This window comes from Dama dama, chromosome 15, assembly GCF_033118175.1.
Source record: "Dama dama isolate Ldn47 chromosome 15, ASM3311817v1, whole genome shotgun sequence".
Taxonomy (NCBI): domain Eukaryota; kingdom Metazoa; phylum Chordata; class Mammalia; order Artiodactyla; family Cervidae; genus Dama; species Dama dama.
This window is the reverse complement of record NC_083695.1, coordinates 62,838,174-62,899,121: the sequence shown is the minus strand read 5'-3', so window position 1 is coordinate 62,899,121 and position 60,948 is coordinate 62,838,174. Positions and strand designations below refer to the sequence as shown.

Below are 60,948 nucleotides of genomic sequence, written 5' to 3'. Positions count from 1 at the left end.
TATCATATTTTCCTATTGAGGCACACCTGAACACAATCTCTTTCAGTTTCAAATGCAAACCTCAAGTAACTCTAGGTGACATGCAGCCAAGAGAACTTTCCTGCTTAATCTCCCTAGTCCTCTGTGCTGATCACTATGAGACCAACATGACTTCTTTGGATTACTTTCCTTCCTTTCTTACTTGTATTATGCGCACCATAAGGAAACTCTGAGAACTGGCTCATCAAATTACGCCTTTTATTAGGAACATGCACTGGAATAATGACTCTCCATTGCCATATGCTAATCATCTTGTTCTATTTTGTATTGACTACATAGTGCTACTCAATAATAGATAAAGCATTAGAATATGTGATGGCCAATAAAAATGTTACAGGACATGGAGAATAGCAGGTACATTTCTGCAGTGAAACTATACCATAACAAGAAAAGAGGTTGAGAAGGCATTCCTAGGCAGAAGATGAAGAGGAAGGAAGTGAGCAATGCCCCAGATGAGAAGGGGTTGAAGACAACATCATAGGAGACACCTTCTTACAGAGGAATGAAGCAGAGCTTGTAAGGAGGTGGCACAGAAGCGAACCCATTGGCAATTGGGGTGGTGTCGATGTCCTTTGGGTCAACCACAGATTTCAAAGTAAATTTTTGTAAAATCGCTGTCAGGAATAAAAACACCTCCATGCGGGCCAGGCTCTCTCCTGCACAAATCCGTTTTCCTGAAAATAACAAACACAGAGAGTACATACTCCTTGAACACTGTGTTTCTGGCTGTCAGAAACAGACTATACAGTAACCATTGATGAATGGTTGAATGGATAAATGTAAGCCACAACAGTTAGATACACAGACATAGGCTGGATACACATGCTGTCCACATAATTTCGTATCTCAATGGCTATCCTTATTTACACAAATTTTCAATGAGCTTTGGCACTAAGCCAAGTACTTCATTAATTATTCTCATGCAATTTGCTATTTCATGTTTTCATAAATCTTTTCCTTCTCCTGGAAACACACAGTACATTGTATTTTATGTTCTTAGTCTGATGTCCCCATCATCTTTATTTCTACTCCTCACTGCCTCTATTCTCTGCTCTAGCTACGTCTTCATCAATCTTCAACACATCTTGAAGTTTCAAGTTTTACAACACATGGTTCCTTCTGGTTAAGGTGCACTTCTCTTACATTTTCAGCACCTAGCTCAACTTTTATTTCTGAATTTGAAAGAATTGGATCATCTTTCCAAAGCTTTGGTGACTTAGTCCAATAAAGAGCATATATCATGAGGAGGGAAAGTGTATGGGCATTGCAATTGCTACACCTGAGTATAGGAAAAGAGCAGTTCAACCAGCCCCTGAGTGGAAATTTTATAAGAAGTTCCAACTGATCCCTCCCCAAAGCATCTTATCCTTTGAAGTAAAGAAGGAAAAAATTTTGTTACCTGCTGAGAAAGGCATGAAGTAGTCACTCTTTTTAAAGTTACCACTCTCATCCAGGAAGTGGCCAGGGTCAAACACTCCTGGGTTAGGAAATACTTTGTCATCATACAGCACAGAAGTCAGTGATACTAATACATCCGTGCCCTGGGAGGAAAAGATGAAGATAAACTGAATTATAAAGAAGTCATGGAGCTGGAAGAAATGTTATAAATTATTTATTCCAATCTTATGACCTACAGGTGAGGAATCCTAGGTCCAAAGAAAGACAATGGCATTTTGAGCCAGACAAAGAAGTAATAAACAAGGAATAAGCTTAAGGCAAGTGACAGTGATATTGCTAATGTGGACTTCAGTGGCATTTGAAGTAGTGAGTCCATGGATCCTAGGGTGTTAGACCTTATGAATCCATTCTGTTTATCATACTGGTGTCTGTCCCCATCAGCTGCTTTATTTCTATTTTGGTTTTAACTCACCTAATATGTGGATTATGGTTTAAAATGGGGAGACTCTGTTAGAGCTTAGGATGTCTGGATTATCTGTTCATAAGGCTTTTATAAAGAGATTTCTCATCTAATTAATAATAACTTCTGTGATAATAACAGTAATATAATAACAACTCCTAGTATTTATCATTGTCATGTGGATTGTTTCTTAAAGTATATGGCAGGGTCCATTAGAGATGGATGCTAGCTTAAAAGCAAAGAAAGGATGAAAAAATAGAAAAATCATTTTATGACAATTCATCTTAGGGTCACTGACTTAAGCAACATTTACCTATTAATGCTAAAACCATAGGGTGAATGTTAAGCATGAAATTTACCAAGCTCATAGCTCAACTGGTAAAGAATCTGCCTGCAGTGCAGGAGACCCAGGTTCAATTCCTGGGTCAGGAAGATCCCCTGAAGAAGGAAATGGCAATCCACTCCAGTAATCTTGCTTGGAAAATCTCACAGAGGAGCCTGGCAGGCTACAGTCTATGGGGTCGCAAGAGTCAGATATGACTTAGTGACTAAACCACCACCACCAATATGTGCCATAGATTTTTATTAAGTGTGAATATAAAGCCAGAACTTAGGCCATGGAGAAACCTGACAGATACTATTTTATTATGTGAACAACAGTGCATAACCAATAACGAGGTAAGTGACATGATGTGGCCTCCCACCTTCCCAACTAATTTCAGTGGGAAACACAAAGCACCTATGTAGTTCTCTTGCCCAATCATAGCTGGAATCTAATTTCTAGAGAACCAGCTTGACGAATGTTTTACATGAGTATTGGCCTGGACACTTCACAAAGTGAAATGCACTGAAGGAAAACAAAGAGGGCAAAGAGAACTGGTAATGGAAGACTAAAAAGTAAAGATAGCCAGATTTCATGCTTGTTCTTTGGTTGGATATTGAGTTGAAAAGGGAAAAAAAGACTATAAAGGATATTCCAGTAAAAGTGGGAAATTTTGAAATACAGGCTGGGGGACCTCCCTGGTGGCCCAATGGCTAAGACTCATGCTTCCACTGCTTTAACATCTAAAGTTATTAATAATTTTAGTTTGTGTCAATGCCCACATTTTACTTAAAAGGGAGGTGTTATATCATTCCAAATATCCACTAGGAGAAGGATGAACATTTTGTGGAAGAATATAAACATTGCCTAAAACTCAGCATTTTCTCATTTATAACAATCGATACTCAACAAAAAGTTATTAGGCACATCAAAGGCACAGCTAGGTGACCACAAGTAGAAGAGGGGAAGACTTATAAAATATGCCCACATTAGGGAATATTTCTCATCTCACTTTATAAGGACAACATTATCTTAATATCAGAAATATGACAAGAAAATTTTGAGGAAGAAATATAGTAGACCAAAATTTTTTACTCTAAACAGAGAAGTTCTGAACAAAATGTAGCAAACCGAATTCAGCTGTGTGTATACTTATAATATATATATTTAGTGGGAACTTGAGGCCATACAATCATAGCAATAGTTGTAGAAATCAATATGAAAAAATTGTATAGCATTTATAACCTAAAAATCATAAAAAATAAAGAGGGTAAATTTTCCTAATCTAATTTTTAAAATCTACCAAAATGTACATAAAACATGCTCAGTAGTGAGAGGTTAACCTCCACTCTCCTATAGATCAGAAATGAAACAAAGATGAAACATGGATATTAACACAGATTACAGGGCAATGTATAGAAATTGCAATTAATTTAGAGAAAGATTATTAGTAATTATTTTAAAATTAGCAAGTTTCCTACCATTAAAATCATCAAATGATAAAAGCTGATATATTCCCATGTTCCAGATAAAAGAAATAGAAAGGGCCAAAAATTTTATAAAAGCAAGAATAATATTAAGCATCTAGCGGGGAAAAAAACAACAAAAGATTTGCAAGCCAATCAGTACACCAAAAAATATTGAGAGAACTATAAACCCCACAAAACTGGAAGTATATACCATATTTATTAACGCAAAGATAAAATGAGTCATGATGTTAAACTTTTCTAAATATATCAAATATAACACTGATAAAAATCCCAGCAGAGAGCTTTGGTTAATTGACAAACTAGTATTAACATTGTTTAGAAAAGTAAACAGCTAAGATCAGAAAAACAATATTAACAAAGCAGAACAAATTTGGGAGACTTACACTGCTACCTGTCAAAATCTGTTATAGCTTTCTAAACTAACCTGGAAACAATACACAAACCATTGAATTGCTACACATATGATTTTTGTGCTTCTCTCATCTGTGTTCATTAAGGATTGCACCCATACCATGAAATGGGAATATCAAGACCACTGAAGTCACTGTAAGAGAAATCAATCTAACCTTGGGGATGATGTAGTTTCTGAATTCAACGTCTCGGGTCACCATATGGGGTAGACTGGAAGGGATCAGGTCAATGTATCTCTGGATCTCGTGGACCACAGCATCCATGTAGGGCATGTGGCTTCTGTCCTGCATGCAGGGGCTCCGGTGTCTTCCAATCACATGGTCAATCTCTTCCTGGACCTTAGCTGATAAGAGATAGTATGACTAATGCAAAAAAGAAAAACGCATATCACATTTGCATACCAATTCAGGGATCAGTCCAGTTCAGTTGCTTAGCCATGTCTGACTCTTTGCACTCCATGGACCTCAGTACACCAGTCTTTCCTGTCCATTACCAATCCCCAGAGCTTCCTCAAACTCATGTCCATTGAGTTGGTGATGCCATCCAACCATCTCCTTCCTTGTCGTCCCCTTCTCTTCCTGCCTTCAAACTTTCCCAGCATCAGGGATTTTTCCAATAAGTCAGTTCTTCGCATCAGGTGGCCAAAGTATTGGAGTTTCAGCTTCAGCATCAGTCCTTACAATGAATATTCAGGACTGAATTTAGGGATACACGAGGCATTATGAAGGTGTTCCAACATCATTATAAATATCAGTTAGGACTTCCCTGGTGATCCAGTGGATAAGAATCTGCCTGCCAATGCAGGGAGCACGTGTTCAATCTCTGGTCTGGAAGATTCCATATACTGCGGGGCAACTGAGCCCTGAGCCTCGCAATTACTGAGCCTATGTGTTGTCACTACTGAAGCCTGTGTGCCCTAGAGCCTGTGCTCCACAACAAGAGAAGCCATCACAATGAGAAGCCTGAATACAGCGACTAGAAAGTAGCCTCAGTCGCTAAAACTAGAGAAAGCCCACATGCAACAACAAAGACCCAGCACAGCCAAAACTAAATGAATAAATAATTTTTTTTTTAAATCAGTTACATGCCGAGAAGTACACCCAGACATAGAGAGAAAATGACTGTAATATAGATGTATGTAAGTCTCCTAAAAACTAGGCTTACGATGCATCTATACATATCTCTATATAAACATACATGATAAAACAAATGATGAACTGTTTTAAAATATAAACAGAACATAACCTCAAGACATTATAGTCCTTGCTGAAAGAAAAATAGGAATCAGATGTTAATTTTTAACAAAATAATATAGAGGTAGAAAAGTTAAATTACACATGTTTTTGTGTATTTGTGTATTTGTACACAAATTTGCAATGGTACTCTTTTCATCTTCCAATTTCCATAAGCCACCACACTGAGTATTCTAGCAGTTTCTTCTGAAATTGATGCTATATTTCTAAATAATAATTCACTGTTTCTATTTTTAACATACCTATTTCTAGACAATATTGTCCTATGGGAGATGATAATTTATTAGTATAGCTCCATCTCCACTCCATACAGAACACACATAACATACTTAATTCCTGTTACTCCATTTCCCCCAATATATTTAGATCACAACTTTTGGCTGTTAGAATTTCATTTTATCATCATTCTGACTACATAGACAAAGCTTCCTGATCAGACAACTATGATTAGGTTTAATTTTTTGTATTTTCTTGGACTTAAATATGTCTCTTTATTTCATCTTATACATTTCTGTATCTTGATCTAGAATTATTTCCAAATACTGAGATAAATATTCCAAACTCCAAATAATAATTTTCCTTTTATAAGGAAATCTCAGATCATCAATCACTTCTCTTTTGTTTGGTGTCTCCCTTCATAGCTGCTTTATCTATCTAATCCATTTTGAAGTGGATATTTTCTATGACTGATACCTAGCAATAGTCCTGACACTTTCATCCTCCTTCATGAGTTCTCAAGATGTCTGGAGCCATGACTTCCTATGACATGATTCAGGCATTTGGATGAGAAAAGGGAAAGAGTGGATAAAAATTTTGTCAAACACACTTGTCTGAAATTACCCTTTATAAAATCAATACCCAGTTTGATAGTTGCTCTTGAATTCTGATGCTGTTGTGAACTCTAATCCTTTATCTATGACCTGCTAAATTTCTCTGAAAGTTTTTGCAATTTCCTCTTTTATCCTGGTGTTCTGAAGTTTCACGACCCTCTATCTTGGGGTGAATGTTTTTATTTCATTCACTCTGCTAGACACATTAAGAGAATTATCTATCTACATGGAAATATTTGGAGGTCTTTTCTCCAGAGTGTTCACTCTCTGGAGTTTTTCTCTTGCTGCTGAATTTCAGGAAGCAGGATGCAGAAAGGAGCTGAGTCTGAATTCAAGATGTGAATTCTTCCCTACACTTTCTTCCACACTGTGACCTCACTCTTTCCTCCTGTCTCTGCCCAGTGTCCTGGGCATAGGGCCTCTTAGATTCCACTTCTCTAGAGAATAAACCTCTCTCATCCTATTGGGGGAACACAGCGATCTGAAAAACTGAAAGTGTTAGTCTCTCAGTCATGTCCAACTCTTTGTGATCCCATGGACTGTAGCCTTCCAGGTTCCTCTGTCTATGGAATTCTCCAGGGAAGAATACTGGAGTGGATTACCTTTCCCTTCTCCAGGGGATCTTTCCAACCAAGGGATTGAACCTGGGTCTCCTGCATTGCAGTCAGATTCTTTACTTTCTGAGCCTCTAGGGAGCTGTCAGAGTTGTGGCTAGGTGAGCTACTTTTATCAGCCTTTGTCTCCCTCTATTCTGCTTGACAACTGCTGCTTCTAAATGCTGAAACTTACAGGATGGTAGGGATATAAATAAGTTTTCCTAATTATGTATCTTCTTTTTCTGACATTTAGGACACAACTTAATCTTCTCTGTGCTGTGCTTAGTCACTCAGTTGTGTCTGACTCTTTGCCACCCCATGGACTGTAACCTGCCAGGCTCTTCTGTCAATGGGGATTCTCCAGGCAAGAATACTATAGTAGGTTGCCATGCCCTCCTCCAGGGGATCTTCCCAACCCAGGGATCAAACTCAGGCCTCTCGCATTGGAGATGGATTCTTTATCATCTCAGCTACCAGGGAAGTCCAAGAATACTGGTTGGGGAGACTATCCCTTCCCCAGGGGAACATTCCTGACCAAGAAATCAAACGAGGGTCTCCTGCATTGCAGGTGGGTTCTTTACCAAGCGAGCTACCAGGGAAATATCTTCCTTTTCTGATATTTAGGATACAACTTCATCTTCTCTACTGACTTCATTATTACCCTTCAATATGTTCTCTGTGTTTTAGAAATTTGTTAAAGATCTATCCGTGGCTGTTTCCTGGCCTCCTCTTGTCCAACTTTAGAAGACTGATTCTCATTTGTAATAGTTTATAGTCATTGTAGAGACATCCTGACACATGACAGGACATTGTTTCTAAATTGCTGTGAATAATCATAACTCTTTATTTTTTTTATTATTATTATTTTTTATTATTTTTATTTTTTTTTTCCAGTGGGTTTTGTCATACATTGATATGAATCAGCCATGGATTTACATGTATTCCCAATCCCGATCCCCCCTCCCACCTCCCTCTCCACCCAATTCCTCTGGGTCTTCCCAGTGCACCAGGCCGGAGCACTTGTCTCGTGCATCCCACCTGGGCTGGTGATCTGTTTCACCATAGATAGCATACATGCTGTTCTTTTGAAATATCCCACCCTCACATTCTCCCACAAAGTTCAAAAGTCTGTTCTGTATTTCTGTGTCTCTTTTTCTGTTCTGCATATAGGGTTATTGTTATCACCTTTCTAAATTCCATATACATGTGTCAGTATGCTGTAATGTTCTTTATCTTTCTGGCTTACTTCACTCTGTATAATGGGCTCCAGCTTCATCCATCTCATTAGGACTGGTTCAAATGAATTCTTTTTAATGGCTGAGTAATATTCCATGGTGTATATGTACCACAGCTTCCTTATCCATTCATCTGCTGATGGGCATCTAGGTTGCTTCCATGTCCTGGCTATTATAAACAGTGCTGTGATGAACAATGGGGTGCACGTGTCTCTTTCAGATCTGGTTTCCTCAGTGTGTATGCCCAGAAGTGGGATTGCTGGGTCATATGGCAGTTCTATTTCCAGTTTTTTAAGAAATCTCCACACTGTTTTCCATAGCGGCTGTACTAGTTTGCATTCCCACCAACAGTGTAAGAGGGTTCCCTTTTCTCCACACCCTCTCCAGCATTTATTGCTTGTAGACTTTTGGATAGCAGCCATCCTGACTGGCGTGTAATGGTACCTCATTGTGGTTTTGATTTGCATTTCTCTAATAATGAGTGATGTTGAGCATCTTTTCATGTGTTTGTTAGCCACCTGTATGTCTTCTTTGGAGAAATGTCTGTTTAGTTCTTTGGCCCATTTTTTGATTGGGTCATTTATTTCTCTGGAATTGAGCTTCAGGAGTTGCTTGTATATTTTTGAGATTAATCCTTTGTCTGTTTCTTCATTTGCTATTATTTTCTCCCAATCTGAGGGCTGTCTTTTCACCTTACTTATAGTTTCCTTTGTAGTGCAAAAGCTTTTAAGTTTCATTAGGTCCCATTTGTTTAGTTTTGCTTTTATTTCCAATATTCTGGGAGATGGGTCATAGACATAACTCTTTAAATGTAAGTATTATATAATGTTCTTTGCAAAAGATAAAATTATAGACCACCAAAATTCTTATTTTGGGAAGCACTGTTTCTCCACAACCAGACTTCTGGATTAATAAAACATCTTTACAGGCACCTTAAACCTGAATAGTACAATTTCTTGTGAATCTAAATTTTTGGATCACTTCCCAGAAAGTAGACACTATCTCTGGCTACCTCTCTACATTTCTAGGATTTCCATTCAGGCTTCAGTAAGGAGAGTTTCCATAGAAGGAAATGGCAACCCACTCCAGTATTCTTTCCTGGAGAATCCCAGGGACAGAGGATCCTGGTGAGCTGCCATCAATGGGGTCACACAGAGTTGGACACAATTGAAGCGACTTAGCAGCAGCAGCAGCAGCAAGGAGAGTTTCCATTTTCCCTACCCTGGCTTTAGAACACTGCATTTTCAGAATGAGGTGGCAACAAAGTGGCCTTTCCATAATAAAGCCATTATGCAGTCCAAGGCCAATTCATGCTGGGAGTGCCTGCTACAGGTGAAGTGAAGTGAAGTGAAGTGAAGTCGCTCAGTCGTGTCCGACCCTTTGCGACCCCATGGACTGTAGCCTACCAGGATCCTCAGTCCATGGGATTTTCCAGGCAAGAATACTGGGCTACAATGACCTCCCATGAAATCCAGATGTTGCTTTATCACTTTTGTTACTTTCCACAGTGTCTTCACTCCTGTCTGTCATCTTCCTGTATTATGTAAAGATGTCACAACACCATTCCTTCATTAAATCTGAAAACATTAAGCTGCTCAAACAGAGATTGATATTAAGAAGAGGTGGCAAGAATACACAGGAAGAACTGTACAAAAAAGATCTTCATGACCCAGATAATCACGATGGTGTGATCACTCACCTAGAGCCAGACATCCTGGAATGTGAAGACAAGTGGGCCTTAGAAAGCATCACTATGAACAAAGCTAGTGGAGGTGATGGAATCCCAGGTGAACTATTTCAAATCCTGAAAGATGATGTTGTGACAGTGCTGCACTCAATATACCACCAAATTTGGAAAACTCAGCAGTGGCCACAGGACTGGAAAAGGTCAGTTTTCATTCCAATCCCAAAGAAAGGCAATGCCAAAGAATGCTCAAACTACTGCACAATTGCATTCATCTCACACACTAGTAAAGTAATGCTCAAAATTCTCCAAGCCAGGCTTCAGCAATAGGTGAACCGAGAACTTCCAGATGTTCAAGCTGGATTTAGAAAAGGCAGAGGAACCAGAGATCAAATTGCCAACATCCGCCTGATCATTGAAAAAGCAAGAGAGTTCCAGAAAAACATCTATTTCTGCTTTATTGACTGTGTGGATCACAATAAAATGTGGAAAATTATAGAAGAGATGGGAATACCAGACCACCTGACCCACCTCTTGAGAAACCTATATGCAGGTCAGGAAGCAGCAGTTAGAACTGGACATGGACAAACACACTGTTTCCAAATAGGAAAAGGAGTATGTCAAGGCTGTATATTGTCACCCTGCTTATTTAACTTATATGCAGAGTACATCATGAGAAAAACTGGGCTGCCTGAAGCACAAGCTGGAATCAAGACTGCTGGGAGAAATATCAATAACCTCAGATATGCAGATGACACCACCCTTATGGCAGAAAGTGAAGAGGAACTAAAAAGCCTCTTGATGAAAGTGAAAGCGGAGAGGGAAAAACTTGGCTTAAAGCTCAACATTCAGAAAACTAATTACATGGCATCTGGTCCCATCAGTTCATCAGGAATAGATGGGGAAACAGTGGAAACAGCATCAGACTTTATTTTCTGGGGCTCCAAAATCACTGCAGATGGTGATTGAAGCCATGATATTAAAAGACGCTTACTCCAAAAAAAAAAAAAAAAAAAAAAAAAGACGCTTACTCCTTTGAAGGAAAGATATGACCAACCTAGATAGCACATTAAAAAGTAGAGACATTACTTTGCCAATAAAGGTCTGCCTAGTCAAGGCTATGGTTTTTCCAGTGGTCATGTATGGATGTGAGAGTTGGACTGTGAAGAAGGTTGAGTGCCAAAAAATTGATGCTTTTGAACTGTGGTGTTGAAGAAGACTCTTGAGAGTCGCTTGGACTACAACGAGATCCAACCAGTCCATCCTAAAGGAGATCAGTCCTGGGTGTTCTTTGGAAGGACTGATGCTGAAGCTGAAACTCCAGTACTTGGGCCACCTCATGCAAAGAGTTGACTCATTGGAAAATACCCTGATGCTGGGAGGGTTTGGTGGCAGGAGGAGAAGGTGACGACAGAGGATGAGCTGGCTTCATGGCATCACCAACTCAATGGCCATGCATTTGAGTAAACTCCCGGCATTGGTGATGGACAGGGAGGCCTGGCGTGCTGCAATTCATGGGGTCGCAAGGAGTCGGATATGACTGAACAACTGAAATGAACTGAACTGAACTAAGAGCAACAAGATGGAAGACAATCCCAGTCTCTTTCCAATATCTCTTCTGCAATCACCCAGCTCGCCATGTATCATACCTGTGACCTCTGGGTGCTTTAGCAGTAGGAGGAGCCCATATCTCAGAGTGGTGCTTGTCGTCTCTGTCCCAGCTCCAAACAAATCAAATACAGTGGTTGTCAAGTTTTCAAAAGTAAACTCCAATTGCTGATTTTGTTTTTCCTAGGAATGATTTGATAAAATTGTTTGACAAGCTAGTTTATCAGAATTGCCCTTAATCCAAAATAGCTCATGGTGTTTTAAAATTAAGGCAACATACAAACTACTTGGCAATTACAGGAAAAAAAAAAAAAAACCACTGTATAGAAAAACAAAATACTATAGATCAGTTGACTCAAATGTCATTTTCTCCTGCCTTATTCCTCATTTGCCTAAAAGTTCCATTCATTAGCCTCTTTTGCATTTAGGTAGTGGTTTTCATGGTAAAGAATCTTCCTGCAATGTAGGAGACTGAAATTTGACTCCTGGGTAGGGAAGATCCCCTGGAGAAGGCAATGGCTTCTCCATCCCCTGGATGTTGGAATGGCCACCCACTCCAGTATTCTTGCCTGGAGTATTCCATGGACAGGCTTCCATGAAGCCTGGCGGGCTACAGTCCATGAAGTTGCAAAGAGGCAGACACAACCAAGTGACTAACACATTCACTTTCAGGCTATGGAGCTTAATTTTTTGCAAACAAGATATAATTAGAAGCCTACTGGTACATTTCCTCTTTCTTACTCAAAACAAGTATTTGATAGATTGAAAGTGAAGGCATGGAAAAAGATAGTCCATACAAATGGAAATCAAAAGAAAGCTGGAGTAGCAATACTCATATTGGACAAAATAGACTTTAAAATAAAGACTGGGATTTCCCTGGTGGTCCAGTGACTAAGATTCTGCACTCCCAACACAGGCGGCCCAGGTTTGATCCCTTGTTGGGGAAATAAATCTCACATGCTGCAACTAAGTGCTTGCATGCCACAATTAGAAGATCCTGCATGCCACAACTAAGACCTGGCACAGCTAAATAAATAAAGATAAACAAGTAGATTAAATAAAGACTGTTACAAGAGACAAGGAAGGACAGTACATAATAATCAAGGATCAATCCAAGAAGATGTAACAGTTGTAAATACATATGCACCCAACATAGGAGCACCTCAGTGTATCAGGCAAATGCTAACAGCCATTAAAGGGGAAATCTATAGTAACAAAATAATAGTGGGCAACTTAAACTTACAGCACTGGACAGATCATCCAGACAGAAAATTAAGAAGGAAACACAAGCCTTAAATAACCCATTAGACTAGATAAACTTACTGTCCTAGATATTAATTGGACATTTCATTCAAAGGCAGCAGAATATACTTTTTTGTCAAGCAGACATGGAACATTCCCCAGGATATCATCTTGGGTCACAAATCAAAACTCCGTAAATTTTAGAAAATTGAAATCATATCAAGAAACTTTTCCAACAACAAGGCTATGAGATTTAGATATCAATTACAGGGGAAAGTGTGTAAAACACAAACACATGGAGGCTGAACAATATGTTGTTAAATAACCAATGGATCAAACATGACTGAGCACACACCCACCACACTGCAACCAATGGTATTATACATGATATTATACACAGAAAATCCTAAAGATGTTACCATAAAACTATTAGATTTCATTGATGAATTTGGTAAAGTTGCAGGATACAACATTAATACATAGAAAAGAAATCTCTTTCATTCTTATACACTAACAATGAAAGATCAGAATGAGAAATGAAGGAAACAGACTCATTTGTCATCACATCAAAAAGAATAAAGTATCTAGGCATAAACCTACCTAACGAGGCAAAAGATCTGTACTCAGAAAACTATAAGATCCCAATGAAAAAATCAAAGATGACATAAACAGATGGAGAGATATATCATGTTAGTGGATCAGAAGAATCAATATTGTGAAAATTACTATATGACCCAAGGCAATCTACAGATTCATGTAATCCCTATCAAATTACCAAGGGCATTTTTTCACAGAATTAGAACAACAACAAAAAAAGCACTTGACAAGTAAAAGTAAACTGGCTGTTTTCAATACTGAGTAGAAGGACTGTTAACATGCAAAAACATTGTGAACCTGTCCTTAGGCCAGTATTAACTTCACGATGCATTTGCAACCTCCAGTGGTCCAGTGCCATGTCTAATATTATGTAATAAACACACTGAAGGGAGACCAAACACTCTGAATGAGTATACTTATTAGAGAAAGAGTCATTGCCTTTGACTTTACACAAGCTATAAGCTTGTCAATTCAAAACTATTCAAAGTCAGTAAGAAATGCAGTGAACTCATAAAACAATACTAGTATTTTCATTTCTTGAATTGGATTTGAAGATAAAGTGGTTGTGTGTACATAGCCTATCATTATTAGGCTATAGAAAACACTGCTGAAAGGAATTATATAAAACAATGTTGAAAGATTAAAGAAAACTTATATAAATAAAGGTCTTCCCAGGTGGCGCTAGTGGTAAAGAACCCACTGGCCAGTGCAGGTAGATGGAAGAGACACAGGTTTGATAACTGAGTTGGGAAGATCTCTAGGAGGAGGGCGTGGCAACTCACTCCAGTATTCTTGCCTGGAGGATCCCATGGACAGGGGAGCCTGGCAGGCTGCAGTCCACAGAGTCAGATAGGACTGAAGTGACTTAGCATGCATATAAATAAAAAACCTTTCTTAATGTAGATCAAAACACTCAGTATTGTTATGATAGCTTTACTGAATTAATGTCCCAAAGAAGGCAGATAGGAAGTTTCAGAAATCCATCCCTCCACTGAAACAACTGGCCATGCACAAAGTATCTGAGCGACTACTTTGGGACTCTGTAAAACTAGTTAGACACTTGCAGCCGATGTGCTTAAGTGCAATGTTTCGTAAATGTGACATTTCCCATGCTGCCTAACACTCCTCATAACCCAGTTCCAAGGCAGACAGTTATGGAAACCATGGACTGTATTTGTGGTGTAGCCAGTGGATCTCAGAGCAGGAAACTAGACCACATTCTTCTACATTGGGACTGTGTGTTTGGATCATTGAGAGGCTGGCACAGAGAAAAACCACTGTTTCAATCTCCATGGCTTTCATTGAAAACATAAAGAGAATGCCTTCTTTTCCTATTGATATTTAGGTACAGGTATTTAAGAGAATCTTTGTAAGGTCACTATCCAACTATGGAGATAATAGAACAGAAAGTCAAGTGACCATACAAGATAATAAAGTAGTCTTGGCAAAAATAATCTGGAAAAGTTACTACAAAAAGAAATGAATACAGTCTTCATCAAATAACAATAACAATTGTTAGAAGAGTGTAAAATCTTATTTCCAGAGTTATCACATCATATAAAACTTGTAAGTATAGTCCAGTAACAGCTGAAAAAAAATGGACACAAACCACTCTTGAGGAAGCCCAGACACTGGAATTACTAGATTAAAGATGCATGTTAAAAGATACATGTTAAAGATACTAGATAAGATATTAAACATATTAACATGTTAAAGATACATGTTAAAGATACATGTTAAAGATACTAGATAAGATACATGTCTTAAGTATGTGCAAAGAGATGAATTAAACCATGTACATAGAACTAAGAATATCAGAAAAGTATCAGAACAATAGGGAATATCAATAATGAGAACAACATTATAATAAAGAACCAATAGAAATTTGGGAGCTAAAAGTACAATACCAGAAAGATTTTAAAATTTACCAGAAAGTTTCTGGCATTGTACTTTTTACAATAAACAGTAGTAAACTGAAGTAAATCATTCACTACATCTAATCATTTTAAACTGTGTAGATAAATATCACATTTACAATGGAATATAATATAGCCATAAAAAGGAAGGAAACCTTGCCATTTATGATTGTGTGGATGGGACTTGAAGGCATTATGCTAAATGGAATAAATCAGGAAGAGAAAATAAAATATCATATTATTTCACCTATACATGGGCTATAGGCTTTCTCAGTGGTGCAGTGCTAAAGAATTCACCTACCAAAGCAGGAGACACAAGAGACCTGGGTTCAAATCCCTGGGTTAGGAAGATCCCCTGTAATAGGAAATAGCAGCTCGCTTCAATATTTTTGCCTGGAAAATCCCATGGACAGAAGAGCTTCATGGGCTACAGTCCATGGGGTCACAAAGAGTTCAGATACAACCGAGTGACTGAGCATGCACACATACGTGGACTATAAAATAAAAACCTGAACTCATAAACGCAGAGAACACATTGGTGGCTATCAGAGATGAAGAGGGGTCAAAAATGAATGAACGTGGTCAAAATTACAAACTTCCAGTTGTAAAATATAAATAAGTCCTAAGGATGTACTATACAGCATGATAACTATAGTTAATACTGTATTGTAAATTTGCAAGTTGCTAGGAGTGTAAATCTTAAAAATTCTTATCACAAGAAAAAAATGCAATTATATGTGAGATGGATGTTATTTAGACTTATCTTGGTGGTCATTTTGCAATACATGCATATATTGAATCTTTATGTTGTACATCTAAAGCTAATATGTTATATGTTTATTATATTAATTCCTCAAATTAGAAATAAAAATGTACATTGTTTACAAGAAAGTCACTTAAGACCCAAATACACATTGAATGGGAAAGAAGAAAAAAGATATTGCAAGATTGAGTAGCCAAATAAAGTCTTAAGAAGGCCTGTCCTCAAGAGAAGCTAGTTAACCAGAGCCTCACCTGCTGGGGTTTTATCAGACACTAACCAACTTGAGGGTGGAGAAATATCCCATCCAGTTATCTCTAGCATTCCATGTGGGAGAAGTGAAATTCCCAGCTCTAGCCCACTCTCGCTTTCCTGCCCCATCTAAGGAGGGAGAAAAACACTGAGAAACACACATGAAGTTTACAGTCCAGAGGCATAGACTCATTAAAATTTTGCAATCCTTATCAAACTCACTACTGCCTTCTTGGTATAAATTGACAAGTTTATTCTAATATCCACATGGAAATTTAAGAGACCACTAATGCCAAAACTACCTTTAGAAAGAACAACAAAGTTAAGTTACATTTCAATTTCAAAATTAACTACAAAGCTAGTAATTAAGACCACCAGATGATGTGATACTGACATAAGGAGTGGCAGAGATTATTGACATAGAATTGAGATTACACAAATAAACCCCCATATTTTGAGTCAACTGATTATTGAGAAGGATGTCAAGATGACTCATGTAGGAAAAAGTCTTTTCCACAAATGGTGCTCACAGACACCAACTTCCAACTCCATATCTATGCCAACCCATTTTACTTTACACTCAATTAAAGCTTCTCTCTTCCATCCACCTACTCTTTCCCATCACACTTCTCTGCACTGCTGAATACAGCATACACCCATCTGAAATTCCCTCCCCTGTCCTTCAATGCAAATATATTATTATATTTCCAACCACTGGACATACAGGAAGGCCAGCTGCCTTAAACCATTCTTTTCCATTCGCTCACACAGTGTGTGCAATTACCATGACCATCTTCATATTACAGCATGATATTTTGTATTTTCTCAAAATAATCGGACACAACTTAGCGAATAAACAAATTGTTTATAATTGTTTATATTTCACCTGAGGTGTCATTCTGTCTCTCTTTGGGTAGATTCTTAGTGCACAAAGAGCAGGATCAATTTTTCTACTTATCATGCACACAATGGGTATTTAAAATGCTTGCCTGACCATTAAAATAACTCTGGTGAATACAGAACTAGTCACTGAACCACAGAATGCACAATCGATCAGATAACTGAACTGTCATTAACATTTTACCTGCTCCATTCTGATCAGGAAACAATCAATATAGTCCCGAGGGTTGTTAATATCCAGGGATGCTTTGTGTTCCATTGCTTTCTCCAACACATAACTTTTTAAATCAGCAACATTTTTAAGTACTTTGTTATGACTTCCTGGTAAATAATCAATGAGTGCAGGGAAATTATTGCAAACCTAGGAGAGAAACAACTGTTTATTAAATAAAGATCACTTTAATAATAATTCTATACCATATGCCAAACCCTGGTCAGAAATGGTATTATAAGTATTAATATAATATGGTCTCTGTATTGAGGGAAATTCTTACCTTATAGGTACACAATTTGCTATACTGATAGATGTCTATGAGGGAGAACATTCTGACCAGGGATCAAAGATGATAAACATTTCCTATAATCATATAATCATATATTTTATGTATAGCATAAAAGCACTGTTATAAAAATTATCTCATTTTCTTATATCAACTCTTCCCTACTATCATGAAATATGGGATGGCATGAAATACTAAGACTCACTTTTTGTAGATGACAAACAGCAGAGGTTAAGAGTGTTTGGACAACCTGATATCCAGTCCAGAGCTGGTCTCTGACGTTTCTGCTGCTATCTCATAGACTCAAACATAAAATCATATTTCAGGATTGAAAGAATGCTAAAGTTATAACCAACCTAGACAACATATTAAAAAACAGAGACATTACCTTGCCAGCAAAGGTCCACCTGGTCAAGGTTAAAAAAAAAAAAAAAAAAACATGAAACTCAACTCAATGTGATAAAGTCACTGGGACCCAGAGCAATTAAGTGACCTCTGCAAGGTCATGTCATTGTCTTTTAGGTAGAGGGCAGAACATGTCAGCTCAGCAAATCTACACCTGTGATGTTGGTTTGTGGTACCTACACCAAAAAACCCCAATCACCTTTATCATCCCCAAAGCAATTACATTGTCAGTTAAGATGCAAACTGAAGCACCAAACATTCCTGTCCTAGTCAGTGTCCCCTGGCAGTACTCTCCCCCTTGAGACATTCTTTTCCTTTCCAAACACAGATATTTCTGCCAACTTAATGTGCTAAAGAAGTCCTTACGTGGTGACTGGGTGACAAGACTTGTGGGCAATGGAAGGCTTTCCAGGACACGGAAGTCCTTCTACTGCTGTAGGCATACTATCAGGAAGCTACCAAAATAGTTTATGGAAAGTGGCTTTGGAAATTGGTGGGAAAACCGCAGAACAGTGTCAATAGGACTGAATTACAGTTCTGTATTCTGGGCATGAATTTTCCTGTCTATCATTAAAGTGCTCCACCATCATCCCCAGATGAGCACTCTGTGATTCTCAGCTCTGGGCAGGACTGTGCTGTTCACACATTCACCTCACAGCTTGGTGTATCTGGACCTCATGGAGAAAAGAGCAGAAATGATTCCCAGAGAAGAAAGGACCTTGACCTCACCTGAACCCATGGAGAGCTCACAATCCTGACGTTTTCATTCAATTTTTCCATTAGATCTAGTAAAATCGGATCTTTATAATCAAAACGGTTCTGGAAAATAATGGAGCAGATCACATTGCAGGGAGCACAGCCCAGGATGAAAGTGGGGTCACAGGGCAACCCTAAAGAATAACAAACAATTTAAACATGTCATTAAAACATACACGAGACATTTGTATTTAAGATAACAGGTAAAGGTAATTTTAGGAACTCTAAAGCAATATTTTGGGCTTCCTTGTGGCTCAGTTGGTAAAGAATATGCCTACAGTGCAGGAGACCTGGGTTCAATCCCTGGGTTGGGAAGATCCACTGGAGAAGGGAAAGGCTACCCACTCCAGTATTCTGGCCTGGAGAATTCCATGGATAGTCCATGGGGTTGCAAAGAGTCAGACACAACTGAATGACTTTCATTTTCACAAAGCAATATTTTACCTACTAATTCCCTTAACAACAAAGTATTACACATGCATAAAATCAACACATCACTTTTACCTTAACCTGAGTAGATCATTTCACCCTAGCTATGTAAATAATGGTTTTTGAAAAAAAAAAAAATTCAATTAAAACCCACTGGCTTTACTTGTACTATTTTCACCCAAAATGAGTGTTAAGTTCAACGGGAAAAAAAAAAAGAAAACAGTTTAAAAAGCTATTTTTACATCATTTTATAACCTAAATTTATCAGCGCTGAATATTATCTGTTTGCAAAGTCTGTAGAAAATAAAGCACTGATAAAGAAAAAAAGAGAATAGTTGAGAACCTCAACATGCATTTTGTATAATGAATAGTTGAAAGAATCATCTCTAGAATCAACAAGAAATTTAAACAGAGATTGTAGGTGAATTCATGTATTTGAAGGAACAGATTTTAAAAAGCAGCAAGTATCCATGCTGTATGAGAAGAAAAACTAATACAAATGAACAATGTTGGCCACCACAACATTGTAAAGCAAAAGTTCTCCAATAAAAAACAAATAAAATAAATGAGAACAAGAAAAGTAACTTTTTATAAAATGGGTTTCTTGTCTAAAATATGAATTGTTGTTATTTTTCAGTCACTAAGTCATGTCTGTCTCTTTGTGACCTCACGAACTGCAGCACGCCAGGCTTCTCTGTCCATCACTATCTCTCTGACTTTGCTCAAGCTCATGTCCATTGAGTCAGTGATATCATTCAATCATCTCATCCTCTGTCACCCCTTTCCCTCAATATTTCCCAGCATCAGGATCTTTTTCAATGAGTCAACTCTTCGCATCTGGTTGGCCAAAGTATTGGAGCTTCAGCTGCAACATCAGTCCTTCCAAAGCATATTCAGTGTTGATGATACCACTTTAATAACAGAAAATGAAGAAGAACTAAAGAGCTTCTTGATGATGGTGAAAGAAGAGAGTGAAAAAAGCTGGCTTAAAACTCAACATTCAAAAAACTAAGATCATGGCATGTGATCCTATCTCTTCATGGCAAATAGACTGGCACAAAGTGGACACAGTGTCAGATTTCATGCTCTTTGGCTCCAAAATCAGTGGCTGCAGCCACAAAATTAAAAGATTCGTTGGCAGAATAGCTATGTCAAAGGCAGACAGTGTTTTAAAAAGCAGAGATCTCACTTTGCCCACAAAGGTTCGTATAGTCAAAGCTATGGTTTTTAAAGTAGTCATGTATAGATGTGAGAGTTAGACAATAAAGAAGGCTGAGTGATGTAGAACTGATGCTTTCAATCTGTGGTGCTGGGGAAGACTCTTGAGAGTCCCTTGGACGGCAAGGAAACGAAACCAGTCAATCCATACCAGGTGATCTGGTATTCCAATCTTCTTAAGAATATTCCACAGTTTGTTGTGATCCACATAGCCAATGGAGAGAAGGCAAGTTTTACCCACCTGAATACAGAGTCCCCAAAAATAGCAAGCAGAAATGAGAAAGCCTTCCTAAGTGATCAATCCTAAGAAACAGAGGAAAACAATAGAATGGCAAAGACTAGAGATCTCTTTGAGAAAATTAGAGATACCAAGGGAAGAGTTCATGCAAAGATGGTCACAATAAAGGACAGAAATGGCATGGACCTAACAGAGCCAGAAGATATTAATAAAAGGTGGCAAGAATACACAGAATAACTATACAGAAAAGATCTTCATGACCCAGATAACCATGATGGTGTGTACACTCACCTCGAGCCAGACATCCTGGAGTGTGAAGTCAAGTGGGCCTTAGGAAACATCATGTGAAAAAGATACTGAAGGTGATGGAACTCCAGCTGAACTATTTCAAATCCTAAAAGATGATGCTGTGAAAGTGCTGCACTCAATATGTCAGCAAATTTGGAAAACTCAGCAGTGGCCACAGGACTGGAAAAGGTCAGTTTTCATTCCAATCTCAAACAAAGGCAATGCCAAAGAATGTTCAAAGTATCACACAAATTCACTCATTTCATATGCTAGCAAAGTAATACTCAAAATTCTCCAAGTGAGGCTTCAACAGTATGTGAACCAAGAACTTCCAGATGTTGAAGCTGGGTTTAGAAAAGGCAGAGGAACAAGAGGTCAAATTGCCAACATCTGTTGGATCTTAGAAAAAGCAAGAGAATTCCAGAAGAACATCTACTTCTGTTTCATTGACTACACTATAGCCTTTGACTGTGTGGATCACAACAAACTATGGAAAATTCTTTAAAAGATGGGAATACCAGACCACCTAACTTGCTTCCTAAGAAACCTGTATGCAGGTCAAGAAGCAACAGTTAGAACTGGACATGGAACAACAGACTTTTCAAAATTGTGAAGGAAGTATGACAAGACTGTATATTGTCATCCTGCTTATTTAACTTCTATGCGGAGTACATCATGGGAAATGCTGGGCTGGATGAAGCATAAGCTGGATCTAGATTGCTGGGAGAAATATTGATAACCTCAGTTATGCAGATGATACCACCCTTATGGCAAAAAGTAAAGAGAAACTAAAGAGCCTCTTTATGAAAGTGAAAGAGGAGAGTAAAAAGCTGGCTTAAAACTCAACATTCAGAAAACTTAAGATCATAACATCCGGTCCCATCACTTCATGGCAAATAAATGAGGAACAATGGGAACAGTGACAAACTTTATTCTTTTGGGCTCCAAAATCACTGTAGATGGTGCCTGAAACCATGAAATTAAAAGATGCTTGCTCCTTGGAAGAAAAGCTATGACCAACCTAGATAGCATAGTAAAAACAGAGACATTACTTTGCAACAAAAGTCTGTCTAGTCAAAGCTGTGGTTTTTCCAGTAGTCATGTATGGATGTGGGAGTTCGACCATAAAGAAGGCTGAGTGTGGAAGAGTTAATGCTTTTGAACTATGGTGTTGAAGAAGGTTGTGGGGGAGTCCCTTGGACACAAGGATACAAAATCAGTTAATCTAAAAGAAATCAACCCTGAATATTCAATGGAAGGACTGATACTGAAGCTGTAGCTCCAGTGCTTTGGCCACCTGATGCAACGAGCTGACGCACTGAAAAGACTCTGATGCTGGGAAAGATTGAAGGCAGGAGGAGAAGGGCAGGACAGAGGATGAAATGGTTGGATGGTATCATTGACTCAGTGGGCATAAGTTTGGGCAAGCTCCAGGAGATGGTGAAGGACAAGGAAGCTTGGCATGCTGTGGTCCATGGGGTCACAAAGAGTCGGACACAACTGAGGAACTGAACAACAATAATACACAGTCAAAAGGTTTAGCAGAATCAATGAAGCAGAAGCAGATAGATGAATTTTTTAGAATTCCCTTGCTTTTTCCATGATCCCAAAAATCTTTTAAGCTAGGCTTCAGCAGTACGTGAACCGAGAACTTCCAGATGAACAAGCTGGATGTAGAAAAGGCAGAGGAACCAGAGACCAAATTGCCAACATATGCTGGATCATAGAAAAATAAGAATAAAATGTAAAATTTCTATTTCAAACATAAATCCCAGGTAAGTGAAGCAGAAAAGGTAAATTGATGAAAATTTTTAAAAAATTGTCTCCTTAGGAATTAAATGTTTATCATTTTCTTTCGGATCAAAAATTAATTATTTGAGCAGAGTTGCCCTATGTGAACATATGTGATATTGTTCTGTGTAGCTAGCAATAGACTAGTTTATTTCAATCAGTTTTAAATGCATCATTTAAATCAAAATTTTCATATTTCCAGTAAAGAAATCACATTAGAGGAAAAGTTTTCTTTTTTGGTAGGAGATCTATAAAACAAAATTGCTTCAGTGAAATGATCAATGAAAATTCATTATGTGCAGAGATTAAATGTTCATATCTATAGATTAAGATTTGCTTCAATTAAAAATCAACTGACAGAGTGACATAAGGAAAATGGTGAAATAGGAAGTCTTAGCCCTTGTTCTCCCTTAGAAACACTGATTTAGAAATTATAAATGCAGTAAAAATTTTAATGAGGTTTTCAGAATCCAGTTAAGTGTGGCAGTACCATAGATGAATACACAGCTAAGAACAGCCATACTAAAACTTATAAAAGTGAAATTTCATTTTTCCTGTATTAGCAACTCCCCCAACCTGGCATAACTCAATGCTGGAAGAGGATGTCCTAGGTGGTGATTACTCCATTGCAGGAAAGAGAAGGATGAAGCATGCATCCAAAGAACTGACTTTTCAGAGGCTTCTTTAGGAAATGGTTTCTATCTTAACTCACTTGGGGTGTTCTCAGAACTAGGATTGTATGGATGTCTGGGACCACTGAGAATAAAGGCAAGTGAGGATAGTGGTTTGCTATGGCCAGCATGGCTTGGCATAATCTAGAGAAACTGAACCACTTCAGACTTTTTCTTGAAGGGGATAAGAGAGAAGTAGAGCTTGCATCTGGTGCTCTGACTTTTTGCAGGGCTACCCAAGAGAATGGTATCTGTCTCATCTGATTCAGGGTATTAAGGGGGAACTTGCTGCAGACAGACAACAAAGGGAACAAGAGATTACCTGAAATGAATTTGGCAAGTTTTCCTAATTGTTAAATTCTACACTCAAGGCCAGAGAAGTCGCATCTTCATTTTCAAAAGAAAAAGGTTTCAGAGGCCCCCAGAATCCCTAGCCAAGATACCTGGTGAGAGTTTTGCCTCATATAAAGTTGGCCCATAAAGACTGGGCCACAATAATGTAAAGAAATTATCTTCCAATTAAAAATAATTAAATTAAATTTAAATAATCAAAAAAAGAAGGCAGAATCATCTCTGAACTACCCATTAAAAAAAAAAAAAAGACTGGGAGGGTTGGCAATTTTTTTCAAAATCCTGGATTCCGACATTAAGTCACAAAACACAAAAAGAAGCAGGAAACATGGCTCAAAGGTAGAAAATAAATCTCTGGAAACTGATCCTGAAAAAAATGGAGATATTACTTATATGAACAAAGAATTTTTTTAATGTGATAAAGATACTTCACCAGTTCAAGAGGATGATTCATGAACAAAATGAGAATGTCAACAAAGAGACAAAATACAAAAAAGAATCAAAAAAGGACTTCCCTGGTAGTCCAATGGTTAAGAATCTGCCTTCACATGCAGGAGACTTGGGTTCCATTCCTAGTTGGGAAATTAAGATTCTATATGCCTCAGAGTAACTAAGCCCATGTTAATATTATTTCATCAGAAGATCAAAAGGGAAAAATATGAAAAAGAATGAAGAAATCCTAAGGAACTTACAGAATACCAATAATTATATCAATATGCATATTATGGGGAAGAGAGATAGAAAGGGACAGAAAGCTTATTCCAAGAAATAGTGGCAAAAACTTTCCATATCAGGGGGAAAACTGACACTTAGATTCTAGAAGGCCAACACACTCTAACTAGGATGAACAAAAGAATCCACATTGAAATACATTATAATCAAATTGCCGAAAGTCAAAGACAAAGAGAGAAATGTGATGGCAGCCAGGAAATAGTCACCTACAACAGAAGCATCATACAACTAACTAACAACAGGTTTCTAAGCAGAGATGTTGCAGGCCAGAAATGAGTGGGATGATATAGTAAAAAGAAAAAAAAATTGTCAGCCAAGAAAACTCTTAATATATCTGGCAAAACAATTCTCCAATTAAAGACAAATAAAAGCTGAAAGTGTTCACCACCACTAGACATGTCTTACAAGAAATGCTAAAACGTGTCATTAAAGTTGAAACAATAGGACACTGAACATCAACACAAAACCACAGAAGTATAAAGCTTGCTGATATAGGTAAATATATAGATGGATCCAGAATCCCACAGGAATGTAGAGGTGGGCATAAACCACCATTACCTCTAGTATAGAAATTCAAAGATAAACTGACAAACCTTTACCTAGATTATCTTAAAAAAGAGAGAGAGAGAGGGGAGAGACTTCCCTGGCAGTCCAGTGGTTGAGGCTCTACACTTTCCATACAAGGGGCATGTGTTTGATCCTTGGTCAGGGAACAAAGATCCCACATGCCATGCAGCCAAAGCACAACAAATAAATAAATGGATGAAAAGGTGTACAAGAAAGTTTCACTTCAAATAACAAGTGCTATTTAAAAATTTTTAATTACATGTGTATTCATGTCAGTGTATGACAAAAAACCACTACAATATTGTAAAGTAATTAGCCTCCAACTAATAAAAATAAATGGAAAAAAATTTTAATTAAAAAAGAAAATTCAAATGAAAAACAATCAGAAGTGAAGATGAGATGTTACAACTGATACCACAGAAATATAAAAAATGTTGAAGCAACTACTATGACATCAACAAATTGTATAGCATAGAAGAAATGGATAGATAAGCTGTTAGAACTGAATCATGAAGAAACAGAAAATCTCACAAACCAAAAATGATAATGTTGTTAAATCAGTAATCAAAACCCAACAACAAAAAAAGCCTGGAACCAGATGGTTTCACTGGTGAATTGCACAAACATTTAAGGATTAGAAACATTGCCAATCCTTCTCAAACTCTTTTGAACGTATGCAAATTTATCAATGCAATATACCACATTATTAAAATGAAAAGCAAAAATCATCACAATCGATGTAGAAAAAGCATTTGACAAAATTAGAAATTCTTTCTTGATAAAAGCACTTCCATATTCCTCAACATAATAAAGTGATATATGACAAGCCTATAGTTAACATCATACTCAAAGGTGACAGTCTGAAAGCTTTTCCTCTAGAATCAGGAAAAATATAAGATTGCCCCCTCTTACCACTCCTATTCAACATAGTACTGGGGGTCCAGGCCACAGTTATCTCTCAGTAAAAAGAAATAAAATGCGTCCAAAGGAAAAAGAAGAAGTAAAAAATGTCTGCTTGCACATATGATCTTATCTATGGAAAGCCTAAAGACCCTACTAAAAACTGTTAGAACTAGTCAGTGAATTCAATAAAGTTGCAGGATGTGAAGTCAACATAAAAAATGATTTGCATTTCTGTTCATTAAAAACAAACTCTCTGAAAAAGAAATGAAATAATCCCATTTTTACTCACAATAAAATGATAAAATACTTAGTAATAAATTGAACCAAAAAAATAAAAGTGTTGTATACTGATCTCTCAAAGACACTAATTAAAATAATTAAATAAGGCATGAATAAATGAAAAACTAGTGTCCATGGATCAGAAGTATTAATACTATTATTATGTCCATAATATCCAAAGCAGTCTGTAGCATTGTAATTCTATCAAGTTCTATCAAATTCTAATGGCATTTCTTACAGAAATACAAAAAATAATTCTAAAATCCACATGGAATCACAAAAGAGCCCAAATACCCAAAGAAGTCCCAAGAAGAATGAAAAATGCTGAACACATTGAAATTTCTGATTTCAAATCATTTTACAAAGCTAAGATATCAATATAGTACTGTGCTGGCATAAAAACAAACACATAAACCAATGCAACAGAATTCAGAGCCCAGCAATAAACCCATACATATATTATCAACTAATATTTGACAAGGGAGCCAAGAATACTTAAAGGGGGAAGGATAGTCTCCTCAATAAATGGTGTTGTGAAAATGGGAAATTCACATGCAAAAGAATGAAACAGGACCCTTATCTTTACCACTCACAAAAGTTAACTTTAAGTGGATTAAAGACTTCAATGTAAGATCTGAAAGCAAAAAACTACTAGAATAAAGCTTCGAGAAAATACTCCTTGAGAATGGTTTTGGCAATGTGATTTTTTTAATGTGACACCAAAAGCACAAGCAATAAAATCAAAAGTAAACTGATGGGACTACCTCAAAGTAAAAAGCTTTTCTGCACAGCAAAATAAGTATGAAAGGAAACCTACAAAATGTGAGAAAATATTTGCAAACCATATTTCTTATAAGGGGTTAATATCCAAAATATATAGAGAACTCATAGAACACAATAAAAAGAAAAGCAACCTGGTTAAAAATGGGCAGAGAACTGAACAGACATTTATCCCAAAAGACATGCAGGAGGGGAGGAGCCAAGATGGCGGAGGAGTAGGACGGGGAGACCACTTTCTCTCCTACAAATTCATCAAAAGAATAACTGAACGCAGAGCAAACTTCGCAAAACAACTTCTGATCGCTAGCTGAGGTCATCAGGCGCCCAGAAAAGCAGCCCATTGTCTTCGAAAGGAGGTAGGACAAAATATAAAAGATAAAAAGTGAGACAAAAGAGCTAAGGACGGAGATCCGTCCCGGGAGCTCTTAGGTGGCATTGCTTGGGGTAGGGTCCGGGCCTGAGTGCCCTGAGGACAATCGGAGGGAGCTTCTGTGAATTGCCAACATGAACTGTGGGAGACCAAAAGAGAGAGAGTAAATTAACCGGCCCGAACACACTGCCGGCCGTTCGCAGAACAAAGAGACCGAGAAGGTCCAGAGAGGAGCTCGCAGGCTGCGGACCGGCCCAGCCCCGCCGGAGGCAGGAGGCAGGGGGGAGGGGAAGGTCGCGGCGAGACACAGGGTGCAGGCACCCGACCGGCGCGGGCGGGGACTGGGGCTGGGGACGCGGAGGGCAGAAGGCTCGCGCACCCCACTGGCACCAGCAGAAACTGAGACTGGGTCCGCGGAAGGGAGGGGGCGCGCCACACCTGGGGAGAGTGCGCCCACCAAGCCCCTCGCTGCCTGGACTCCTCTGACGGGGAAGGCACAGAGAGCAGGCGCAGCTTCTCCTTCCGCGCTTTTGTGGACCACCCGAGGGCTGGAACCTCGCGCAGCGCGGGGCGCGCTCCATATAGAACAGCCGGGAGCCTGAGCAGCGCAGACGGAGAGGGCAGGGTCGGCCCCTCCCGGCAGTGCCAGCCCGTCCACGCGGCGCCAGCCCGTCCCGGCAGCGCAAGCCCCTCCCCGCAGAGCGACGGAACTAGCGACCTGAATAAGAGTCCACCTCCGCCCGCCTGTGTCAGGGCGGAAATGAGGCTCTGAAGAGACCGGCAAACAGAAGCCAAATAAACAAAGGGAACCGCTTCAGAAGGGACTGGTGCAACAGATTAAAATCCCTCTAGGAAACATTGACTACACTGGAGGAGCCTGTAGATATCGAGAAGCGTAAGCTGGAACGAGGAGCTATCTGAAACTGAGGCGAACCCACACTGACCGCAACAGCTCCAGAGAAACTCCTAGATATAATTTTACTTTTTTCTCTTTTATTTTATTTTTTTTTTTAATTTTTATTTTTTTCTCTTTTTTTTCTTTTTTATTTTTTTCTCTTTTATTTTCCTTTAAAATCCCCTATTACTCCCCCATTACTCCTTAACTTTCATTTCCATAGACTTTTACGATTTTTTAATTAGGGGGAAAAAAAAATTTTTTTTTTCTTTCTTTTTTTTTTCTTTTTTTTCTTTTTTGTTTCCTTTTTCTCTTCTATTTTCTATTTTTCTTTTTCTCTTATTTCTTTTAAAGTCCTCTAGTACTCCTCTACTACTCCTTAATTTTCATTTCCAATACACTATAACCTTACCAAAAAAAAAAAAAAAAGAGAAGCCCTATTTTTAAACCGAAGATTATTCTCTCCCAATCTTGACTCTCTGTTTTCTACCTCAGAACACCTCTATTTCCTCCTTTCCCCTTCTCTTCCCAATCCAATTCTGTGAATCTTTGTAGGTGACTGGGCTACGGAGAACACTCTGGGAACAGACAGCTGCATAGATCTGTCTCTCTCCTCTTGAGTCCCCCTTTTTCTCCTCCTGTTCATCTCTATCTCCCTCCTCCCTCTCCTCTTCTTCATGTGACTCTGTGAACCGCTCTGGGTGTCCCTAACAGGGGAGAATCTTTTAGCCATTAACCTAGAAGTTTTCTTATCAGGGCTGTATAGTTGGAGAAGTCCTGAGACTACAGGAAGAATAAAACTGAAATCCAGAGGCAGGAGACTTAAGCCCAAACCTGAGAACACCAGAAAACTCCTGACTACAAGGAACTTTAAGTAATAAGTGACTGTCCAAAAGCCTCCATACCTACACTGAAACCAACCACCACACAGGAGCCAATAAGTTTTAGAGCAAGACATACCACACAAATTCTCCAGCAACGCAGGAACATAGCCCTGAACGTCAACATACAGGCTGCCCAAGGTCACACCTAACACATAGACCCATCTCAAAACTCATTACTGGGCACTCCATTGCTCTCCAAAGAGAAGAAATCAAGATGCACGCACCAGAACACTGACGCAAGCTTCCCTAACCAGGAAATCTTGACAAGCCAATCGTCTAACCCCACCCACTGGGTTAATCCTCCACAACAAAAAGGAACCACAGACCTCCAGAATACAGAAAGCCCCCTCCAGATACAGCAATCTAAACAAGATGAAAAGGCAAAGAAATACCCAACAGGTAAAGGAACATGAAAAATGCCCACCAAGTCAAACAAAAGAGGAGGAGATAGGGAATCGACCTGAAAAAGAATTTAGAATAATGATAATAAAAATGATCCAAAATCTTGAAAACAAAATGGAGTTACAGATAAATAGCCTGGAAACAAAGATTGAAAAGATTCAAGAACTGTTTAATAAAGACCTAGAAGAAATAAAAAAGAGTCAATTAAAAATGAATAATGCAATGAATGAGATCAAAAACACTTTGGAGGGAACCAAGAGTAGAATAATGGAGGCAGAAGATAGGATAAGTGAGGTAGAAGATAAAATGGTGGAAATAAATGAAGCAGAGAGGAAAAAAGAAAAAAGGATCAAAAGAAATGAGGACAACCTCAGGGACCTCTGGGACACTGTGAAACGCCCCAACATTCGAATCATAGGAGTTCCAGAAGAAGAAGACAAAAAGAAAGGCCATGAGAAAATACTCGAGGAGATAATAGCTGAAAACTTCCCTAAAATGGGGAAGGAAATAGCCACCCAAATCCAAGAAACCCAGAGAGTCCCAAACAGGATAAACCCAAGGCGAAACACCCCAAGACACATATTAATCAAATTAACAAAGATCAAACACAAAGAACAAATATTAAAAGCAGCAAGGGAAAAACAACAAATAACACACAAAGGGATTCCCATAAGGATAACAGCTGATCTATCAATAGAAACCCTCCAGGCCAGAAGGGAATGGCAGGACATACTTAAAGTAATGAAAGAGAATAACCTACAACCTAGATTACTGTACCCAGCAAGGATCTCATTCAGATATGAAGGAGAATTCAAAAGCTTTACAGACAAGCAAAAGCTGAGAGAATTCATCACCACCAAATCAGCTCTTCAACAAATGCTAAAGGATGTTCTCTAGACAGGAAACACAAAAAGGTTGTTCACGTCTATAAACGTGAACCCAAAACAACAAAGTAAATGGCAACGGGACCACACCTATCAATAATTACCCTAAATATAAATAGGTTGAATGCCCCAACCAAAAGACAAAGATTGGCTGAATGGATACAAAAACAAGACCCCTATATATGCTGTCTACAAGAGACCCACCTCAAAACAAGAGACACATACAGACTAAAAGTGAAGGGCTGGAAAAAAATATTTCATGCAAACGGAGACCAAAAGAAAGCAGGAGTCGCAATACTCATATCAGATAAAATAGACTTTCAAATAAAGGAAGTGAAAAGAGACAAAGAAGGACACTACATAATGATCAAAGGATCAATCAAAAAAGAAGATATAACAATTATAAATATATATGCACCCAACATAGGAGCACCGCAATACATACGGCAAACGCTAACGAGTATGAAAGAGGAAATTAATAGTAACACAATAATAGTGGGAGACTTTAATACCCCACTCACAACTATGGATAGATCAACTAAACAGAAAATTAACAAGGAAACACAAACGTTAAATGACACAATGGACCAGCTAGACCTATTTGATATCTATAGGACATTTCACCCCAAAACAATCAACTTCACCTTTTTCTCAAGTGCACACGGAACCTTCTCCAGAATAGATCACATCCTGGGCCATAAATCTGGTCTTGGAAAATTCAAAAAAATTGAAATCATTCCAGTCATCTTTTCTGACCACAGTGCAGTAAGATTAGATCTCAATTACAGGGAAAAAATTGTTAAAACTTCAAACATATGGAGGCTAAATAACACGCTTCTGAATAACCAACAAATCATAGAAGAAATCAAAAAAGAAATCAAAATATGTATAGAAATGAATGAAAATGAAAACACAACAACCCAAAACCTATGGGACACTGTAAAAGCAGTGCTAAGGGGAAGGTTCATAGCATTACAGGCTTACATCAAGAAACAGGAAAAAAACCAATTAAATAACCTAACTCTACACCTAAAGCAATTAGAGAAGGAAGAAATGAAGAACCCCAGAGTTAGCAGAAGGAAAGAAATCTTAAAAATCAGGGCAGAAATAAATGCAAAAGAAACTAAAGAGACCATAGCAAAAATCAACAAAGCTAAAAGCTGGTTTCTTGAAAAAATAAACAAAATTGACAAACCATTAGCAAGACTCATTAAGAAACAAAGAGAGAAAAACCAAATTAACAAAATTAGAAATGAAAATGGAGAGATCACAACAGACAACACTGAAATACAAAGCATCATAAGAGACTACTACCAGCAGCTCTATGCCAATAAAATGGACAACTTGGATGAAATGGACAAATTCTTAGAAAAGTACAACTTTCCAAAACTGAACCAGGAAGAAATAGAAGATCTTAACAGACCCATCACAAGCAAGGAAATCGAAACTGTCATCAAAAATCTTCCAGCAAACAAAAGCCCAGGACCAGATGGCTTCACAGCTGAATTCTACCAAAAATTTAGAGAAGAGCTAACACCTATCTTACTCAAACTCTTCCAGAAAATTGCAGAAGAAGGTAAGCTTCCAAACTCATTCTATGAGGCCACCATCACCCTAATTCCAAAACCAGACAAAGATGCCACAAAAAAAGAAAACTACAGGCCAATATCACTGATGAACATAGATGCAAAAATCCTTAACAAAATTCTAGCAAACAGAATCCAACAACATATTAAAAAAATCATACACCATGACCGAGTGGGCTTTATCCCAGGAATGCAAGGATTCTTTAATATCTGCAAATCAATCAATGTAATACACCACATTAACAAATTGAAAGATAAAAACCATATGATTATCTCAATAGATGCAGAGAAAGCCTTTGACAAAATTCAACACTCATTTATGATTAAAACTCTCCAAAAAGCAGGAATAGAAGGAACATACCTCAACATAATAAAAGCTATATATGACAAACCCACAGCAAGCATCACCCTCAATGGTGAAAAATTGAAGGCATTTCCCCTGAAATCAGGAACAAGACAAGGGTGCCCACTCTCACCACTACTATTCAACACAGTGTTGGAAGTTCTGGCCACAGCAATCAGAGCAGAAAAAGAAGTAAAAGGAATCCAGATAGGAAAAGAAGAAGTAAAACTCTCACTGTGTGCAGATGACATGATCCTCTACATAGAAAACCCTAAAGACTCTACCAGAAAATTACTAGAGCTAATCAATGAATATAGTAAAGTTGCAGGATATAAAATTAACACAGAGAAATCCCTTGCATTCCTATATACTAACAATGAAAAAACAGACAGAGAAATTAAGGAAACAATACCATTTACCATTGCAACAAAAAGAATAAAATACTTAGGAGTATATCTACCTAAAGAAACAAAGGACCTATACATAGAAAACTATAAAACACTGATGAAAGAAATCAAAGAGGACACAAACAGATGGAGAAACATACCGTGTTCATGGATTGGAAGAATTAATATTGTCAAAATGGCTATTCTACCCAAAGCAGTCTATAGATTCAATGCAATCCCTATCAAGCTACCAACGGTATTTTTCACAGAACTAGACCAAAGAATTTCACAATTTGTATGGAAATACAAAAAACCTCGAATAGCCCAAGTAATCTTGAGAAAGAAGAATGGAACTGGAGGAATCAACCTGCCTGACTTCAGACTCTACTACAAAGCCACAGTCATCAAGACAGTATGGTACTGGCACAAAGACAGAAATATAGATCAATGGAACAGAATAGAAAGCCCAGAGATAAATCCACGAACCTATGGACACCTTATCTTTGACAAAGGAGGCAAGGATATACAATGGAAAAAAGACAACCTCTTTAACAAGTGCTGCTGGGAAAACTGGTCAACCACTTGTAAAAGAATGAAACTAGAACACTTTCTAACACCATACACAAAAATAAACTCAAAACGGATTAAAGATCTAAATGTAAGACCAGAAACTATAAATCTCCTAGAGGAGAACATAGGCAAAACACTCTCTGACATAAATCAAAGCAAGATCCTCTATGACCCACCTCCCAGAATATTGGAAATAAAAGCAAAACTAAACAAATGGGACCTAATGAAACTTAAAAGCTTTTGCACTACAAAGGAAACTATAAGTAAGGTGAAAAGACAGCCCTCAGATTGGGAGAAAATAATAGCAAATGAAGAAACAGACAAAGGATTAATCTCAAAAATATACAAGCAACTCCTGCAGCTCAATTCCAGAAAAATAAATGACCCAATCAAAAAATGGGCCAAAGAACTAAACAGACATTTCTCCAAAGAAGACATACAGATGGCTAACAAACACATGAAAAGATGCTCAACATCACTCATTATTAGAGAAATGCAAATCAAAACCACAATGAGGTACCATTACACGCCAGTCAGGATGGCTGCTATCCAAAAGTCTACAAGCAATAAATGCTGGAGAGGGTGTGGAGAAAAGGGAACCCTCTTACACTGTTGGTGGGAATGCAAACTAGTACAGCCGCTATGGAAAACAGTGTGGAGATTTCTTAAAAAACTGGAAATAGAACTGCCATATGACCCAGCAATCCCACTTCTGGGCATACACACTGAGGAAACCAGATCTGAAAGAGACACGTGCACCCCAATGTTCATCGCAGCACTGTTTATAATAGCCAGGACATGGAAGCAACCTCGATGCCCATCAGCAGATGAATGGATAAGGAAGCTGTGGTACATATACACCATGGAATATTACTCAGCCATTAAAAAGAATTCATTTGAACCAGTCCTAATGAGATGGATGAAGCTGGAGCCCCTTATACAGAGTGAAGTAAGCCAGAAAGATAAAGAACATTACAGCATACTGACACATGTATATGGAATTTAGAAAGGTGATAACGATAACCCTATATGCAGAACAGAAAAAGAGACACAGAAATACAGAACAGACTTTTGAACTTTGTGGGAGAATGTGAGGGTGGGATATTTCAAAAGAACAGCATGTATACTATCTATGGTGAAACAGATCACCAGCCCAGGTGGGATGCACGAGACAAGTGCTCCGGCCTGGTGCACTGGGAAGACCCAGAGGAATCGGGTGGAGAGGGAGGTGGGAGGGGGGATCGGGATTGGGAATACATGTAAATCCATGGCTGATTCATATCAATGTATGACAAAACCCACTGGAAAAAAAAAAAAAAAAGACATGCAAATGGCCAACAAGTGCATAAAAGGTTCTCAACATTACCAATTGTCAGGAAAATGGAGATCGAAACCACAAAACACACGTTAGAATGGCTGCCATCAAAAGTCATGATATATCAAGGGTTGACTGGGATGTGGAGAAAAGTGAACACTTAAACACTATTGGTGTGAATGTAAACTTCTACAGTCACTATGTAAAACAGAGTAGAGGTTCCTCTATATATTAAAAATAGAACTACCATATGATTCAGCATTGCTACTTCTGAATGAAATGAAAACAGAATATCATAGAGGTTTCTGTACTTCATGTTTATTGCAGCATTTTTCACAATATCTAAGATATGCACACAAAGAAGTCTCCATCAGCTGCTGAATGGATAAAGAAAAAATAAATATACACACAGAGTTGACTCTTGAACAACATGTGGATGGAGCACTGACCCCCATTCCACCTGGCCACAGTTCAAAATCCATGCATAACTTTACAGTTGGCCTTCCATATCTGCAGTTACATGTTCCAGGATCCAAGCAAGCATGAGTCATGTGGTACTGTAGCAAGTACTTACTGGAAAATATTCACATATATGTGGACCAATGAGTTCAAATCCATGTTGTTGAAGTGTCTACTGTATATACATCACTTTAAGTGCAGCACTTGATTGATATACACACACACACACACACACACACACACACAGTGGAATACTATTCAGCCATGAGAGGAAGGAAATCCTTGTATTTGCTACCACTGAATATATCGTGAGCATATTATGCTGAGTGAAATAAGACAGACAAGACAAATACTTTATGAAATCACTTATATGTGGAATCTAAAAAAAACAAAACTAACTCATAGAAACAGAGTAGAAGGATGGTTTCTAAGGGGCAGAAGTTTGGGGAGATAAGGAGATGTCCCTCAAAGAGTACAGATTTCCAGTTAGAAAATGAATCAGCTCTGAGGAATCTAATGCACAACAATATTATTAGAGTTAACATAGCCATATTGCATACCTAAATATTACTGAGAAATTAGATTTTATGTGTTCTCTAAAGAAAGGTAATTATGGGACTTGATGGAGGTGCTCGACAATGCTATGGTAGTAATCTATTGCAGTATATGAGTATATAAAATCAACATATTGTATATTTTAAACTTACACAGTATCAATTATATCTCAATAAAGCTGGGGGGAAATATTGAGTGTATACCACATCCATTCAGGAAGTTGATTTTTTATGAGACTGATGCACTGCCTACTGTGCTAAGGAGGCAGATATTGGGAAGTTGATTTTGTAAAAACCTGGATATGTAGGTGTAGTTACAGCTACCACATAGGGAAAATGTATGGTTCAGAAGAAAACTATGCACTATCTATAATTCACCCTTCTATAATTCTATGGGAGCTATTTTGCAAGTTTTTCAATTTTCAACAATAGATAGTGACACAAAATAATTCTTATCTCTAAACATACAAACTCTGTTCTGTTTTTGTTTTTTTTTTACAAACTCTGTTCTGTAGAGTAGAGATTCAGTTGACTTTCCTACCTAGTTTTGTCTTCATTTGCACATTCATATCAACATTTTTTCACTCTAAATAAATCTGTACTTTCCCATCCTTGTCCTATAATCTAATTGGAACACTCTGTTACTACTTTTTGTAACTGACTTCCTCATTAATGAGTTATATAATATTTTTTACTTGTGTTCATTTAAAAAAATAAAGAAGATTGGTCAATAGGTATCTGAAATGACGCCACCATCACTAATCATTAAGTTTTGCGCTTGTCTCAGCTTATCAATAACCAAAAGTGTGGTTGGACTAGCCCTTGTGTTCATATTTTGACTGTGGAGGCTCCTCAAAAATAAAAAATATTCAATACAATTACTGTATTACCCAGAAGTCCCATTTATGAGTTCTTATCCAAAAGAACTGAACTGATTTGGGATCTCAAATAGATATAGCCATGGGGTGGAAAGAACCTAAATATCCCTCAATAATTAGCAAAAAATCAAATATGCAAATACACACACTGGAGTACTATTCAGTCACAAACATGAAAGAAATCTTGTCACATACTACAATATAGATGACCCATGAGCATATTTTGCTAAATAAAAAAGTCAGTCATGAAAGGACCAATGTTGCATAATTCCACTTAGATGAAGTAGCCAAAGAAGTCAAAGTCACAGAAATAGAAAGTAGATTGCTGGTTAGCAGGGCCTTGGGGAAAGGAAATGGAGAATCCAATGGGTAGAGAATAACAGTCATGAAGGATAAAAGCTCTAGAGGCCTACTGTGTGATTATAGTTAATAATACTGCCCTGCACACAATAAAATGTTAAGAGGATAGATCTCGTGTTATATGTTGTTTAGTATAAAAAATTTTTCAAGTGTTGTAAAGAAAGGTACGGCATGGAACAAAAGGAGCATGTATACTTAGTGGTTTCTATGCGAATTTCCTTTATATTCCAGGCTTGTAAGGATAAAATAAAGTTTATTTTACTTTATAGGTAGAGGGTGATTATGAAAACTTTGGGAAATTTCATCTATATGTGATTCACATGAAATCTGATTTTCAGTCTTTACTTTTATTTAATTCTTTAATTATTTTATTTAATAAAAAAATTAAAACAGTGTAATCTGTAATACAAGCTGAAAAATCAGAGTCATTATGACAAATACTTTGTGCCTGGTAGTGGGAAGTAAATAATTACCATAAATTTGTTATCAAAATCCAATAATGATGAAACAAAGTTTGGTAAACTGAAAACAGAGTCAAATTCTAGTTCAAGAAGGCAGGGTAAAAAGGTATTCATTAGGTTGAAATCTAGTTAAATAAAACATTTCATATTAATCACTTGGTTTGGTGTATTGTGCCGAATTATGATGTAGCATATACTTTTTCAAAACATAAATATAGTGAGTATTGAGTAGCAAGAAATAATTGATGCTGATATCTTTAAATAGTGCTGCCTTTACAGAGAGGGCTTCCCAGGTGGAGCTAGTGGTAAAGAGACTGCCTGCCAATACAGGAGACTTAAGAGGGAGACACAGGTTCAATCCCTGGGTTGGGAAGATCCCCTGGAGGAGGGGACAGCAACCCACTCCAGTATTCTTGCAAGGAGAATCCTATGGATAGAGGAGCCTAGTGGGCTACAGTCCATAAGGTCACAAAAAGTCGGACATGACTGAAGGGACTTAGCATGCACTCATGCCTTTACAGAGGAACTCAACAATTGAGGAGAACTGAACTGAGATATTCCTAATGGACTGAAATCATAGATGACATAACTATTGGCCAGAACTGTAGGACTGGATCCTGGAGTAACTGTCAGTTATTTCTGTGAGACTGACTATAAGAATATAGTTCAGTTAAGTAAACACATATGACACTTGTTTCATGCTCCATAAGGGCATAAGGAGGTCATTCCCACCCTGTCCACTTAAAAAGTATTCCCTGGTGAAATGCTCCAAAACAGATAACCACATTTATGATACAGGAAAACCACTGCTCTCTCTTTCATGAAATGACTCAAAACTATTCTTAGTGATTTCTGATATTAAAATAAGGCTCAGGAGACACTATGAATAGATGACCTTTTGTAACCACACAGTATGTGTAATCATAGATGTCCACACATAGCAAGCATAGATACACAAAAGCCCACTTGGTTCTCTGCTTCAAACCCTCTCTCCTCCACATGAGGGCTGACAGTCATGACCCATAGGAAAGGTGTGGCCCATCCTGAAATGCTTCCAAGGGACATCACTGGAGACAGAGAAGACTTAATGATAGAGTTACAGAGCATAGAATCACCCACCATTGGTTTTTCTCAACTCCTCCATCAGGCAGCGGGCTTCCTCTTGAACTCGGTCCTCAATGCTCCTCTTCCCCATCCCAAAATTTCTCAGGGTCATGAGGGAGAAGCGCCGCATCTCCTTCCAAGTCTTCCCATTGCTGAAAACGATTCCTACCAGGAGGAGAAACAGAGACTAGGAGGGAGGTCCAAGGGAAGGAGAAGTAAGCTGACACTTGGCAGCCTCCCACATGGACGAAGCTCTGCTGGAGAGCTCTTCAAATTCCTGTTTCCATCCTGCCCACTTCCATTGCCAATGCTTAACACATACCATTTCCTTTATTAGCTCTTTCAGCCAATGGAAACATGCCTCTTCCAGAAAACTCCTCTCCCAGATCAATCAGGGCTTCTTTCACTGCTTCATATCCATGCAAGACCACGACGGGCTTCACACCAAAATACACAGTGAACACAGGGCCGTAGACTTTTGAGAGCTGTGAAAGGAGGTGCACAAAAGAGCAAAAGAAGTCAATATTTGAAACTATATTGTGCCTGAGGCAGAATGTTATCATCCTGCTATTATGCTTTCTTTCTGCCACATACAGCCTAAATATTTTTGAATTTAATACATAAATATGATGGCAATTGTTACAGTTTCCATTTACGGGTGGTCCGTTATGCTAGGCAATGGTCCAAGTAACTGGTACCCAGATTATAATTAATCCTCATATTAGCAACTTCAGCAGGTTTATTTGCCCGGCTTATAAATAAGGAGTACATCATGAGAAATACTGGGCTGGATGAAACACAAGCTGGAATCAAGATTGTCAGGAGAAATATCAATAACCTCAGATATGCAATGACACCACCTTTATGGCAGAAAGTGAAGAGGAACTAAAGAGCCTTTTGATAAAAGTGAAAGAGTAGAGTGAAAAAGCTGGCTTAAAACTCAACATTCAGAAAACTAAGATCACGGCATCTGGTTCCATCACTTCATGGCAAATAGATGGGGAAACAATGGAAACAGTGACAGACTTTATTTTCTTGGACTCCAAAATCACTGCAGATGGTGACTGCAGCAATGAAATTAAAAGCGCTTGCTCCTTGGAAGAAAAGCTATGACCAACCTAGACAGCATATTAAAAAGCAGAGACAAAAGTCCATCTAGTCAATGCTATGGTTTTTCCAGTAGTTATATATGGATGTGAGAGTTGGACAATAAAGAAGGTTGAGTGCTGAAGAACTGATGCTTTTGAATTGTAGTGTTGGAGAAGACTTTTCAGAGTCCCTTGGATTGCAAGGAGATCAAACCAGTCAATCCTAAAAGAAATCAACCCTGACTATTCATTGGAAGGACTGATACTGAAGCTGAAGCTCCAGTGCTTTGGCCACTTGATGGGAAGTGGTGACACATTTGAAAAGACCTGGATGCTGGGAAAGACTGAAGGTAGGAGGAGAAGGGGACAACAGAGCACAAGATGGTTGGATAGCATCACTGACTAAATGGACATGAATTTGAGCAAGCTCCGGCAGATGGTGATGGACAGGGAAGCCTGGCGTGCTGCAGTCCATGGGGTAGCAGAGTCAGACACAACCGAGCAACTGAACAACAACAACAATAAATAAGGAAACAGGTTGGGGAATTCCATTTCCTTCCAGCGTCCCATGGGTACTACATAGAAGATTTAAATTTGAAACTCTTATTCACCTTCTGATCCTTAAGGAGCAATGCATAAATCCCCGAGGCCCACCTTTAAACCATCACCTAGCTGACTGCTTCAGAACCACGTGTAGGGTTCTTCCAATGGGAATTCATATTCCCTAGCCCTATGATGAATACTAGAATTCCATATTTTAAAAAATAAATTCAGATAACTCTAATGCACAGCTTAGTTTGAGATCCACTGGTGTCACGAAGCATCATAGAGGCAGCCTCAGGACATGCATATCTTATGGAGGAACAACATCTTCCATTCTGCAGTATTTATAGGGTACAGAGAGCAGCTTCCTGCAGAATCCAAATGAGTGCTGCTGCCCCCAGTGGGACCCTGACTGGTGACTTCTTTCTCTCATTCACTCATGCTTGTGCTGAATGCAGAGCTATTTCCTTAACAACAAGCACAATGTGCTTCTTCAGAAAAGTTTTATTTTCATGGCCATTTTTTACAAAACACACAGCTTATATAGTAAAAGACTTCTGCAAGGAAATCTCTAATCACAAAACACTTAGCATTTACTTTCAGTCCCAAACCACAGCAAATGGCTGTGAAACAAAGAAGGGAAGTAACACTTGCAGCTTTTGCCAATTTATTATTTTGATTCTATTACATTATGCAAAGACAAATATTTCCCTGCTCACAAAACACATTACTTTGTTTCTTACTTATGACAATGACAGGCCAGAGAAGGCAAAAGAAATACTAGAATTTACAGGGAGTAATTTGCTGATCTGTTTTAACAATGTGCCCAGGACTTTCCTGGTGGTCCAGTGGTTGAGAATTCACCTGCTAATGGAAGTTCAATCCCTAGTGCAGAAGGATTCCTTATGCTACAAGGCAACTAAGCCTGTTTTCCACAACTCCTGAGCCCATGTGCCCTAGAACCCATGCTCCACAACAAGAGAAGCCACCACAATGAGAAGCCTGTGCACCATGGCTAGAGAGTAGCTCCAATCTGCCACAACTCAAGAAAGCTTGTGTGCAGCAAGGAAGACCCAATGCACTAAAAAATAAATAAATACAAATTAAAAAGTAAAAGGAAAAAAAATGTGTTTTGAGAAATATATATGATTTTTAAAACTGGACTTAATTTACTTACCCTTTTCAAGCCACTGGAGGAACATGAAGTCTACTTACATTGGTTAAAGATTTGCTGATGTTCTTAACATCTAACTGTAGGATGTTTCCAAGAATTGGGAGAGGAGTGGGGCCCGGCGGGAGCTTTCCTTTCCCAGAGCGCTGTTTCCAGAGTGAGAGGAGAAGCAGACAGCAGAGACAGAGCACCAGGGCCACAGCCAGACCCATTGACGCCATCTCTTCTCACTCAGACGACTGTGAGCCTGAAACCTAAGTCCCTGCTGATTCAACACTGGTCTCTCTGACTAAAGGTATCAATCAATCACATCCACTTTATACACTATTCTGAGTGGACTTTGGCCACTGATAAAGATAAAATTAAAGTGTCCTTTAATCTTGTTTTCCTTCTGTCCAGTGATGACTTTGGAGATTGTCATTTACATGTACTGGGCTGGGATCCATGTTTGATAATTAAAAAAAAAAAAAAAAATCCCACTGTGCAGTCAGGATTGAGAACCACTGAAATAAATAATTTGATGCCCAAAAACAGCTCAAAACTCTGGATTCAAGTCAATGATCAGTTGCAAATTTATGACTTTGAAGAAAATCAGTATATTCTATGCCATTTTTATTTATTTATTTATTACCAAATTAAACAAGTTTATTGGAGTATACTTGATTTACAATTGTTAGTTTCAAGTATACAGCAAAGTGAATAGGTTATACATATACATATATCCATTCTTTTTATCCTTTAGATTATTTTCCCATATAGACAATTATAGAATATTGAGTAGACCCTCTTGCTATACAGTAAGTCCTAATTAGTTATCTATTTTTCATTTTAAAATATTTTTAATACTTTAAATTCTGAAAGTATGATGCCACATTTACAGGCAACATGGAAAATATAGAACAAATTTGCATATAGTTCCACTGTGTATTGCAATGATCTTTTTAAGTAGGTAAATTAAGGTTTTTCATTGGAGTTTCAATATCAAATTCTCAAAAATTAATAGAATGAATAGAAAGAAAAGTAGAAGTATACAGTAGATCTGCAAAGCACTATGAACCAATTCAACATAGCTAGATTTATACAATTTTCACACAATGGCAAGATACAAATTCTATTCAAGTTCCCGTATACTATAAACCAGGAGACAGTGGAACATATCCAGGGACATAAAACAAGGTGCAAAAATTTCATGATCTAAAGATATTGAAATCATACAGTGTGTTCTCTTACCACTGTGGATTATGTCAGAAATCAATATCAAAATATATTTTTAAACAGCCCACATATTTTCAAGTGCAATGTGATATTTATCAAGACAGATCTTTGACTTAGACAGTGAAAACCTTAAAAAGGTTAAAAGAAAAAACACAGAGGGTGATTGAAGAGAAGAAAGCATCTAAATGAGAAATTAGTATCAAGGATAATTTTAAAACTCCAGGTATTTGGAAATTAAACATCCACTTTTAAATGATGGGTATATCTAAGAAGTCATAACAAGGGAAATTAGAAAATATTTGTAATGGAATAAAAATGAAAAGAGCATTTATCAGAATTTGTTGCATGAAGCTGAAGCAGCTCAATGCAACTAAACACAATGTGGAATCTTGAATAAGGTATGAAAACAAACAGTGGACACTAGCATAAAATTTTGTGAAATTTGAACAAAATCTGTACTTTAGTTAATACTAAATACTAATACTGTCGTGTCCGAGTTGCCTTGCGATCCCACGGACTGTAGCCTACCAGGCTCATCTCTGTCCATGGGGATTCTCTAGGCAAGAATCCTGAAGTGGGTTGCCATGCCCTTCTCCAGGTGATCTTCACAATCCAGGTGTTAAACCCAGGTTTCCCACACCGCTGGCAGATTCTCTACCATCTGAGCCACCAGGGAAGCCTAAGAATACTGGAGTGGGTGGCCTATCTCCAGCAGATCTACTCAACCCAGGAATGAACTGGGGTCTCCTGCATTGCAGGCAGAATCTTTGCCAGCTGAGCTACCAGGGAAGCCCAGTTAATACTGTACAACATGTTAATTTCCTGGTTTTTTTGTTTTGTTTTGTTTTTTACAACATAGCATCTCTTTACTATTTTTCAGAATTGGATTAGAAGTTTCAAGCCTCATTCAAAATTTTTTTAAAATCACTGAGATAATAAGCTTTCTAGACTTTCAGCAGTAATACTTGATGCCAGAATAAGTGGAATTATAGCAATGGTTTGAGTGAATATAAATTAGAATGCTAGCATTATAGCATTCTATTGATATGTAGTAAAACAAGTGGAACCAAAATGTCATACATTTTTTAGCTAAGCAAAAATTCATAGCTTTTTTAAAGTTACATATTGTATTATACATATATAAGTGAAAGCTTTTCTGCTACACTTGATAAAGGTTTGAGAAAGAACAACAACAAAAAGAGACAGAGAAATTGGAAAACAAACTAAATGAAATGGAAGCACTGAATATGAAAGAGAAAAAGTGAAACAAACTAGATAAAAATAAAAGATTATCATATGATCCAGTTACTTTTAAACATGGCTGCTCACTAGAATCACATCTGGAACTTTGGAGAAAAAAACAATACTTAAGCATTTGTATTTTTCAAAAAATTCTCAGATAATTCTAACATGCATCTGGATTTGAAAAAGTAATTACAGGTTTTTCTATTAAATGGTAGTTTTAGTGATATAGAATTATATTATTTCTGTTGAACAATCATGACACAATTGTATTAAATGAACACTAGTCACGTAATCACAATAATGAAAGATGTTTATCAGTTTTCACAATTAATAGCCAGACAAAAAATGCATAATTGCAATTGCAAGCCATAATGGAAACATGATTAACCTAACAGTAGAAAATAATTACATTTTGGAGGCTTAAGTAGAGTGATGCGGAAATGCATAAGTGGAAATGCATACATGCATATATTTCATCTTTCATCCACCCAGTAAGCCTGTCTTTAGGCTGGTGCATTTAATCCATTTATATGTAAGGTTATTATCAATATATATGCTACTATTACCATTTTCTTAATTGTTTTGAGTTTATTCTTCGTAGGTTGGTCTCTTCCTTCTCTTGTGTTTCCTGCCTAAAGAAGTTCCTTTTTCATTTGTTGTAAAGCAAATGAGTGGTGGTGCTGAATTCTCTTAATTTTTGCCTTCGTAAAGCTTTAGATTTCTCCTTTAAATCTGCATGACAGTCTTGATGGGTAGAGTATTCTTGGTTATATCTTCTTCCTTCTCATCACTTCAAATATATTGTGCCATTCCCTTCTGGCTTGTAGAGATTCTGTTGAGAAATCAGCTGATAAACTTATGGGAGTTCCCTTGTATGCTATTTATCATTTTTCCCTTGTTTTTTAAACATTTTATCTTTGTCTTTAATTTTTGTCCATTTGATTACTACCTGTCTTGGTGTGTTCATCCTTGGGTTTATCCTGCCTATGACTCTCTGTGCTTCCTAGATTTGGCTGAGTATTTCTTTTCCTATGCTAGGGAAGTTTTCAGCTATTATCTTTTCGAATGTTTTCTCAGTTCTGTTCACTCTCTCTTCACCTTCTTGTTCATTGTTGAGTCGCTCAGTCATGTCTGACTCTGTACAATCCCACGGATTGCAGAACGCCAGGCTTCCATGTCCTTCACTATTTCCTGGAGTTTGCTCAAGCTCATGTCCTTTGAGTTGATGATGCCATCCAACCATCTCACCTTCTGTCTCCCCCTTCTCCTCCTGCCCTTAATCTTTCTGAGCATCAGGATCTTTTCCAATGAGTCAGCTCTTCACATCAGGCCAAAGTATTGGAGATTCAGCTTCAGAATCAGTCCTTCCAATGAAGGACTCACCTTCATCAATAGGCTCTTTAGTTTCTGTTTATTTCTCTCATTAAGGTGGTATTATCTGCACATCTGAGGTTATTGGTATTTTTCCCTGCAATCTTGGTTCCAGCTTGTGATTCATCTAGCCCAACATTTTGAGTGATGCATTTTACATTTAAGTTAATTAAGCAGGATGACAATATACAGCCTTGTCATATTCCTTTCCGAATTTTGAACCAGTCTGTTGTTCCATGTCCAGTTCTATCTGTTGGTTATTGACCTGCATACAGGTTTTGCAGGAGGCAGGTAAGCTGCTATGGTATTCCCATCTCTTTAAGAATTTTCCACAGTTAATTGTGATCCATGTGGTCAAAGGGTTTAGTGTAGTCAATGAGGCAGAAGTAGATGTTTTTCTGGGATTCTGTTGCTTTTTCTATGATCCAATGGGTGTTGGCAATTTGATCTCTGGTTCCTCTGCCTTTTCTAAATCCACTGTGTACATCTGGAAGTTCTCTGTTCACATACTATTGAAGCTTAGCTTGGAGAATTTTGAGCATTACTTGACTAGCATGTGAAATGAGTGCAATTGTGCAGTAGCTTGAATATTCTTTGGCATTGCCTTTCTTTGGGATTGGAATGAAAACTGAATTTTTCCAATCCCATGACTGTTGAAATTTCCAAATTTTCTGGCCTAATGAGTGCAACACTTTTACAAGCTTCATCATTTAGGATTTGAAATAACTCAACTGGAATTCCCTCATCTCCAATAGATTTCTTCATAGCAATGCTTCCTAAGGCCCACTTGACTTCACACTCCAGGATGTCTGGCTCTAGGTGAGTGATCACACCATCGTGATTATCTGGGTCATTAAGACATTTATTGTATAGTTCTTCTGTGTATTCTTGCCACTTCTTCTTAACATCTTCTGCTTCTGTTAGATCTATATCATTTCTATCCTTTATTGTGCCCATCTTTGCATGAAATGTTCCCTTGGTATAGCTAATTTTCTTGAGGAGATCTCTAGTCTTTCCCATCCTATTGTTTTCCTCTATTTCTTTGCTTTGTTCATTTAGGAAGGCTTTCTTATTTCTCCTCGCTATTCTTTGAAACTCTTCATTCATATGGTTATATCTTTCCTTTCTCCTTTGCCTTTCACTTCTCTTCTTTCCTCACCAATTGGGAAGGCATCTTCAGACAACCATTTTGCCTTGTTGCATTTTCCCCCCTTGGGAATAGTTTTGATCACTGCCTCCTGTACAGTGTTGCAAACCTCTGTCCATAGTTCTTCAGGCACTCTATCAGATATAATCCCTTGAATGTATTTGTCACTTCTACTGTATAATCATAAGAGATTTTATTTAGATCATATGTGAATGGTCTAGTGGTTTTCTTTACTTTCTTCAATGTAAGTCTGAATTTTGCAATAAGGGGCTCATGATCTAGACACAGTCAGATCCCAGTCTTGTTTTTTGCTGACTGTATACAGTTTCTCCATCTTCAGTTGTCAAAAATATCATCAGTCTGATTTTGGTATTGACCATCTGGTGACATCCGTGTGTAGAGTTTCATTGGAAGAGGGTGTTTGCTATGACCAGTGTGTCCTCTTGGCAAAACTCTGTTAAACTTTGCCTTGCTTCATTTTGTACTCCAAGACCAAACTTGCTTGTTACTCCATGTATCTTTTGACTTCCTACTTTTGCATTCCAGTTCCCTATGATGTAAAGGCTATAATTTTTTGGTATTAGTTCTGGAAGGTCTTGTAGGTCTTCACAGAACCATTCAACTTCAGCTTCTTCAGCATTAGTGGTTGGGGCATATACTTGGATTACTGAGATATTGAATTGTTTGCCTTGGAAATGAACTGAGATCATTCTGTTGTTTTTGAGATTGCACCTAGGTACTGCATTTCAGATTCTTTTGTTGACTATGAGGGTTACTTCCTTACTTTTAAGGGATTGTTGCCCTCAATAGTAGATATAATGGTCATCTAAATTAAATTCTCCCATTCCTGCCCATTTTAGTTCACTGATTACTAAAATGTTCTCTCTTGCCATCTCCTGCTTGACCAGTCCCGATTTACCTTGATTCATGGTCCTAACATACCAGGTTCCTAGGCAATACTGTTCTTTACAGCACTGGGCTTTGCTTTCACCACCAGTCACATCCACAACTGGGTGTCATTTCTGCTTTGGCTCAGGCTCTTCATTCCTTCTGGAGTTATTTCCCCACTCTTTCTCCAGTAGCATATTGGGCACCTACCAAACTGGGTTTTCATCTTTCCATGTCATATCTTTTTTCCTTTTCACACTATTCATGTGGTTCTCAAGACAAGAGTGCTGAGGTGGTTTGTCATTCCCTTCTCCAGGGGGCCATGTTTTGTCAGAATTCTCCACCATGACCCCAACCATCTTTGGTCACCCTACATGGCATGCCTCATAGTTTCATTAAGTTACACAAAGTTGTGATCTATGTGATCATGTTGGTTAGTTTTCTGTGACTGTGGTTTTCATTCTGTCTGCCCATTGATGGATGAGGATAAGAGGTTTGTGCAAGCTTTCTGGTGGGAGGGGCTGGCTGTGGGGAAAACTAGGTCTGCTCTGACAGGCAGAGTCATGCTGAGTAAATCTTTAATCCAATTTCTGCTAATCAGTGGGGCTGTGTTTGTCCTAGGCCAAACTATGGTAGCGAAAATTATGACCTCCTCCAAAAGGACTTATGAAAGCACGCCCTAGGGCTGTTGCTGTCGGTGTCCCTGACCCCATGCTGACCACTGTCAACCCATGCCTCTGCTAGAGACTCCCAGACACTCATTGGCAAGTCTGACTTACTATTTTGTGTGGTCACTGCTCATTTCCCCCGGGTTCTGGTGTGCACAAGGTTTTGTTTGTGCCCTCCAAGACTCTCTGTTTCCCCAGTCCTGTGGAAATTACATAATCAAGTCCCACTAGTTTCAAAGTTAGATTCCCTGGGGATTCTCAGTCCCTTTGCTGGATCCCCAGGTTGGGAAGTCTGTTGGGGGCCTAGAAATTTTGTAACACTGTGAGAACTTCTTTGGTATAATTGTTTTCCAGTTTGTGGATCACCCACCTGGCAGCTCTATATTATTAATGGTGACCTCCTCCAAGAGGACTTATGCCACATGCCACACCTCCCACTGTTGCTACCCTGTCCCTCTGGCAGGCCACTGCTGATCCATGCCTCTGCAAGAGACCCTCAAACACTCAAAGACAGACAAAATCTTGCTCAGTTTCTTGTGGGAGTCACTGCTACTTTCCCTGGGTCCTGATGTGCATAAGGTTTTGTATGTGTTCTCCAAGCATCTCTGGTGGGTATGAGGTTTGATTTTAAATATGATCACACCCCTCCTACCATCTTGTTGCAGCCCCTCCTTTGTCCTTTTATGTAGGGTATCTTCTTTTAGTGGGTTCCAGCATTATCCTGTAGATGGTTATTCAGCAGCTATTTGTGATTTTGGTGTTCTCGCAGGAGAAGATGAGTGCACACCTTATATTCTCCCTTCTTGAAGCTGTCTTCCTGTCTTCTCCTTCTGGAACCCCTATAATGCAAGGGATGGTGTATTTAATGTTGTCACAGAAGACTCTTAGGCTATCTTCATTTTGTTTTTCATTCTTTTTTTTTCATTCTGTTTTATACCAATGTTTCTGCCTTTCTGTCTTCCAGGTCACTTATCTGTTCTGCTTCCATTATTCTGCTATTAATTCCTTCCAGTGTATTGTTCATCTCTGTTTACTTGTTTTTCAGTTCTTCTAGGTCTTTGGTAAACATTTCTTGCATTTTCTCCATTCTTTTACAAAGATCCTGGACCATCTGCACTATTATATCCAGTCTTGGAGTTTACAGGCTCTATGATAGGGTCTTCATTCTGTTTTCTCTCTGATGAAGAAGGATAAAAGGCTTAAGGAAGCCTCCTGATGGGAGAGACTGACTGAGGGGGAAACTGGATCTTGTTCTAATGGGCAGGGCCATGCTCAGTAAACCTTTAATCAAATTTTCTGTTGATGGGTGGGGTTTTGTTCCCTCCCTGTTATTTGACCTGAGGCCAAACTATGGTGGAGGTAATGAAGAAAGTGACCACCTCCTTCAAAAGGTCCCAGGCACCCACTCCTGCACTCAATGCCCCCAGCTTTGCAGCAGGCTGCTGCTGACCCAAACCTCAGCCAGAGACTCCTGGATGCTCATGGGCAAGTCTGAGTCAGTCTCTTGTGGAGTCACTGCTGCTTTCTCCTGGGTCCTGGTGCACATAAAGTTTTGTTTGTGCCCTCCAAGAATCTGTTTCCCCAGTCCTGTGAAAGTTCTGGTGGCTCTATGGTGGGGTTAATGGTCACCTCTAGGAGAGCTTATGCCATACCCAGGTCTACTGTACCCAGAGTCCCTTCCCCTGCAACAGTCCTCTGCTGACCTGTATCTCCACAGAAGACACTCAAACACAGTTCTGTCTCATTCTCTGGGGATTTGGGGGTCCTGGTGCACACAAGGTTTTTTTGAGCCCTCTGAGCATCTCTGGCAGATATGAGGTTTGATTCTAAACTGATTTTGCCCCTCCAATTATCTTGTTGGGGCTTTTCCTTTGCCCTTGGACATGGGGTATCTCCTCAAAGTTGCTCCATCATCATGCAGCTGCCACTATAATGTCTACCCTCTTGCTAGGGCTTCTCTGCCTTGGTCATGGGATATCCCCTCAAAGTTGCTCTAGCCCCACACAGCCACCACTCCAGTGCCATTCAGCCACTGGAGAAGACTCTACACAGGGACATCACCAGGTGGTCAATACCGAATCAGATTGATTATATTCTTTGCATCCAAAGATGGAAAAGCTCTATACAGTCAGCAAAAACAAGACTGGAAGCTGACTGTAGCTCAAATCATGAACTCCTTATTGCCAAATTCAGGCTTAAATTGAAGAAAGTAGGGAAGACCAATAGACCATTCAGGTATGACCTAAATCAAATCCCTTATGATTATACAATGAAAGTGACAAATAAATTCAAGGAACTAGATCTGATAGACAGAGTATCTAATGAACTATGGATGGAGGTTCGTGAAATTGTCCAAGAGGCAGTGATCAAGACTATCCCCAAGAAAAAGAAATGTAATTAGGCAAAATGGTTGTCTGACAAGGCCTTACAAATAGCTGTGAAAAGAAGAAAAGCAAAAGGTAAAGAATAAAATGAAAGATATATCCTTTTGAATGCAAAGCTCCAAAGAATAGTAAGGAGAGACAAGAAAGCCTTCCTCAGTGATCAATGCAAAGAAATAGAAGAAAACAAAAGAATGGGAAAGACTAGAGATCTCTTCAAGAAAATTAGCGATACCAAGGGAATATTTCATGCAAAGATAGGCACAATAAAGTGTAGAAATGGTATGGACCCAACAGAGGCAGAAGATATTAAGAAGAGGTGGCAAGAATACACAGAACATCTATATAAAAATAATCTTCATGACCCAGATAACCATGATGTGATCACTCACCGAGAACCAGATATCCTGGAATGCAAAGTCAAGTGGGCTTTAGGAAGCATCACTATGAACCAAGCTAGTGGAGGTGATGGAATTCCAGTTGAGCTATTTCAGATCCTAAAAGATGATACTGTGAAAGTGCTGCACTCAATATGACAGCAAACTTTAAAAACTCAGCAGTGGCCACAGGACTGAAAAAGGTCAGTTTTTATTCCAGTACCAAAGAAAGGCAATGCCAAAAATGCTCAAACTACCACACAATTGCACTCATTTCACATGGTAGCAAAGTAACGCTCAAAATTCTCCAAGCCAGGCTTCAAAGGCACTGAACCATGAACTTCCAGCTGTTCAAGCTGGATTTAGAAAAGCCAGAGGAACCAGAGATCAAATTGCCAATATCCGTGGATCATTGAAAAAGCAAGAGAGTTCCAGAAAAACATCTATTTCTGCTTTATTGACTATGCCAAAGCCTTTGACTGTATGGATCACAATAAATTGTGGAAATTCTGATAGAGATGGGAATATCAGACCACCTTATCTGCCTCATGAGAAATCTGTATGCATGTCAAGATGCAACAGTTAGAACTGGACACAGAACAACAGACTGGTTCCAAATCAGGAAATGAGTCTATCAAGGCTGTATATTGTCACCCTGCTTATTTAACCTACATGCAGAGTACATCATGAGAAATGCCAGACTTGATGAACCACAAGCTGGAATCAAGATTTCTGGGAGAAATATCAATAACCTCAGACACACAGATGACTCCACCCTTATGGCAGAAAGTGAAGAAGAACTAAAGAGCCTCTTGATGAAAGTGAAAGAGGAGAGTGAAAAAGTTGGCTTAAAGTTCAACATTCAGAAAACTAAGATCATGGCATCCGGTCCAATGCCTCCAATCACTCCATGGAAAATAGATGTGGAAATAATAGAAACAGTGACCAAATTTTTTTTTTTTTTTGGGGGGGGGGGAGCTCCAAAATCATGGCAGATGGTGACTACAGCCATGAAATTCAAAGATGCTTGCTCCGTGGAAGAAAAGTTATGACCAAACTAGACAGCATGTTAAAAAGCAGAGATATTACCTTGCCAACAAAGATCCATCTAGTCAAAGCAATTATTTCTCCAGTAGTCATGTATGGACGTGAGAGTTGGACTATAAAGAAAGCTGAGCACAGAAGAATTGATGCTTTTGAACTGTGGAGTTGGAAAAGACTCTTGCAAGTCATTTGGACAGCAAGGAGATCTAACCAGTCCATCCTAAAGGAAATCAGTCCTGAACATTCATTGGAAGGACTGATGCTGAAGCTGAAACTCCAATACTTGGGCCACTTCATGTGAAGAAATGACTCATTTGGAAAGATCCCGATGCTGGGATTGAAGGCAGGAGAAGGGGACGACAGAGGATGAGATGATTGGATGGCATTACTGACTCAATGGACATGTTTGATTAAACTCCAGGAGTTGGCGATGGATAGGGAGGCCTGGGGCTTGCAGTCCATGGGGTCACAAAGAGTCGGACATGACTGAGCAACTAAACTGAACTGAACTGAACTGAATGATAGGGTTAATAGCAACCTCTCAAGAGGGCACTTGCCAAGAGGCACCTCCCAGGACTGCTGCTACCATTGCCCCTGTCCATCTATGTTGCTGCAAATGGAATTATTTTGTTCTTTCTATGGCTAAGTAATAGTCCATTGTATATATGTATCATATTGCTTTTATCTATTACTCTGTTGATAGACATTTGGGTAGATTCCATGTCCTGGCTACTGTAAACAGTGCTGCAGTGAACACTGGGGTGCATGTTATTTTTTTAATTATTTTCTCTGAGTATATGCCCAGGAGGGGGATTGCTTGATTATATGATATCTCTATTTTTAGATTTTTAAGAAACCTCTCTACTGTACTTCATAGTGGCTGTACCAATTTATATTTCCCTCAACAGTATAAGAGGGTTCTCTTTTCTCTCCACCCTCTCCACCATTTATTGTTTGCAGATTTTTGATAATGGCCCTTTTTACCAGTGTGAAGTGACACTTTATGATAGTTTTGATTTGCATTTCTGTAATAACTAGTGATGTTGAGTATCTTTTCATGTGTTCTTTGGCCTTCTGTATGTCTTCTTTGGAGAAATGTCCATTTAGACCTTTTGCTCACTTTTGGATTTTTTTTAAATTGAGCTGCATGAGCTATTTGTATATTTTGGAGATTAATCACTTGTTGGTTGCTTCATTTGCAAATATTTTCTCTTATTTTGTAGGTTGTCTTTGTTTTGTTTATGAATAACTTTGCTGTGCAAAAGATTCCAATGCCTCCAATCTCACAAGTAAGTAATCATTCCAAGTCTCAACCAATTTTTTTTCTTAACAAAAGCACCTTATTTTTTTTTTAATCTCCAATTTTAATTTTTTTTTTTTTTTTTTTTTTTGCCAAGTTGTGAGGTATGCAGGATCTTAGATCCTTGACCAGGGATGGAACCTGTGCCCCCTGCAGTGGAAGAACAGAGACCTAACAACTGGACCACCAGGGAATTCCCACCAATAATTCTTTACTTACAATTTATGTAGCCATGCAGTTTTTTGCCTTTATAAGCTTCTTCCATTTGGTAATCTGGTGGGACTCAATTCAAGTGCTTATTGGAAATGTGTCCCTTGGGCTGCAGTCCTAATAAAACTCAATTAGACATATCTTTATTTCAACCAGGTTTCTGTTCTTGTAATTCTTGGTTAACACTAATATAATTCAAACATCTTAAATGACCAAACACAAATTGAGTAATTAACTAGCTAAATTTGCATGCCTTTTATCATAAAATCTTCCCCTTTCCTCTAAAAAAAAAATAAACTCTGGAAAACAGAGATTATTATTTCATATTTTTCAAATGAGGAAAATGAAGCTTCTGGGAGAGCAGGAGAGCTTTCCAGGGTCACACATAATTAATAAAACTAGGATTGAAACTGAGATCTTCTGATGCCCATTTCTTGCACTCAGTTATTACCAGAGAAGAAAAGCTTTAGTAAAATCAAACTAAACTGCTGCCAAAACAAATAATCACTTAGTTCAGTTCAGTCACTGAGTCATGTCTGACTCTTTGCAACAAAATGGCCTGCAGCACACCAAGCTTCCCTGTCCATCACCAACTCCTGGAGCTTACTTAAACTCGTGTTCATCAAGTTGGTGATGCCATCCAGCCATCTGATTGTTGTCCCTTTCTCCTCCTACTTTCAATCTTTTCCAGCATCAGGCAATTTTCCAACATCAGGCTCTTTTCCAATGAGTCAGTTCTTCGCATCAGGTGGCCAAAGTATTGGAGCTTCAGATTCAGCATCAGTCCTTCCAAAGAATATTAGGACTGATTGCCTTTAGGATTGACTGGTTTGATCACCTTGCAACCCAAAGAACTCTGAAGTGTCTTCTCTAACACCACGGTTCAAAAGCATCAAATTTTCAAAACTCAGCTTTCTTTATGGTCCAACTCTCACATCCATACATGACCACTGGAAAAATCATACCCTTGATTAGACAGACTTTTGTTGGCAAAGTAATGTCTCTGCTTCTGAATATGCTGTCTAGGTTGTCTAGGTTCTCATCCAAGGAGTAGGCGTCTTTGAATTTCATGGCTGCAGTCACCATCAGCAGTGAGTTTGCAGCCCCCCCAAAATGAAGTCTATCACTGTTTCCATTATTTTCCCATCTATTTGACATGAAGTGATGGGACCAAATGCCATGATCTTAGTTTTTTGAATGTTGAGTTTTAAGCCAGGTTTTACTCTCCTCTTTCACTTTCATCAAGAGTCTCATTATCTCTCTTCACTTTCTGCCATAAGGGTGGTGTCATCTGCATATCTGAGGTTATTGATATTTCTCCCAGCAGTCTTGATTTCAAGTTGTACTTCATCCAATCCAGCATTTGGCATGATGTACTCTGCATGTAGGTTAAATAAACAGGGTGACAATATACAGCTTTGACATACTGCTTTCCCAATTTTGAACCAGTTCTTTGTTCCATCTCTGGTTTTTACTGTTGCTTCTTGACCTGCATACGGATTTCTTAAGGCTGGTCAGTTGTTGTGGTATTCACATCTCTTAAATAATTTCCAATGATTTATTGTGATCCACACAGTCAAAGGCTTTGGCATAGTTAATAAAGCAGAAGTAGATTATTTTTCAGAACTCTCTTGCTTCTTTTATGCAAATGGATGTTGGCAATTTGATCCCTGGTTCCCCTGCCTTTTCTAAATCCAGCTTGAACAGCTGGAAGTTCTTGGTTCATGTACTGTTGAAGCCTGGCTTGGAGAATTTTGAGCATTACTTTGCTATCATGTGAAATGAGTGCAATTGTGCAGAATTTTGAATATTCTTTGGCATTACCTTTCTTTGGGATTGGAATGAAAACTGACTTGTGGCCAGTTTTTTTCCAGTCCTGTGGCCACTGAGGAGTTTTCCAAATTTGCTGGTATATTAAGTGCAGCAATTTACCAGTATCATCTTTTAGGATTTGAAATAGCTCAACTGGGATTTCATCACCTCCACTCGTTTCATTTGTAGTGATGCTTCCTAAGGCCCACTTGACTTCATGTTCCAGGATGTCTGGCTCTAGGTGAGTGATCACAGGATCGTGGTTATCTGGGTCATGAAAATCTTTTTTTGTATAGTTTTTCTGTGTATTCTTGCCACCTCTTCTTAATATCTTCTGCTTCTGTTGGGTCCATACCATTTTTGTACTTTATTGTGCCCATCTTTGCGTGAAATATTCCCTTGGTATCGCTAATTTTCTCGAAGAGATCTCCAGTCTTTCCCATTCTATTTCTTTACATTCATCACTAAGGAAGACTTTCTTGTCGCTCCTTAATATTCTTTGGAACTAAGCATTCAGATGACTATATCTTTCCTTTTCTCCCTTGCCTTTCACTTCTCTTCTTTTCTCAGCTCTTGTTAGGGCTCCTCAGACAACCATTTTGCCTAAATTCATTTCTTTTTCTTTGGGATGGTCTTGATCACAGCTTCCTGTACAGTGTCATAAACCTCCATCCGTAGTTCTTCAGGCACTCTGAAGATCTAATCGCTTGAATCTATTTGTCACTTCCACAGTATAATCGTAAGAGATTTGATTTAGGTCATACCTGAATGGTCTAGTGGTTTACCCTACTTTTTTCACTTTAAGCCTGAATTTTGTGACTAGGAGTTCATGATCTGAGCCACAGTCAGTACCTGGTCTTGTTTTTGCTGACTGTATAAAGTTTCTCGTCTTTGGCTGCAAAGAATATAATCAATCTGATTTTGGTATTGACCATCTGGTGATATCCATGAGCAGAGTCGTCTCTTGTGTTGTTGGAAGAGGGTTTGGTATGACCAGTGCATCCTCTTGGCAAAACTCTATTAGCCTTTGCCCTACTTCATTTTGTACTATCTTGCCAAACTTGCCTGTTACTTTAGATATCTTTTGACTTTCTACTTTTGCATTCCAGTCCCCTGTGATGAAAGGACATCGTTTTTTGGTGTTAGTTCTAGAAGGTCTTTTAGGTCATCATAGAACCATTCAACTTCAGCTTATTCAGAATTAGTGGTTTGGCATAGACTTACAGTAATATTGAATGTTTTGCCTTGAAAGTGAACAGAGATCATTCTCTCATTTGTGAGATTGCACCCAGATTATCACAATGATGTGAACACTCACCTGGAGCCAGACATCCTGGAATGTGAAGTCAAGTGGGCCTTAGGAATCATCACTATAAACAAAGCTAGTGGAGGTGATGGAATCCCAGTTGAGCTATTTTAAATGCTAAAAGATGATGCTGTGAAAGTGCTGCACTCAATATGTCAGCAAATTTGGAAAACTCAGCAGTGACCACAAAGGTAGTTTTCATTCCAATCCCAAAGAAAGGCAGTGCCAAAGAATGTTCAAACTACTGCACAATTGCACTCATTTCACACACTAGTAAAGTAATGCTCAAAATTCTTCAAGCCAGGCTTCAGCAATACATGAACTGTGAACTTCCAGATGTTCAAGCTGGATTTAGAAAAGGCAGGGGAACCAGAGATCAAATTGCCAACATCCGCTGGATCATCAAAAAAGCAAGAGAGTTCCAGAAAAACATCTATTTCTGCTTTATTGACTATGCCAAAGCCTTTGACTGTGTGGATCACAATAAACTGGAAAATTCTGAAAGAGATGGGAATACCAGACCACCTGACCTGCCTCTTGAGAAACCTGTATGCAGATCAGGAAGCAACAGTTTAGATCTGGACATGAAAGAATAGACTGTTTCCAAATAGGGAAAGGAGTACATCAGGGCTGTATATTGTCACCCTGCTTATTTAACTTATATGCAGAGTACATCATGAGAAACACTGGGCTGGAATAAGCGCAAGCTGGAATCAAGATTGCTGGGAGAAATATCAATAACCTCAGATATGCAGATGACACCACCCTTATGGCAGTAAGTGAAGGGGAACTAAAAAACCTACTGATGAAAGTGAAAGAGGAGAGTGAAAAAGTTGGCTTAAAGCTCAACATTCAGAAAACTAATTACATGGCATCTGGTCCCATCACTTCACGGGAAATAGATGGGGAAACAGTGGAAGCAGTGCCCGACTTTATTTTTGGGGGCTCCAAAATCACTGCAGATAGTGATTCAGCCATGAAATTAAAAGACGCTTACTCCATAGAAGGAAAGTTATGACCAACCTAAACAGCATATTAAAAAGCAGAGACATTACTTTGCCAACAAAGGTCCATCTAGTCATGGCTGTGGTTTTTCCAATAGTCATGTATGGATGTGACAGTTGGACTGTGAAGAAAGCTGAGCACCAAAGAATTGATGCTTTTGAACTGTGGTGTTGGAGAAGACTCTTGAGAGTCCCTTGGACTGCAAGGAGATCCAACAAGTCCATCCTAAAGGAGATGAATCCTGGGTGTTCATTGGTAGGACTGATGTTGAAGCTGCAACTCCAATACTTTGGCCACCTGATGCGAAGAGCTGACTCATTGGAAAAGCCTCTGATGCTGGGAAAGGTTGAGGGCAGGAGAAGAAGGGGATGACAGAGGATGAGATGGTTGGATGGCATCACCAACTCAATGGACATGAGTTTGGGTAAACTCCAGGAGTTGGTGATGGACAGGGAGGCCTGGCGTGCTGCAGTTCAAGGGATGGCAAAGAATCGAACACGACTGAGTGATTGAACTGAACTGAACCGCATTTCAGACTCTTTTGCTGTCTATGAGGTCTACTCCATTTCTTCTAAGGGATTCTTGCCAACAGTAGTAGATATAATGGTAATCTGAATTAAATTCATCCATTCCAGTCCATTTTAGTTTACTGATTTCTAAGATGTTGATGTTCACTCTTGCCATCTCCTATTTGACCACTTCCAGTTTACCTTGTTTCATGGTTCTAACAATCCCAGTTCCTTTGCATAAATTGCTATTCTTTACAGCATCAAACTTTACTTTCATCACCAGTCACATCCACAACTGGGAATTGTTTTTGCTTTAGCTTCATCCCTTCTGGATGTTATTTCTTTCTGGAGTTATTTCTCCACACTTCTTAGTAGCATTTTTGGCACCTACCAACCTGGGGAGTTCATAATAACCAACAAGCAATAAGCAGTCTATGATAAAGAATGAAAGTGAAAGTGAAAGTCATTCAATCACGTCCAACTCTTTGCGACCCCATGGACTATACAGTCCTTGGAATTCTCTAGGCCAAAATACTGGAGTGGGTAGCCTTTCCCTTCTCCAGGGGATCTTCCCAACCCAGGGATCGAACCCAGGTCTCCCACATTGCAGGCGGATTCTTTAACAACTGAGCCACAAGGGAAGCCCATAACACACAATAGAAAAGAGCATTATCTGAGTCAAACTGATAACTATAGCCCAGGAGACAGTCTCTCAGTAGCCTTATAAACTGCTCCAGAGAAGGATGGTTTCATCACAGTTTTATATCTCATCAGAGGAAAGGTCATACATCAAACATGACAGGGGTACATACCTTCAAGATTTGAAAAGAGACAGATTAGCATGTACACAACGAGGTTGTGTGACCTCGGCATCTGAGATGAAATCTTATCTCAATGGACTACTAGTATACCATAGGAAGGGAGGCATTTTACCCCTGTTTTCAAAGTGAACATTCTTTGCTTCTGAATTTTATCTTCTTTTCATTAATGGTTAAAGTAGATGTACAATGTATGATAACCTAAAGCCATAAGACAGGTTAAATAAACCTCAGGTTAAATCATGTATAAGCAGAATGACTTCCCTGTATCTCAGTTCATGATAATTTCTTCAATCCTCTTCAAACATGTTACTCTGAATGTACACCCCACTGACTGTTCACTAAAACTAGACTGCATAGATACCTCTTGACTCCAAGGATTAAAGGGTCATAGATTCTCAAGAGAGTAAATAAAAGACAGGAATTCTCCCCTCTCCATCACTGCAGAGGTGAAACTTCCTCAGGTACTTAGGAAAGAACCAATCTCAAGATTTTAGTGGGGAAAGTTTGAAAAACTATGGCTCAAGCCTCCTAGCTGCCTTCAGACACACAATTGCTTCTGTTCTTTTGAAGTCTCTCTTTGTCAAAAATAATAGAATGAAGTATGCACAGTGTCAACCAAAATTCTAGAAAATGAAGACCTGGTTAAAATACAAAGGTGTTTGTTAGAGGTTTGTTAGTACTGTACCCTAGGAGACAAAGACTCAAGAAACACTTGAATTGTGCTTCCCTGGACTACAAAATGGGGGAAGCTTATTAGTGCAAAGATTGCAAGGTTACAGTTAGTAACATGAGTTATTTATCAAGAAGTATCATTGATGGTGGAAAGAAGTGTTCTTATTGAGTAAGTATTGGTTGGTGTCTCAAATGGTTGTACAGTTAAAAAGGGAGACCTTGAGAATATGAAGATGCAGCTGGTATGTGTTGGTCTGAATAGAGCTGGTCCTGTCCTTGGGTCTGGATCATGTCAAAAAAATGCCAAGCTCTCAGTGATATAAAGACACACCCAAGACCACATCCTCAAAGGTCCACTGACTCCATTTCTGTATGTCTGAGCTGTGATTACTTCTTTATAATATCAATTTGTCATCAAGAGCAAGGAAGGGAGTTTTTACATAGAACAACAGGTGTGGATTCTGTGGAGGATGGGAGACAAGGATTTCATTAAACAGATGCTCAGCACAGAACTACCAGACATGCAGACCTGAACAGGAGAGGATAATTAGTGGTCATGAAGATCTAAATATCACTGGGATGGTAAACATCACTAGATCACTAATGCTGGTACTTTACAAACATATGTTCTACAAAGACACCTTCATATTAGTTTAAGGTGATAAGTGTATTTATTGCTAAGTACTTTTAATAAGGAAAAAAATAAGTTTTTGTCAAGACCTAATTACAAAATGTTTTGTTCCTAATGTTTACATGGATTCATGTTTTATTCCTCATGTAACTGAGAATTGGCATACCTGTGATAACTCTTTGGATTCTTTCAATTACCTCTTCCTGAGACACTCATGCTTCTCTCCAAGCAAACATTCATTTCTCCAGGTGCACTGCATTTATTGATTATGTACTATGACTCAATATTTTGTTATTCATTCCAGTAATGACTTTCCAAATATATAAATTTGGTTAATAATTACAGCATCAGTTGAATAAAATGAGGGTCAGAAAAGTTTAGCTTTGTATGTGAAATTTAAACTTTACTGACTCCAAGAATCTGTGTAATATTTATTTAGGACAAAGAGAATCAGTGATTTGCTGCCTAACTCACACAGGTCTATACTGTGACTCTATACTGTAAAAAATGTACACCAGTTTATTTTGGATCAAACAAATTTGGTCACTTTCTCTAGAGCACTCATTTTATTCTTTGGGAAAATAGTGTCCTTGTTCTGTCCCACTTCCCCTCTGGTGTAGCTCATTTCTTTTTATGGAATGAGAGTCAAATGTAATTTAGAAATAGAAGGAATCTCTGAGATCAACTAGTCTAATCTTTATTTTTCCTAAAGAGCAATTGGTGACAGTGAGATAAAGCATCATCACTGTGCTGGTACAAGACCTTGTCTTACAAACCCCAGTTTCCCAACTTTCAGTTCATTGGCATTGCACATCAAATAGCATTCCCATTGCTTTTCAAATGATCAGAAGGTCATCAACATCAAGCCCTCCACTGTCACAGACTAATGAAAACCAGTTCAATTAGTTTGACTAGAGTTGTGGATTCTGTTTTTTTTTTTTTTTATTAATATAATTTATTTTTTAGAACAGTTTAAGTTCACAACAAAACTAACCAGAATGTACATAGTTCTCACACCACACCTCCCCCACCCAAAACAGTCTCTGCCACCACCAACAACCCTCACCAGCATTGTATATTTGTCACTATTGGTGAAACAACGTTGATACACTATAAACCAAAAGTCCATAAATAACATTAGGATTCACTCTTAATTTTGAGACTTCTATGGATTTTGACCACTGTGTAATGG

General features: G+C 38.5%; 1 protein-coding gene across 3 annotated transcripts; it reads right to left on the bottom strand.

Annotated features, from left to right (window-relative positions):
• Nucleotides 1–531: 531 nt before the first annotated feature.
• Nucleotides 532–41,375, bottom strand: LOC133070716 (cytochrome P450 2C19-like). Of its 3 annotated transcripts, XM_061163105.1 has the most exons (9): nucleotides 41,199–41,375; nucleotides 38,675–38,837; nucleotides 38,368–38,517; nucleotides 18,628–18,788; nucleotides 17,178–17,354; nucleotides 11,368–11,509; nucleotides 4,276–4,463; nucleotides 1,439–1,580; nucleotides 532–713 (listed from the first exon to the last, which is right to left on the bottom strand). In XM_061163105.1, exons 1-9 carry the CDS (start codon nucleotides 41,373–41,375, stop codon nucleotides 532–534), a joined length of 1,482 nt encoding a protein of 493 aa, XP_061019088.1. The 3 variants fall into 3 exon arrangements, with proteins under 3 accessions (XP_061019088.1, XP_061019090.1, XP_061019091.1); XM_061163107.1 differs by lacking the exon at nucleotides 17,178–17,354; XM_061163108.1 differs by lacking the exons at nucleotides 38,675–38,837; nucleotides 41,199–41,375 and adding an exon at nucleotides 41,161–41,185.
• Between the last annotated feature and the right edge of the window lie 19,573 nt (nucleotides 41,376–60,948).

Coding starts and splice junctions, on each gene's coding strand:
- LOC133070716 (XM_061163105.1), bottom strand. CDS start 41,375: ATGGCGTCAATGGGTCTGGCTGTGGCCCTGGTGCTCTGTCTCTGCTGT. Junction 38,518..38,674: donor AAGAGCTAATAAAGGAAATG/GTATGTGTTAAG, acceptor TCCTCCTGGTAG/GAATCGTTTTCAGCAATGGG. Junction 18,789..38,367: donor GGAGTTGAGAAAAACCAATG/GTGGGTGATTCT, acceptor GTTATTCTTTAG/GGTTGCCCTGTGACCCCACT.